This window comes from Leucoraja erinacea, chromosome 3 (genome assembly GCF_028641065.1).
Source record: "Leucoraja erinacea ecotype New England chromosome 3, Leri_hhj_1, whole genome shotgun sequence".
Lineage (NCBI taxonomy): Eukaryota > Metazoa > Chordata > Chondrichthyes > Rajiformes > Rajidae > Leucoraja > Leucoraja erinaceus.
Genome location: NC_073379.1, coordinates 93,770,821 through 93,842,909, shown reverse-complemented (window position 1 = coordinate 93,842,909; position 72,089 = coordinate 93,770,821). Strand labels below are relative to the sequence as shown.

Below are 72,089 nucleotides of genomic sequence, written 5' to 3'. Positions count from 1 at the left end.
GAATTCCACAGATTCACCACTCTCTGTGTGAAAAATGTTTTTCTCATCTCGGTCCTAAAAGATTTCCTCCTTATCCTTAAACTGTGACCCCTTGTTCTGGACTTTCCCAACATCGGGAACAATCTTCCTGCATCTAGCCTGTCCAACCTCTTAAGAATTTTGTACGTTTCTATAAGATCCCCCCTCAATCTTCTAAATTCTAGCGAGTACAAACCGAGTCTATCCAGTCTTTCTTCATATGAAAGTCCTGCCATCCCAGGAATCAGTCTAGTGAACCTTCTCTGTACTCCCTCTATGGCAAGAATGTCTTTCCTCAGATTAGGAGACCAAAACTGTACGCAATACTCCAGGTGTGGTCTCACCAAGACCCTGTACAACTGCAGTAGAACCTCCCTGCTCTTATACTCAAATCTTTTTGCTATGAATGCTAACATACCATTCGCTTTCTTCACTGCCTGCTGCACCTGCATGCCTACTTTCAATGACTGGTGTACCATGACACCCAGGTTTCGTTGCATCTCCTCTTTTCCTAATCGGCCACCATTCAGATAATAGTCTACTTTCCTGTTTTTTGCCACCAAAGTGGATAACGTCACATTTATCCACATTATACTGCATCTGCCATGCATTTTCCCACTCACCCAGCCTATCCAAGTCACCTTGCAGCCGCCTATCATCCAGTACAAGCCGAGTTTTGTCATTAGAAACACTGGGTAGCTAATGTGTGGGACTGCACCAACTATAAAAGCACCTCTAAATTACACGCAACCTTAACATTGACAAACAACTTTTCTTCACTACACTTTCTTAAATTCCACGTAGTCTTTATTTGAGCAACACTGTAGAAGTACCTTCATGATAACCACTAATGAGATAGGAAGGGCAATCCTCCATCGGCAAGGGTAATTGGAGATGATAATTTATTATTATTGAACAGCCGGTGAAACCAGATTCCGAATCAATAAAAATAAAGAAAAATCCACATTATGTAACAGTTCACAAATTACTTTCCCTCTATTGCTGACCATCCCAGTATCATCTTAAACATATTGTGAATGTAACCCAATCAAATCATAATTTCCAGCCATTTTTTATACCCAATCAAGAGGAAAGTCTACTAGATCAGCGAATCAGCCTTTGCTTGTCCTACTTCTCCAGTACAATGCTCTCGAATGTCTTCGGACAGGTTTTTTTGAGGAGGCTGTCGATGACCCTAATGGATGATCTCTTGCAGTTCTGAGCCCAAGTGGCTTTGTGTTTAATTGCATCATTTGGCCATAAATTGCCTGAGATAGTTAACTGGTGGAGAGTAGTTGTGGATCACAAGTGCTTTCATCCTCAGAGAGAGCAAATGATTTGTGGTCCACAAAGCTACTGCAGTTCACCTGGGCGTAAGGCAGATGTTGTAGTCAAGCAGTCTTGTACCTGGAATGGGTAGATTATCTTGTGAGAAAAAGATTGTCAGGCTACACTTGTATCTGCTGGTTTTTAAAAGAGTGAATGGTACCTTGATTGAAATAAGAAAGATCCTAAGGAGCTTTGATGTGGTGGACGTAGAAGGGATATTTCCTCTTGGGGATGAATGTAGAACTAGCGGCCACTCTAAAAATGAAAGCTATCTACAAGACAGAAGTGAGATAAATGTATTTTTCCCCTCAGTGGAGTATGGAAGTCTCTTCCTCAAAGAAAGGTGAAAGCGGAGTCTTTGGGTTTTGTTAAGAACAAGGTTGATTAATGATAAGCAAAGGGGTGAAATGCTGCTGTGGGTAAACATGAGGTTCAGATCAGCCATGATCTCTTTGAGCTGCTCTGAATTCATACATTTTTATAAGTGAATGCTTCAAATATGTGGGGAAAGTGTCACATGAGGTTGAATAGTGGCAGTGTGCATAAATAGAACGGAATAGATTGAGTAGTAGACGCACAGCGTCCCTTGCCCAGAGTAGGGGAATCAAGAACCCGAGGACATAGGTTTAAGGAGAGGGGGGAAAGATTTAATAGGAACCTGGGAGGCCATTTTTTTACACAAAAGGTGATGCGTATATAAAACAAGCTGCCGGGAGAGGTATGTGAAGTAGACCATCACAACGTTTAAGAAACAGTTAGACAGGTACATGGATAGGACAGGTTTAGAGGGATATGGGCCAAACGCAGGCAGATAGTGTCAATGGGGCATGTTGGTTGCTGTGGGCAATTTGTGCTGAAGGCCGTTTCCATGCTGTAAAACTCAACATCTCCATGACTCTAAATAGATGTGAGTATGAACCTTTGGGGCAATGGTAAGTATGTCATGTTGTTTTAACATATGAATCTTCAATATGAATCATGACTGATAGAGATTGTTATTGGTGAGTTATGGGGGTGTCCAAAATGGATCAGCATGTGAGTCAATCTGACTAACATCTGCTATCTGCTGTAGTGTGTTCTAATCCTCCCACACTGTGGTATGATTTCCAGAGGCAACTTGCTCCTTCACTTTCAGATCCATGACAGTGCTTTGATTCATACCAGTCTGAAGAAGGGCCTCGACCCGAAATGTCACCCATTCTTTCTCTCCAGAGATGCTGCCTCTCCAGTTGAGTTACTCCAGCTTTTTGTGTCTATCATCTGTTGCTGATGCTAGCAACAACCAAATATACACACACCATGCAACAGTGTATTTGGTGCTGACTGAGCACTGCAATTGTTGTAATAGTGAAATTCCCAGGAGCCAAGAAGACAGCAAAAAGCGGTGAACACTGCCCAGTCTATCACAGGTTCTGACATCCCCACCATCGAAGGAATTGGCAGGAATGCTGCCACAAAAAGGCAGCCAGCATCACCAGAGACCCTGGTCACACAATCATTTCACCCCTGCCATCGCGAAGAAGGTACAGGGGCCTGGAAACTATTTTATATATAATAGTTTTCAGGCCCCTGTACCTTCTTCAATATATTTATATATATGTTAATATATATGTTTATTTATATTTTTATATATATATATATATATATATATATATATATATATATATATGTATATATGTGTGTGTGTGTGTATATATGTATGTGTGTATATATATATGTGTGTACATGTATGTATATATATGTATATATATATATATATATATGTGTGTGTGTGTGTGTATATATAACTGTACCCTGTACCCTGTACCTTCTTCAATATATTTATATATATGTTAATATATATGTTTATTTATATGTTTATATATATATATATAAATAAATTTTTATATATATATATATATATATATATATGTGTGTGTGTGTGTATATATATATGTGTGTGTGTGTGTGTATGTCTGTTTATATATACATATATATATAAAGCTACGGTGATCATAGGAGGTTTCAATATTCAGGTAGACTGGGAAAATCAGGTTGGTACTGGACCACAAGAAAGGGAATTTGTTGAGTGCCTCCGAGATGGAATCTTAGAGCAACTAGTACTGGAGCCTACCAGAGAAAAGGCAATTCTGGATTTAGTGTTATGTAATGAACCGGATTTGATAAGGGATCTCAATGTAAAGGAACCACTAGGAGGTAGTGACCACAAGTTTTAATCTGCAATTAGAGAGTGAGAAGGTGAAATGGGATGTGTCAGTATTGCAGCTGAGCAAAGGGATGAGGGAGGAGCTGGCCAAAGTTGACTGGAAAGAGACCCTAGCAGGAGTGACGGTGGAACGGCAATGGCAGGAATTTCTGGGAATAATTCAGAAGAAGTAGGACCTTTTCATTCAAAAGAGGAAGGAAGATTCTAGGGGGAGAAAAGGGTGACCATAGCTAACAAGAAATGTCAAGGACAGGCCAAAACTAAAAGAGAAGGCATATAACATTGCAAAGATTAATGGGAAGCCAGAGGATTAGGAAGCTTTTAAAGAACAACAGAAGGTAACTAAAAAGGCAATACGGGGAGATGAAACATGAAATACGAAGGTTAGCTAGTTAATAATATAAAAGAAGCAAGAGTTTCTTCAGTTATATAAAGATTAAGAAAGAGGCAAGAATGGACGGTTACACAAAAAAGCTGGAGAAACTCAGCGGGTGCAGCAGCATCTATGGAGCGAAGGAAATAGGCAACGTTTCGGGCCGAAACCCTTCTTCAGACTTCAGGCAAGAATGGACATTGGATTGCTGGAAAATAATGCAGGAGAAGTGATAATGGGGAATAAAGAAACGGCAGAGGAGTTGAATAACCTTTTTGCATCAGTCTTCATAGTGGAAGACACCAGCAACGTGCCTGAAATTCAAGAGAGTCAGGGGTGGAAGTTAGTGAATTGGCTATTACTAAGGAGAAGGTGCTTGGGAAGCTGAAAGGGCTGAAGTCACCTGGACAGTCACGGTGGGCGGCGCGACTCACGTCGCAGCGGCCTCTGCAGTCCGTCTGTCTTTTTGTTATTTTTTGTCCCGTTTTAATGTAGTTTTTATTTTTTTGATGGGTATGTGCGTGGGTATGTGTGTGTGTGTGTGTATGTGGGGGGCGGGGGGTGGGGGGGTAAACTTTAAAAATTTTTCCCCTGCACGGAGAACCCGACCTTTCCCTGTCGGGTCTCCGTTGTCGTTGGGGCTGCAACGTGGAGCGGCCTCCAGCAGGAACGACCCGGGGGCTCCAGTCACGGAGCTGCGGACCTACTCACCATCACAGAGCTGGCCGAGTCCGGAGCGGGAGGAGCGGTGGTGGCGCGCTGCTGCGACCCGACCCTCGGAGATTCGGAGGCTTACCGCAGGTCTGGTGGACGGTGATACCGGGAGCCCGCGGGTCCCTGCTGGGAGACCGTTTTTCGGGGCTTTTGCAGCGGCGACTTCTCCCGCCCAAGTAGCGGGGTCGAGGATGACCTGGAGCTGGGGCCTTACATCACCGCCCGGCGTGGCTTCAACGGCTGCGGGGTTTTGCCAGCGCCCGCCGGGGGCTCCAACAACAAGACCCGGAGCGCGGCCTTGCATCACCCGGCGCGGCGTTAATGGCCGCGGGACAATTGTTATCGCCCGCCGGGGGCTCTGACTTTGACTCTGACATCGGGAGGGGAATGGGAAGTGCAGGGGAGAGATACGTTTTTTTTTGCCTTCCACCACAGCGAGGTGGAGATGCGCTGTGATGGATGTCTGTGTAAAATGTGTTGTGTCTTGGGTCTTTTTTTTCTTGTATGTATGACTGCAGAAACAACATTTCACTTGAGCCTCTATGAGGTTCAAGTGACAAATAAATTGTATTGTATTGTATTGTTGACAAGATCAACTGCACCCTAGGGTTCTGAAAGAGGTGGCTTTAGAGATTGTGGAGGCATTGATAGTGATATTTCAAGAATTACTAGAGTCAGGAGTGGTTCCAGCTGATTGGATAATTGCCAGTATTATCCCGCTGCACAAGAAGGGAGCGAGGCAGAATAATGGGAACTCTAGGCTGACTTCGGTGGTTGGTAAGATTTTGGAATACATTATAAGGGATGAGGTTATGGAGTACTTAGAATTTTACGATAAAATGGGCTGAATTCAGCATGGCTTTGTGAAGGGGAGGTCTTGCTTAACAAATTTGGTGGAATTCTTTGAAGAATTAAATGATTGGACAGACAAAGGTAGGTTGCAAACCTAGATTTTACAAAAAGCCTTTGATAAGGTGCCACATGGGAGGCTGCTAAGGATGATGTCCTTCCACCCATGGTATCAAACGGCAGATACGAGCAAGGACGGCAGGTTGGCCGGATGGCAGAAGGCAAAGAGTGGCAATAAAGGGGGCCTTTTCTGGTTGGCTTCCAGTGACTGGCAGATTTCCATAGGACTCAGTGTTGGAGCCACTGCTCTCCACATTTTTTTATTAATGAGGGGATTGAAGGCTTTGTGGATGATACGAAAATAGGTGGAGGGGCAGGTAGAGTAGAGATGCTAAGGCTCGAAAAGGCACTGGTTCAATTTCAAGTTCAAGTGAGTTTATTGTCATGTGTCCCTGATAGGACAATGAAATTCTTGCTTTGCTTCAGCACAACAGAACATAGTAGGCATTTACTACAAAACAGATCAGTGTGTCCATATACCATTATATAAATATATACACATATGAATAAATAAACTGATCAAGTGCAAATAACAGATAATGGGCTATTAATGTTCAGAGTTTTGTCCGAGCCAAGTTTAATAGCCTGATGGCTGTGGGGAAGTAGCTATTCCCGAACCTGGTCATTGCATTCTTCAGGCTCCTGTACCTTCTACCTGAAGGTAGCAGGGAGATGAGTGTGTGGCCAGGATGGTGTGGGTCTTTGATGATACTGCCAGCCTTTTTGAGGCAGTGACTGCGATAAATCCCCTCGATGGAAGGAAGGTCAGAGCCGATGATGGACTGGGCAGTGTTTACTAATTTTTGTAGTCTTTTCCTCTCCAGGGCGCTCAAGTTGCCAAACCAAGCCACGATGCAACCGGTCAGCATGCTCTCGACTGTGCACCTGTAGAAGTTAGGGAGAGTCCTCCTTGACAAACCGACTCTCCGTAATCTTCTCAGGAAGTAGAGGCGCTGATGTGCTTTCTTAATAATTGCATCAGTGTTCTCGGGCCAGGAAAGATCTTCAGAGATGTGCACGCCCAGGAATTTGAAGCTCTTGACCCTTTCAACCATCGACCCGTTGATATAAACAGGACTGTGGGTCCCCATCCTACTCCTTCCAAAGTCGACAATCAGTTCCTTGCTTTTGCTGGTGTTGAGGGCCAGGTTATTGCGCTGGCACCATATGGACAGTTGCTCGATCTCTCTTCTATACTCTGACTTTTCCCCATCAGTGATACGTCCCACAACAGTGGTGCCGTCAGCGAACTTGATGATGGAGTTCGCACTATGACCGGCTACGCAGTCATGAGTATAGAGTGAGTACAGCAGGAGGCTGCGCACGCAGCCTTGAGGTGCTCCCGTGCTGATTGTTATCGAGTCTGACACATTTCCACCAATACGAACAGACTGTGGTCTGTGAATGAGGAAGTTGAGGATCCAATTGCAGAGGGATGCGTAGAGACCCAGTTCTGCGAGTTTGGTAACCAGCTTGGAGGGGATGATTGTGTTAAATGCCGAGCTGTAATCGATGAATAACAGCCTGACATATGAGTTTCTGTTGTCCAAGTGGTCCAGAGCGGAGTGGAGGGCCAGCGAGATCCCATCCACCGTTGATCTGTTGTGGCGGTACGCGAACTGCAGTGGGTCCAGGTTTTTGTCGAGGTAGGAGTTGATTTGTGCCATGGTCAACCCCTCAAAGCATTTCATCACCACAGGCGTTAGTACCACAGGTCGATAGTCATTGAGGCACTTCCCCTTACTCTTCTTGGGCACTGGTATACAGTAATTGATGCCCTTTTAAAGCAGGTGGGAACCTCAGACCTCAGAAGTGAGAGGTTGAAAATGTCCGTAAAAATTCCAGCCAGTTGGTCCTCACAGGTTTTTAGAACACGACCAGGTAAACCATCAGGTCCAGGCGCTTTTCGAAGGTTCACCCCTCTGAAGGATTTCCTGACATCGGCCTCTGTGACTGAGACTGAAATACCATCACAGCGAATGGGGGCTCGGGAATGCACATCAGTGTTCTCCCTAACAAAGCGTGCGTGCCCCTCTCCCTACTATCCTACTGGTCAATGTACAGTCCCTTGAAAATAAAGTGGAGGACTTAAGGCCAAGGCTGCTTTATCAAAGGGAGCTGAGGGAATGCTCTGTGTTCTGTTTCACAGAGACATGGCTCACCCCCAGCTCCCCAGACTCAGCGGTCCAGCCTGAAGGGTTCTCCATCCACCATCTGGGCCATACGCAGGCATCTGGGAAAGGGAGAGGAGGGGGCGTCTGCCTCATGGTCAACTCTGCGTGGTGCTCAGACGTGGCAGCCCTGTCCAACTCCTGCTCTCCACATCCTTTAAAACGATATGGCGGTCAAACTTGTTGAATACCACCCGTCCCTTCTACCTTCCGAAGGGTCAGATTCACCTGCTGAAATCCTGACCTTAAGGACATCCCACCCCATCAGAAAAAAGTCTGCAGGAAGTGCATTACGCCGTGGTCAGGTGAAACTTCCAGACAGACTTATACTGAGGCATGTAGAACCATTGCTGGGGACTTCAATAAGGCAAACCTCAAGAAATCACTCCCTAACTTCCACCTACATGCCTCCTGCTGCACCAGAGGACCAAACACCCTCGACCACTGCTACACCACCATCATGAATGCCTATCGTTCTATCCCTCGCCCTCACTTCGGTAAATCCGACCATACAGCGGTGCTGCTTCTTCCTGCCTACAGGCAGCAATTAAAGAGCGTACCCCCAGAAGTGAGGACAGTACGGGGGTGGGGTCAGAAGAACAACTCCAGGACTGTTTGGAGTCTGTAGACTGGGCAATGTTCAAGGACTCGGCAACGGATGAACGAATACGTCACAGTCGAAATGTGTGGAGGACTGCATCCCTACAAAACCTTCCGAGTGATTCCCAATCAGAAACCTTGGATGAACTTTGAGATCCGCACTCTTCTGAAGATCAGACACCGGGCATTCATGTCTGATGATACAGTGGTCTACAAGAAGTCCAGATACGACCTTGGTAAGGCCATCAAAAAGGCCAAAAGGGACTTCTGCTCCAAACTGGAGGATGAGACAGATGTTCGGCAGCTGTGGCGAGGCCTGAATGCAATCACCTCCTAAGGCTCTATAAGGCACTGGTCAGGCCACATTTGGAATATTGTGAGTAATTTTGGGCACCATATCTGAGGAAGGATGTGCTGCCTCTGGCGAGGGTCTAGAGGAGGTTGACAAGAATGAGGGGGACATTGAAACGTACGGAATAGTGAAAGGCTTGGATAGAATGGATGTGGAGAGGATGTTTCCACTAGTGGGAGAGTCTCAGACTAGAGGACATAGTCTCAGAATTAAAGGAATTTCTTTTAGGAAGGAGAAAAGGAGAAATTTATTTAGTCAGAGGGTGGTGAATCTGTGAAATACTTTGCCACAGAAGGCTGTGGAGGCAAAGTCAGTGGATATATTTAAGACATGGCTAGATTCTTGATTAGTACGGGTGTTAGAGGTTATGGGGAGAAGGCAGGAGAATGGGGTTAGGAGGGAAAGATAGATCAGCCATGATTGAATAGCGGAGTAGACTTGATGGGCCTAATTCTACTACTATCTTTAATATGATTTATGATCTTATGTGTATGGCGGTGTGGAATGAGCTCCCAGTGGAAGTGGTGGAGGCAGGTTCATTGGTATCATTTAAAAATAAATTGGATAGGCATATGGATGAGAAGGGAATGGAGGGTTATGGTACGAGTGCAAGCAGGTGGGACTAAGGGGAAATAAAATTTGGCATGGACTTGTAGGGCCGAGATGGCCTGTTTCCGTGCTGTAATTGTTATATGGTTATATGGTTATATGGTATATGTATGCTTGTAAATGTAGTTGTAGTTAACTGGTGATCAATGGTTGGCATGGACAGAAGGGCTTGTTTCTGTGCTGGTCTCAACACATATATAAACGGAATTCCTCGTGGCATGAAAAAATAGAGAACTATTGGCTTTAGAATTGCAAAGATCACCATGAACCTGCCCACATGAACACACAGCATCGAGCTTAGTACAATGAACAGTGCAGCGAAGGATCAAACCCTTTAGCGCACAATGTGTAGCTGAACATAAAGCGAAGATAAACTGAGCTGTCAACCATGTCCCTCCTTTCTCTCCATCTTCACATGCCTGTCAAAACGTTTTAAATGTCAAATCTCTCCCTACCTCTACTCCGGATCTCTGCAACTCACTCCTCCACTTTTTCGCTGATAAGGTCAGCACCATCTATCAATCTTTATCCCCTGTACCCGACTCCCCAGCATCTATTCCACCACCTACCAAGGCCCCTCCTTTCAACATCTCCACTGACCTCCTTACCCCTCCTCCACACTGCTTCCTCTCCCAGTTTGACCTGGTCACCCCTACTGAAATCTCCAAACTCATCAGCTCTTCCAAACCCACTACCTGCTCCCTCGACCCTCTCCCCACTCCCCCGCTGAAGTCCTGCCTCCCCGTTCTCTGCCCCTACCTCACTATGCTCTGCAACTCCTCATTGTCCCAAGGAATAGTCCCCTCCGCTTTCAAAACTGCTTCTGTCACACCAATCTTAAAGAAACCTGGTCTTGATCCCTCCTCTCTCATTAACTACCGCCCAATCTCAAACCTCCCCTTTCTTTCAAAAACCCTGGAGCGTATCGTTGCGTCACAACTTCATTCCCACCTCCTTGCGTATAACCTATTTGAACCCCTCCAATCTGGCTTTCGCCCCCTCCATAGCACAGAAACTGCTCTCCTCAAAGTCCTCAACGACCTCCTCACCTCTGCTGACACTGGTTCCCTCAACATCCTCATCCTCCTCGACCTGAGCGCAGCCTTCGATACAGTGAACCATAACATCCTGCTCACCAGACTCAAAGACCTCGGCATTGAAGGTTCTGCACTCAGCTGGCTCCGTTCCTACCTTTCCAACAGATCCCACTTCATCTCTCTCCATAACCACACCTCTGCTACAGCCACAGTCACTCAAGGCGTTCCCCAAGGCTCCGTACTCGGCCCCCTCCTCTTCATCATCTACATCCTCCCCCTTGGTCAGATACTCCGCCACTTCAACCTGGACTTCCACTGTTACGCCGATGACACCCAGATCTACCTTGGCACCAAATCCCCCCACAACCCCCCCCTCTCCCATATCAACTCCTGTTTGTCATCCATAAAAACCTGGATGCAACATAACTTCCTCAAACTCAACAGCGATAAGACAGAATTCCTCCTCATAGGCTCCAAATCCACACTCAGCAAAATCAATAACCCCACTCTCACCATCGACGGCACCACTGTCTCCCCATCTCCCCAGGCCCGCAACCTTGGCGTGATCTTTGATTCCACCCTCTCCCTTGAGCCTCACATCCGCCATGTCATTAAAACCTCCTTCTTTCATCTCCGCAACATCGCCAAAATCAGACCCTCTCTCACACCGCCCGCTGCTGAAAGACTCATCCATGCCTTCATCTCCTGACTGGACTATTGCAACTCACTTCTCCTTGGCATCAGCTCCACCTACATCAACCGACTCCAACTGGTCCAGAACGCAGCCGCCCAACTCATCACCCACACCAAATCCTGGCATCACATCACTCCAGTCCTCAAACAACTTCACTGGCTTCCCATCTCCCACCGGATCACTTACAAAATCCTGGTCCTCACCTACAAAGCCCTCCACCATCTGGTCCCTTCATATCTCACTGACCTCCTCTCCCCCTACCAACCCTCACGGTCCCTCAGATCCACATCAGCCAGTCTCCTCTCCATCCACAAGTCCAACCTCCGCAGTTTTGGGGACAGAGCCTTCTCCAGGGCAGCTCCCAGGCTCTGGAACTCCCTCCCCCAGCTGATCCGCAATTCCGTGTCCCTCACCATCTTCCAGTCCCGCCTCAAGACCCATCTCTTCACCTCTGCCTATCCTTAGCCCCACGTCCCCTCCATTTTCATCTGTGCATGAATATTGTGTTTTGAATTGAATTCTGTCTTTAATTTGTGTACTAGTCATGTCTCTACTATTTATTTCATTCCCCTTACATGTTTTTCCTCTACCTACTAAATTTTTGTAAGGTGTCCTTGCGACTCTTGAAAGGCGCGCATAAATAACATTTATTATTATTATTATTATTATAATTGTTTCTGTTTCCACAATCCCCCTGTCGACAAATTCCAGGCACCGACAGCTCTCTGTGAAAAAACACCCTGCACATCTCCTTTGAATTTCCCCCCTCTGACCTTAATGCTGTGCTCTCTAGACTTTAACATTTCCATCATGGGAAGAAGTTTCTCACTGTCTACCTTATGTCTTTCATAATTTTATATTTCTACCAGGTCGTTCCTTAGCTTTTGGCACTCTAAAGAATGCAATCCAAATTTGTCCAACCACTCCTTATTGCTAATATGCTCCAATCCAGGCAGCATCTTTATAAATTACAACACATGATAGTATTTCAAATGTATCTACACAAAGATCAAGACATGAATTTGGTTCAGCATCAAGGGCCTCTGCTCAAATGGAAGTCGAAGCTGATTTAGTTGCTCTCTCAATACAAGCGGATGCCTTGGAGAAGAAACATGAGATGGATCGACAAGAAGAACAGCTGAGAGAACAAGAAGAACAGCTGGGAAGAGAAGAAGAACAGCTGGAATTAGTAACAAAGTTGGTGGTTGTCAAATCAAAGAAGGAGATAATGGAAAGTCAGGGTTCAAGATGTGGCTCAAGAATATCTCAGAAGAGTTCCTTAGTCCAAGAAGGAGCTGCTAAGCTGAAAGCAACAGCTAAATCAAATCTACAGCCAGAGGATGTCTTGCCTCATGACTCAGAACTAGCACGGATGGGCGACAAGACTTCATCTCAGCAACTGGGTGCTAGACCAAAACAAATTAGTGTTGAGGCTCGGGACAAACCAGCAACTCAGTACCCTTCTCAGAGGCCTAATACACAGGCTCGAGCAAGCCAACATTGGCAGATGCCTGCGTATCATCCATTTGTGCCCAGTCAGGGACAAACAACTAGTCATAGGAGTCGTGACAAAACGTACTCAGACCAGTATTCTATTCAGAGGCCTCTTTATCATCCGTCTTTGACAAACCAAGGATATCATGGTGAATTCTATGAATTGGTGAGGAATCAAATGGAAATCAGCAAGCTCATATCTCAACAAAATCTCTCTTCCACCCTACCGCCAATAGAGGTTCCTAGATCTGATGGTGATCCTTTGCGGTATGAAGCTTTCATAATGGTGTTTCACGAAGGAGTAAAAATGAAAACTACTGATGAGAAAGAGCGCTTACGATTTTGAGTGCATTACACAAGGGGACGGACATGCAAAGGTGCTTGTGTAATGCAAAGGTAGTTGTCTAAATAGGCCTGGAGGCCAAGGCTATCGAGAGGCAAAAGGGTTGCTTGAAGAACCTTATGATAACGAACAGAGGATTGCTAACGCATACATGAAGAAGGCCTATGCTTGGAAATATATCAAACCAGAGGATATGGAGGCATTAAGTGAGTTTGCAATATTTCTAATAATAATAATAATAATAATAATAATAATAATAATAATATATTTCATTGTCATTGCACATAAGCACAACGAGATTTTGTATGCAGCTTCCATCCGATGTCATAACTTAAATAACTAATAAAATTTGGATTTAGATACCCCGAGAACATGGTTTGTAAAAAGAACATTACAACAGTAAATAGTCAAAACAGTTCAAACAGATTAAAGTGCAGATGTGTCTGTGCGATGTGACCATCCGAGGGAGACAGTCCAGGGGGGATGGGGGACAATCAGCAGGGCCGGAACTCTTAGAACTAGTCGAAGTTGTTGTAGCTCGATGAGAAATCTGGACCACACGGATGAAATGAATGATGTTAGTAATAGAGAGCCATCATTCTAAAACTGCCCTATAGGCTTAGAGATAAGTGAAGAGATGGGGCAGGCCTGATAATGGAAGTGGAGAATCGAGAAGCCATGTTGCTTGACCTGGTGGCTTTGTTAGGAAGGGAAATACGGTTGATGTTAGATCCACGCCATGGAAATATTCAAGATCCTAAACAAGCAACTGCTAACGGTTCTACCTTTATAAAAACAAAAAGATCATCAGGACCTAAGGAAGGCAGTTTTGTTACCGCTATAATACCTGTGGAAATGACAGGAGGAATGAAAGGAGATGTACCTACTATCAAGCTAAAAGGATTTTGTTTGTTATGTGATGAGGTTGGTCACACCATAAGGTGGTGTCGAAGATTCAAGAAGAAGGAATATAAAGAAAAGATTTCTTAAAGGAGAAGGGAATCTGTTTTGTATGTTTGAAAAAAGGACACATGGTTAAAGACTGTAAGAGAACTATAGCTTGTGATAAGTGCAAGCAAGATCATCCTGGAAGCACTTCACATTGAGCAGAAGAAGCCGGAGCAAATGGAACAGAAGGAGATGCCAACCTCAGTTAACTGCCCATATTGGGGTCGGGGTAGAAACCTGTATCTTCTCTATCTTACCAGTACAGTTAAGGAATAGCAAGGGGAATACAGTGTTGCAAACGTATGCATTTTTGGATCGTGGAAGTTCGGTTACCTTTGCTTTGAAGGCGTTGGAACGTATACAGACCGTGAGGAGCCAAGGGGATGGACCGTTTGCTGTGAAAACCCTAGTAGGATAGATTATCTATGCCTCCTTGAGAAGGAACAACGAAAGCAGGAAACAGAAGAACTACCCTGCTGCTGCTGTTAATCAAATATCTACTGGTAAATTAGAAAAGCTATTGATTAAGCAATACAATCATGACTTCAATGAAAGTACCAGTAAGGAATCTGAAGAAATGTCCAGGGAAGAGTTAAAGTTCTTGGATATTATGAACTACTCAGTAATGATGATACATGGACACTATTGTCTAGACTTGCCTTTCAAACAAGAAAGTGTTACTGCTGAATAATCGTCATATGGCAGACCAACGCACCCAGAATCTGAAACGCAAGTTTGGCAAGAATAGAAAATTTCATGAGGAATATACGTCTTTCCTAAAGGTTATGAATGACAATGATTATGCCGAAATGATACCAACAAACCAACTAAATCGAAGTGACAGACAGCTTTGGTATATTCCGCACTGTGGGGTGTATCACTCGAAGAAAGGGACCTTGAGGGTGGTCTTTGACTGTGCTGCAGTCTTCAATGGAACATCACTTAACTGTCAACTACTGCAAGGTCCAGACCTTACCAACACACTCATTGGAGTTTTTATTAAATTCAGACAAGAACTAATTGCTTTGATGGCTGATATTAAAGCGATGTTTCATCAAGTCAAAGCATCAGAAAAACACATTGACTAGGTATGTTACAAAACCTACCTGAATCGTGGCTGAGTATCTGCCCCCACCCCGTGTGTGTGATTTTGGCGCTGTTTAGAGGGGGCGGGTTTAAAACGCGATTTTTACTAGGCTGTTGCAATCGAAAATGTTCAGCCTAGTAAATCATTAACGGAAAATCGCTGAAAGACCCCGTCGCAAAAGGTATTATTAGTTTTTATGGCCTTGTATAATAGTTATAGTAGTTTAAAAATCACTCTCTCAACTCGCAACCTCTCGCAGCCCCAGGGTTTTATAAAGCAAACAATTAAAGGTATGTACCTTATTTTTACATTAAATGGGGCTTGTATATAACCCTGTTTATAAAGTTTTCTATCGCGAGTAGCTCATTTTGGGCTCTTTATATCCCGCAGTATTTTTCTGGGCATTTGAGGGCACAAATCCAGCGCAATGTGAACGTTCTAAACCAGCGCGTTCACAGGAACCCACTAGAAAGCTGATTTAAATTTACTTTAATTTACAGCAATTGAACACTAAATTCCTTCCATTTGGCCTATAAATTGATGTAAATGAGATTTAAAAATCATGTTTTATTGTGAATTATTTGTGAATATTATTTGGACACTTAGGCTATTTAAAAATGTTAATCATTTATTAAGAAATGGATAGACGTTTAGATCTAGTAATTGAAGTTTGAAATTAGCTACAATTGGGTAACTAATTAATTATATGCTTTAATTTCAGGTCATCCAAGTAAGATTATTTTATATTTGTTTCAGAATGCTTCAATCCATGATAACTGAAAATTTCATTCAGTTCTCTTCTTTTTTAAGAAGGTTATGGGCTTTTGACTGTCCACGATCACAGATTTTTTGTTATGTCCATAGAAAATCAATGGGGAACATGATGCTAATTTCCGAGTATGAAAATGGCCATAACGTTTTTATTACTTGAGATATGAAAGTGAATTAGGTGTCAAATTAAACTTATTGTTATGCTTTATCTGATGGGATAGATTGCAGACTTGATTTTTTAAATCTCAAAATTTTGTAACATTGCTACATTGACTACTTGCGATTCTTATGGTGGCCTGGTGGTGATGCACAAGATCTCGTTAAATACCGGATGAAGGTACATCTCTTTGGAGCAGTCATCACCAAGTTGTGCGAACTTTGCATTAAGGATGACCGCCAAGGACAATAAAGCTCACTTTCAAGAAGAAATGAGAAATACAGTAAAGAACAACTTCTATGTGGATGATTGTTTAAAATCTATGTCTACGGAAGAGGAAGCAACTCAAATGGTAAAACATCTGACTTCCCTCATGCTATCCAAGTAGAGCAGCAACAGCCCTGTTGTATTGGAAAGCATTCCACCAGATGATAGAGCCAAGGAGACCATGGAGTTGGATTTGGACAAAGACAATCTGCCAATGGAAACAGCATTGGGATTGTACTAGTGCATTGAAACAGATGTGTTCAAGTTCAGAATCTTGATTCAAGAGCGACCATGTACTAGATGGGGAATCCTATCCGTGATTGGTTCTGTTTACGACCCTTTGGGATTTCTTGCACCATTTATACTGCCAGCCAAGTTGATTTTGCAGGATCTTTGTAAGGAAAAACCTGGAAGGGATGAGAGTATAATGCAAACTTCCTCTCCCCGATGGACAGAATGGTTAGCAGATCTCAACAAGATCTCGGAATTCAAATGGGGCCGGTGCATGAAGCCTACAAGCTTTGGTCAGATCAGAAGTGCATGGCTGCATCACTTCTCAGATGCCAGTGAAAGTGGCTACGGTGCTGTTTCATATCTAAGACTGGAAAATGATAAAAGTACATGTTGCATTCTTAATGGGAAAAGCCAGAATGGCATCATTGAAGCAAATGACAATTCCCAGAATGGAACTTACTGCTGCAGTCTTAGCTGTTAAAGTTGACATAAGGCTGCAAAAGGAACTACAGCTTCAACTGGAAGAATCTATCTTCTGGACTGATAGTACTACGGTGCTTAAATACTTCACCAATGAGAACAAACATTTTTTGACATTTGTAGCAAACAGAATCTCTTTTGTATTGGGAGCTACTAATGTTTCACAATGGAAATATGTTAACACAAAGGAAAATCCTGCGGTTGAAGCTTCTAGAGGACAAACAGCAGTCCGCTTCTTAAGCAACAAGAGATGGATCAATGGACCGGAATCTCTCTGTAAGCCAGACAGAGAATGGCCGAAGCTTGAGCTGGGATTTGAAATCTCTGCTAACGATCCAGAAATTAAATAAAACGTCACAGTGAACGTTATTGCTACAAATCTATTATTCTCTCAAAGGGCTTTCACATATCAACATTATTGTTATGACATGTTGATCGGACATGGAGGAAGAAATTTCATGCTGTCAAAACTTTGGACTTTTGCGTTTTGGACTATGTACTGGGTATTATGCCAGACGTTAAGGGTTTGGTGCGTACATTACGACTTCAGACTAAGAACGATGTTTTAATAATACCAATAACCAAGTTATGCTTGCTTCTAGAAGGCAAAGGTGAAGATGGAAGAATCGCTAAAGAAGACTGAATGCCAATATATAATGCATGTTATTTTTGTTTTTTGATATGAGCTTTTATAGCTCATTTTTTAATGTCTATTAGTAATTGCCTCGTTATATTCTCTGAACAATTAGGGGCCGGTATGTTGTTAGCCATTTAGCTTAACTCAGTATGTTATAACTATAACCAGTTACCTTTAAATTTTATCTGCCTGCAATTCTGCCTCCAAATCTGAGGAAGGACTTTCTTGCCATAGAGGGAGTGCAGAGAAGGTTCACCAGACTGATTCCTGGGATGTCAGGACTGTCTTATGAAGAAAGACTGGATAGACTTGGTTTATACTCTCTAGAATTTAGGAGATTGAGAGGGGATCTTATAGAAACTTACAAATTCTTAAGGGGTTGGACAGGCTAGATGCAGGAAGATTGCTCCCGATGTTGGGGAAGTCCAGGACAAGGGGTCACAGCTTAAGGATAAGGGGGAAATCCTTTTAAAAACCGAGATGAGAAGAGCTTTTTTCACACAGAGAGTGGTGAATCTCTGGAACTCTCTGCCGCAGAGGGTAGTTGAGGCCAGTTCATTGGCTATATTTAAGAGGGAGTTAGATGTGGCCCTTGTGGCTAAGGGGATCAGAGGGTATGGAGAGAAGGCAGGTACGGGATACTGAGTTGGATGATCAGCCATGATCATATTGAATGGCAGTGCAGGCTCGAAGGGCCGAATGGCCTACTCCTGCACCTAATTTCTATGTTTCTATGTTTCTAATTATGTGGGTGGGATTTATACGTAGTCTGAGGCATGTTTGCGGCTGGGACTCCCTCGTAGTTAGTTTAGTTTGAAGAAGCATGGGGGAGAGGTCACAGCTTTCGACCATGCACGAGCATGACTACGAGTAAGATTAAAATGTACTTATACAAGAAGAGGTTTGGATGAATATCTTACTGTTTTTACTACCACAATAAAGAAACTATTAATTAAGAGGCTGTTTGAAAGATTTATCTTTCGACAGTATTGAATGTCTCGTGGAGAGCTCGTGAGTGCATTTCGATTATCTCCTGAACCCCTGTCTTCAATCTTAGTGACTAACGGAAAGATTCCCTGGACTCTAACCTGCTGCTGACCTTCTACCGCTCGTCCATCGAGAGCCTGCTGACATACTGCATTACAGCATGGTATGGCAGCTGCACCATGGCAGACAGGGAGAGGCTTCAGAGGGTAACCAGGACAGCGCAGAGGATCATTGGTTGCCCTCTCCCCTCCCTGATGGACATCTACACCTCCCGCTGCCTTAGCAGGGCAAAGAAGATCACCAAAGACAGCTCCCATCCTGCGTTTGGACTGTTCGACCTGCTGCCCTCTGGAAGGCGCTATAGGTGCATCAAATCCAGGACAAACAGACTCAGGAATAGCTGCTTCCCGAGAATTATATCTACCATAAATTCAAATCCACACATGCACTGACTACACCGCACAACACGGACTTCCATCTGTATATATGTATATATGTATGTAGCGCCGTAGAATTTGTGCACCTATTCCCCCCCCCCATCTCCCTTCTGTTTTGTTTTTCTGTTTCTTGTTTTTTGTGTAACATTGTATGTATGCACTGAGTACGAGCAGCTTTCAGTTTCACTGTACATGTATAGTGACAATAAATGACATATCATATCATATCATATCATTGAACGATATGAAAATCTGTCACTATAACTATCTTGCCTGACATGGTCCAAAATTGCTGTGAATGCTTACTAATAACAAAATATTCTATGAATTTAGGACTGGTGTCCTACGAATGCTCTTAATAAAATGCTCTCAAAAGCCCAGAAAATAACTAAGTAAAATTGCAATCTCACTCATGAAAGTAATGAATTATTTTTAATACCTTCTCCTGCCTTCTGTCTCCTGTCTATCAGATTTTGCCCATCATTTGCAATTGTAACAAGAACTACAAACAGAAACATTAATGCAGACATGCATATATCCAGGGTCAGATTGACCCCATATTTGTTTCTGGCTGATTTTCAGAAATTTGAAATCCATTAACCCATGAAATCCTCTCTAGAATTTAGGAGATTGAGAGGGGATCTTATAGAAACTTACAAAATTCTTAAGGGGTTGGACAGGCTAGATGCAGGAAGATTGTTCCCGATGTTGGGGAAGTCCAGGACAAGTGGTCACAGCTTAAGGATAAGGGGGAAATCCTTTAAAACCGAGATGAGGAGAACTTTTTTCACACAGAGAGAGCTGAATATCTGAAACTCTCTGCCACAGAGGGTAGTTGAGGCCAGTTCATTGGCTATATTTAAGAGGGAGTTAGATGTGGCCCTTGTGGCCAAGGGGATCAGAGGGTATGGAGAGAAGGCAGGTACGGGATACTGAGTTGGATGATCAGCCATGATCATATTGAATGGCGGTGCAGGCTCGAAGGGCCGAATGGCCTACTCCTGCACCTAATTTCTATGTTTCTATGTTTCTATTAGATACAGCAACCCACCAGAGAATGAATGGTTGTACTTATTTGTTCTTCCCGCATTAAACGGAATAAATGAATCATAATTACCTGCAGGAAATTAACTACTTTGTCTCTGTGATGTTAATCTTAATGTCACATATCTGCATCTTGATTGAACAAAGCTTTAAAATGATTTTTTTTGAGTAAATATTCAAATCTAATGCATAGAGATAAGGCTATTTTGAAGATATTTAATCACAATCCAACTGGGTAATTCCGCTCTTGCAAAGATTACCTTTCTATATTAGTTATTATTGTAGGGCTAATAATAGAAAGCAAACAATATTTGGTCATGAAATCAGTACTGATTTGTGAACTTTAAATATTTAATTTTCCTCTCTGGTGGCATACTGTAGATGTGCCAGTATTACGTTTGATTATAAATGTCATCTCCGCTAATACCAGCAGCGTCAGTTATACAATTCGCTCTGAATTTTTATCTTATAAGGCACCCAGAAATAGAAGTTGAAACATTTCCACTACCCCATTTACAGATGAAACTTCCTGCCCTTAAATATGGGCAATCAACAAAATATTCCACCCTATTGTAGGCAGGTCTAATTCAAATATATCAACAGCATTTATGTACAGAGAAATCCTGTGGTCCAAACACATGTTTCCTTGAAAATGGCAACATAAGTAGAGGGGTAATGAAGGGATATGGTATACTTTACCCTGACCTTAGGAAGCATGCCATATGTATCTTTGTTGTCACTTTCATACTACTATGAACTTGGACCTTTATGTTCTCTATTCATCAACATTCCTTAGCGCCTTAACAGTTATTGTACATGTCCATTCCAGTATGTGTCTCTTTCTATTTTCTAAAGAAAATGTTGTAGGAGTAATAAAGAAAATAGAAACTGGCCCTTGAACCCACCAAGTCCACGCTAACCATCGATCACCCGTTTGCACTAGTTCTATGTTATCCTACAGTCGCATCCACTTCCTGCACACTTGGGGCAATTTACAGTGGCCAATTAATGTAAAACCCCACACCTTTTTGGAATCAATCAACCTTCTAAAGAAGGGTTTCGGCCCGAAATGTTGCCTATTTCCTTCGCTCCATAGATGCTGCTGCACCCGCTGAGTTTCTCCAGCATTTTTGTGTACAATCAATCAACCTTTATTGTCATCTTGCAAAGCAACAGTTGTACAGTGCAAAATGAGAAGATGTTTCCCAGGGAATACCAGAGCATCGTACATAAAACTTAGACATTTCACACATAAATGAAAACAATAAAATCACAAATAAAATATTTTTTCTTAATGGAAAAATAAAAATAAAAACCATGTGCCGGAGCACCTGGACAAAAACCATGTGGTCACAGGGAGAATGAGAAAACTGTGCAGACTGCACCGGAGGGCTGATCGAACTCATATCTTTGGCACTGTAAGGCATCAGCTCTACCAGCTGCGCACTGTGCCGGAATGAAATTCCACCTGCTCTTTGGAATAAGTACTGTAAATGGTTGTAGGAACACAGGTCTATAGTTGAAGTCATCTTTAATTAAAACATATAGCATAGTGGTACAGCAGATTGTTAGTTCATCACTACCGCTTCCAAGACTACCTAATGTAGGAAGTGGGTGTTATTATAAAGTGTACAGCAAGGTGGGGTTCATGATGCTACTCTACTCGGATTGGTTTACATGCAATAACCAATCTACAAGTACATTGGAATAAGTATGTAGCTTTCATGCTGAAGCCCATGATGCCACTAAATCATGGGCTATGGCAGGTAGACTCTGTGCTTGAGTACACGAACCTCACTAATGCAAGATATAAGTATGTTCTGTGTATGGTGTGGAACATGATATTAAATATAATGCTTGTAAGAGTGCTGTTATGATCTGTAGAACCAAAGAGGATAAATGTCTAAAATTTCCTGATTTTAAATTGTCTGATAATAATCTGTGTCTGTAATAAGGTAACATATTCTGGGCATTTTATTACAGAACAAATGACAGATGATGAGGATATTTATAGGCAACGATGTATGCTGTATGTACAGGTGAGTCTTCTCTTGCATAAGTTTGGTGCGTGTACAGATGTGGTGAAGATGTCGCTGTTTAGAGCATATTGCACACCACTCTATACTGCACACCTGTGGTTGAACAAGTTTGAAGAGACTAAAAGTGGCCTACAATAATGTCATGAGAACACTGCTAAGCAAAATTAGATGGTGTAGTGCTAGGAACATGTTTGTGGCTGCAGGAGTCAGTACTTTAGAAGCTATCCTAAGAAATCATATGTATAAAATTATTTGCCTCGTTGTAGGACATTGATCATTCTTTTTTAGTCTGAATTTTAAATCGTGTATTGTTTTTTTTAAACATATAATTTATGATGCTTTTATAAGCGATATACTAAGATTTTATATGTATTTTATGGTGTTTTTATGTGCCATGTATTTTTATGTAATGTTGTTCCTTGTCTGAACCATGAGTCCAAAATAAAGATTATTGTTATTATTATTATTATTATTATTATTATTATTATTATTATTATTATTATTATTATTATTATTATTATTTCCATTTGTTCTTTGTCTTGCTGCAACTTCCATGCTGTCCACACCATTCATTTTCATATCAGCCATAAATTTATTAATTACACTTTCTCCATTCACTTCCATGTCATTAATATATATCACGAACAGTGAAGGTCAAGAAACTGATCTCTGAAGTGCACCAGCAGTCACAAACTGTAAAGACTTGTCAAACACACGATGTCTTCACTACTAGTTTATTTCAAACATTGTTATAATACACACACTGTGCCCTAGCTGTCCGTGGTCTGTCACTGGAGCTAGAGAGAGAGATAGAGGTGGGGAGGCTACAGTTATACTGAAGATAATGGGGAGTGGTTAGCAGTGGTGAGGTCACTATGTTAAAGGAGCATGCACTGATCTACATCCTTCCCCTTGGAAAACAAAGCATTACAATAGTGACAGCGCGACCACGATTCATACGCTAGAAACAAACCCGCGCGTACACCGGCAGGAAACAGTTAAACATTCACGCAAACTCCCCGTAACGTACAGGCGGCTTGACCAACCGCCCGGAGCGGATACGCAGCCCGCCCTCCCCCTCCTCCGAAGGAATGGCAGGGAGAAGAGCAGGAGCGGTAACGGGAATGGGCAGGAGAACGCGCAGGAGAGGGAGGACAAGGAGACCGGGGAGGAGAAACGGGCACCGCCGCGGGCACGGGAGCGGGCGAGGCAGGCGAGGGGGGATCAGGAGTGGCAGTGGGAGAACGGGGCACAAAGAGCTGAGAAGGCAGAGTCCTGGGCAGGCGAGGAGTGGTGGGCAGAGAGGAAGCAACCGGAGGGGCAAAAGGGGCTGCAGAAGGCGGAGCGGGCTCGTCGACCAGCAGCAAATGCTGGCGGGACCAGCGGTATATGGTACCCTCGTAGTCAACTAGGTACGACCGCGGAGAGCCCGCAGAGCCGACAACAACAGCCAGCCTGTAGTGTCCGGAGGGGGACTGCATCCGGACCACCTGGTTCGGGAAAAGACGCGGAAGGGGACGGCAGGACCTGTTATGGGAGCGCTTCTGGATAGCCTGTTTCTGGGCAATGCGCTCTTGGACAGCAGCAGGGCTGAGGACCCGCGGGCGTTAGGGATCGCTGGGAGACAGGGATCGGAGGGCGTGTGGTGCGGGACATGAGCTGCTGTGCAGGCGAGCCCAGGGTAGGGTCACGGGAAATATTGCGGAGGTTGAGAAGGGCCAGGTAAAAATCCGACCGGGAAAGTTTGCAATGCTCCAGCAGCTCCTTGGCACTGCGGACGGTGCGCTCAGCAAGGCCGTTGCTCTGCGGGTACTCAGGGCTGCTGGTGAGGTGGCGAAAGTTACAGGAGGCAGCGAAGGCGCGGACCTCCGCAGTCGAGAACTGGCCGCCATTGTCAGACTGCAAAGTCACAGGAGAGCCAAAGGTCGCAAAGTGGCGGCGCAGCTTCCCGGTGACAGCAGCAGACGTGAGGGCGGGCAGCTGATCCACCTTGAACCAGCTGGAGTAGGAGTCCACAAGGACCAGGAAATGCTTGCCGCGCCACTCAAAAATGTCAGTGGCGACCGACATCCACGGCAGGTCGGGGGCAGGCTGTTGCAGGAGCGGCTGTCGTTGTTGATGGGGAGCGAGGCTATTGCAGGTTGAGCAGGCGGAGACCCTCTCTCGGATGTCCTGTGCCATGCCGGGCCAATAAAACTGGCTCTGGGCCTGGGACAGAGTGGCCTCGGCCCCGGGATGGCCGCTGTGGGCAGTTTGGAAATAGTGGTCCCGCAACGCAGCAGGCACCACAACCTTGTGGCCCTTCACCACCACGCCGTCGTGCAGCACAAGTTCATCCCGGATTAGGAAGTAGGGAGCGGCACCATCCGGCAAGGAAGAGCGACGGTCAGGCCAGCCACGACGGATGACGTCCGCAAGCTGTTGTAGGGCAGGATCCTTGGCAGTGTGCTGAATCAGGGACTGCATCTGCTGGGAAGGCACAATATTAACGTTTAACACCATCAGGTCAGACGATTCGTATGGGTGTCGGGCAGTGGACGTCAGCGGTGCGCGGGATAGTGTGTCGGCCACAAACATGTCCTTGCCCTTGCGGTACACGATTCGAAACGTGAAGCGCTGGAGCTGCAGCATCATACGCTGCAGGCGGGATGAAGAAACGTGTATCGGCTTATTCAGGATCGTGACCAGCAGCTGGTGGTCGGTCTCAATAGTGAAGGTGTTGCCCAGAATGTAATCCTGGAACTTCGAGCTGGCAAACACCACGGCAAGGAGCTCCTTCTCAATCTGAGCGTAGCGCTGCTCAGCAGGGGTCATGGTGCGGGAAGCGTAGGAGACAGGCAGTTGCAGGCCATCGTAGAGCTGCAGGCAGGCGGCACCGAGACCGAACTTCGAGGCATCGCAGGTGAGGACGATAGGGCGCTTCAAGTCGAAGAACTTGAGAGTAGGGGCGCGAACCAGCTGGGACTTCAAGGCTTCGAAAGCCGTCTGATGGTGCGGGAACCAAACCCAGGCAGTGTCCTTCTTGGACAGTTCCCTCAGGGGTGCACTCAGCTCGCTGAGGTCGGGAATGAATTTCCCCAGGTAGTTCACCATGCCCAGAAAGCGCTGCAGGCTGGGCACGTCGGTCGGAGCGGGCATCCCCGAGACCGCAGCTGTCTTCTGTGGGTCTGGCTTCAGACCCTCAGCCGTGAAGACGTGGCCCACGTACGTGACCTCCGGGAGTCGGAAACGGCACTTCTTGGGGTTGAGTTTGAGGTTAACCGCCCGAGCCCTATCCAGGACTTGGCGGAGGTGGAGGTCGTGCTCGGCGACGTCCCTCCCGTACACCAGGATGTCATCGACTATGATAGCGCACGGCAGACCTGCAAACAGCTGCTCCATGGTGCATTGGAAAACCTCGCTGGCAGAATTGATCCCGAAAGGCATGCGGAGGAAACGGAATCTGCCGAAAGGTGTGCTGAAGGTGGTCAGGAAGGAGGAACGTTCATCCAGTAGTATCTGCCAGAAAGAGCTCTTGGCATCGAGGACCGACCGAGAAGACAGTGGCCGGGCCAACCTGTGCAGCGACGTCCTCCACCGTCCGCGTGGGGTAGCGCGGGCGCTTGATGGCAAAGTTCATGTCCTTGGGGTTTATACAGATTCGAATCTCACTCTTGTCCTTCTTTGCAGCAACAACCATGGTGGAGACCCACCGGGTAGGATCACTCACCTCCTTGAGGATGCCCATGGTCACCATGTGGCGCAGAATCGACTCCACCCTGTCCTTCATGGCAAAGGAGACGCGGTGAGCCGGGTGGATCACCGGTTCGACCCCCGGGTCCACAACGATTTTGTAATTGCAGGGTAGTTTGCCCAACACATCATCAAAGCGATCAGGGTACTCGCTCATGGGGTCCATGGGGGCCTGCACCAGGTGGATACCGCGGTGGAAGGAAACCAAACCGAGGTCCTGGCACGCACGGGCGCCCAACAGAGTAACATTCTCAGAGTTCAGCAGGAGGAAAGTGAGGGGCCGAGAGGTCTTCAGAACCGTACAGATAATGGTTGCCTTCCCGACTGGTACGAGCACTCCCCCCCCATAGGCATGAAGACGGGAGTCGTCGGGAGTAACCTGCTCACCAGATCTTATCTGCTTGAAGAGGCTCACTGACATAACATTGGCAAACGCCCCCGTGTCGACCTTGGCAGGAAAGGTCACCCCATTCACAGTAACACGCACTGAGGGATCCGCTATCAAAGTAGGTGCACCCAAGAGTGAAAAAATACTCGATTCATCATGGGAGGAACGGTTATCTGAATCAAGGAGTTCGTCTGAATGGTGCTGGGAACCACTAACGCTATCAGTCTCAGTAAGGTTGTTTAGATTCCTTCTTGGAGCAGGGACAGGCCTGCCAAGGGATCGACATGCTGCAGAGAAGTGATTGAGCTTTCTGCAGAAATTGCAAGTTTTCCCCAGTGCTGGGCAAACATTAAACTGCTAATTGTCGAAGTTGCAGTTGGGGCAACGATGCGGGCTGTCCCTCGCGGGTGCGGGAGCGCTACGCTGGCGTGGCGGGCCATCGTTCCGCCGGCGTCCAGCAGCACTGGCATAGTGAATGTCCTGAGCCGCAGGTGGAGATACGGAGGGGACAACAGCAGCCATGCGACAGGCATGCAAAGCCTCGTTTAAAGACAGATCTGGCTTCCTCAAGAGCTCAGCCTGTAGCTTATCGTCTTGGAGACCGTGAACTAGGACATCCCTGATCATTTGGTCGGGGGTCACCGCGTCCAGGCGGCAACGCCGAGCCAATTGACGCAACGAGGCAATGAAGAAGTCGATGGGCTCCCTGGGGTTCTGGCGCCTGGTGAAAAACTTATACCGCTCAATGATGCAATTAGTGGGAATGTCACAGAGCGCGGTGAATTTGACCATAAGACATACCGGGTCCCGAGCGTCCTCCCCAACGCCGTACTCGAACGATTCATAACGTTCCATGGCCTCCGGGCCAGCCAGGTTGAGGAGCAGATGTGCCTCCACCGCAGGGGTGGCATTAGGATGAGCGATCGCGATGTAGTGCTCGAAGTCGCGCTTGAAGACAGTCCACCGGTGCACGATGTCTGAGTCAAACACCAGCATGTCAGGTTTACGACACGAGTTCGCCATGGTAAATAAAAGGTGAACAACAGCGGAAAAAAATAGAACTGGGAGAAAAGCAAACAAGAAAAATAAAAAACCCGATAGACGTGAAGCGCAAAATCCCACTTCTGACACCATGTAAAGACTTGTCAACACACGATGTCTTCACTACTAGTTTATTTCAAACATTGTTATAATACACACACTGTGCCCTAGCTGTCCGTGGTCTGTCACTGGAGCTAGAGAGAGAGATAGAGGTGGGGAGGCTACAGTTATACTGAAGATAATGGGGAGTGGTTAGTAGTGGTGAGGTCACTATGTTAAAGGAGCATGCACTGATCTACACGAACTACAGGTGCCAATGGCCTATATTGTAGTTACCTGGCTTATCTCTGCGGCCCTTTTTAAATATCGAATAACATTAGCTACTGTCCAGTCTTATGGTAACTTTCCAGTGGCTAATAAAGGTGCAAAAATCTCTGTCTGAACCCCAGCAATCTTGTTCCTTGTTTCCTATAATAGAGTAGGATAAATCTCATCCAGTCCTGAGGATTTGTTCACTTAAGTCATCTAACACTGCCACTTTCTTCATGCATATATACTCCAGACTATTAATTTATCCGTCCCTGACCCCTCTACCCTCAATGTTCTTCTACTTGTGAATACAGTATTCATGTAGGACCCCTCCCATGTCCCTTGATTTCCATCATAGGTAATCCCTTCAGGCACGGTGTCAGAGTTTATGGGGAGAAGGCAGGAGAATGGGGTTAGAAGGGAGAAATAGATCAGCCATGATTGAATGGTGGAGTAGACTAGATGGGCCCAATGGCCTAATTTAAGAATAAGGGGTAAGCCATTTAGAACGGAGATGAGGAAACACTTTTTCATACAGAGAGTTGTGAGTCTGTGGAATTCTCTGCCTCAGAAGGTGGTGGAGGCCGGTTCTCTGGATACCTTCAAGAGAGAGATAGATAGGACTCTAAAAGATAATGGAGTCAGTGGGTATGGGGAGAAGGCAGGAACGGGGTACTGATTGGGGATGATCAGCCATGATCACATTGAATGATGGTACTGGCTCGAAGGGCCGAATGGCCTACTCCTGCACCTATTGTCTATTATCTATTCTGCTCCTCTCACTTATGGTTTTAAAATAATAATAATAATAAATTTTATTTTTGGGCGCCTTTCAGAAATCTCAAGGACACCTTACAGAGATTAACAGGAATAAAAAACATATAATCAGAATAAAATAAATAATAAAGACATCACAGAACCACAAATTAAAAACAAAATTCAGTCCAAAAACAAAAAATCAAAAACACAATGTGAAGAGAGAGCAGCGGCAGCTAAAGCGCGCCAGCGTCCACTCTCCCTTCCGACAGCCATCTTGGACACAGACTAACAGGATTACTTACAGACAAAAAAAATCATCCCCCCACAATGGATACCACTGTGGGGGAAGGCACAATGTCCAGTCCCCAACCCCAAGTTCACCCAAAGTCAGGCCTATTGAGGCCACCGCAGTTGCCTCTACGGAGGCCCGATGTTCCTGGCCGTTCTCACCGGGTGGTGTTGCCCCGGCGTCGGGAGAGTCCTCTCAGCGGCTGGGCCACCTGGAACGGCCGCTTCCTAGCTGGAGACCGCGGCTTCCGAAGCCGACAAGGCCGCGCCGGCCTGGAGCTCCCAGGCTCCCGATGTTGAAATCGGCGCCGCCCGCTCCGCTCCGCAGACCCGCAGCCTGGAGCAGTCGAACACGGCGGACACAGCTCACCGGAGCTCCAGCCTGTCAATCCAGCGCGGCGACCCAGGCAAGGCATCGCCCGCTGCGCTCCACGACAGCGCCCCAGCGCTGCGCCGCCACCGAAGCTGAGGTGCTGGGCGGTCCCCGCCAGGAAACAGCGCTCCACGCCCGCTGGTAGGCCACGAGGACGGGTCGACGGGCAGCCCGGAGAAAAAGCTGCCTCACCGACCAGGTAGGGACCTAGAAGTAAAATTGCCCCCTACCCCCCACATTTAAAAGTCCATTTCTCCAACGGACGAGACACAGGACTTACTAAAAACTTTAAAAAAAAGCGAAGTAAAGGGACGGATGCTGGTTAGCAGCCGCTCCCCAAGATGGCTCCTCCTCCTTGAGTGATAGGTTTTATGATCTTATGACTCACTCTGTCCCTAGCCTGCTTCCTGATGTTTCTATAGAATGACCAGATTCTCTTTAATCTCACCTGCTAAGAACATTTCATGGACTCTTTTCCTTCTTAATTTCTGAATTTCTTTGTTAACTATTGCCCCTACACCCTCCACCAATCCCAGCTGTGGAGACATTGGTATAGTTGTCTCATTGTAGGACACTGATTTTTTAAAGTCTTGATGTTAAACAAGGTATTGTGCTTTTGTATGTATTTATTGTGTTTTTGTATGCAACCTATTCTATGAAATGTCTTGTCTTCAATTTGGACCTTGAGTCTGAAATAAAAAGTAAATAAGTATATTCCTCCTTTTTTCCTGGTCAAATCTTCAATAAATGTTGTCATCTGAGAGTTGCCATCTTTTCCAAACATCGTTAACTTAATTTATTTCCCTAAACACGTGCTAACTCTTTTGTGGGTTTACCTGAAAGCATTTGCTCCCAGAGACGTACAGCATAGAACAGGCCCTGTGTCTACCATGTGAATGCCAATCCTTATGTCTATCCTTATGTCTATCTAGATTAATCCCGCTTGCCTGCATTAATTTCATATATCTTCATGCCTTGCTTATTAACTCTCTTACTCTTGAATAAACTCTCTTGAATCAACTTCCTGTCCAGATGTCTTTTAAATGTTGTGTCTGTTCCTGCCACCACCACCTCCTCTGGCAAGTCATTTGTGATACCAATTACTCTTTCTTGAAAAGCTTACCTGTTAGTTCTCCTTCAAACATCCTCCCTCTCACCTTAAAAAAACAACCTTTGTCCTTTAGTTCTTTAGAGACACCTACACTTGAAGACAGACATTGACTAACTACCTTATCCATGCCTCTAAAATTACCAATTTTACATACGTCTATAATGTCACTTCTCAGCCTCCTCCGCAACAGGGAAAGTAAATCCAAACTTTCTCCTTTCACCTTTGAAACCTAAGCTCTACAATCTATGCTTGTGAATCACTTCCTCTCTCGTTTAATCACATTCCTGTGCAACCAGAACTGCACAAACTACTATAAGTGCAGCCCATCTATGATTTGTATGCAACTCTCCAACTCTAATACAAGAGAAGCATATCAGATCCTCTTTTGCACTAAGTAAATTGGCATTCCCCAATTTAAGACCTTAATATGGCATACCGACCTTATCCCTTTTCATAGCCAACATGTGGCTACTGGTTCTAAAGTGTTCCCCAGTGGAGTGGAATTTCAGTGTTAAATATCCATCTGCATCTGATGGGAGTAGAAGAGATCACATTGCACCTATTATGAATGTCCACCCATTAGTATCCATGGACAACAATGCACATATTTTGGTTATGCATATTTCCATGAATCATGAATTAAGGAAAAGAGTTAACCAGTTGCCTTTAATTATATTAACATAATGTAACTTTAATTACATAACAAATTGTAGAAAACTTTAATGGATTAATAGAAAAATAGAAACATAGAAACATAGAAAATAGGTGCAGGAGGAGGCCATTCGGCCCTTCATTTTGATCATGGCTGATCATCCCTTATCAATAACCCGTGCCTGCCTTCTCCCCGTATCCCTTGACTCCACTAGTCCCTAGAGCTCTATCTAACTCTCTCTTTGACATTGATTGTATAAACTGCCTTTAATTATATAACGGATAATGAAAGGCCTAGATAGAGTGGACGTGGAAAGAATGGCTCTAGTAATGGAAGAGTCCTGGACCAGAGGGCACAGCCTCATAATAAAAGGATGTACCTTCACAATAGAGATGAGGAGGAATTTCTTTAGCCAGAGGGTGGTGAATCTGTGGAATTCAATGCCACCGACAACTGTGGTAGCCAAGTCATCGGGTATTTTTAATGCAGAGATGGATAGAATCTTGATTAGGAAGGGCATCAAAGGTTACAGAGAGAAGGCAGGATAATGGGGTTGAGAGGGAAAGTAGATCAGCCATAATTAAACTTGATGGATCCAATGGACTAATTCTGTTCCTATGGTCTTATTATAGTACTAATTTCTTTTTAAATTGCAATAATATCAACCTTCTGTCTTTGTTTAGTATGAAAGGCGATTTATGTCAATTTTAAGTACAACTACTGTAACTGCTGAGTGAGAGATGACAAAGTAATGGCCAGTTTCTGCATAAACTAATAAGCGGTATCATTAACATCTGCCCAGATTATTTTGCAAAAAAGTAATTACCGATAGTGGAAGTATTTATTGAAGGCAAATAGTGATTGATTTCACAGTTATTTAATGAAGCAACAGAAATGGCTATTAAGGTAAGTATGGTTGGATGTGCTCCAGTATTTATGGACTTACAAAAGTGGTTTGATAATGTGCCAGATAATAGGATTATGTTCGGAACTGTAGGCCATGCAATAAAAAGGATTGCAGGAGCAAGTGAAAAAGTTACTTTTATAACTACTAAACCAGGTTCGCTTCTTAATAAACAGACACCACACAACCTGTTTGGTAGACCAGTTCAAAACTTTACTTAACATCGGCCGATGGAAGGGAGCGAGCATTCCAGCTAAGTGACCAATGTAGACACTTAACTGTGCTCAGCCACCTTCCCTGAACAACAGAATTACATTGCCTTAAATAGGGTTTTTTTTGTCCCCTTAGCACATTCCACAGACATTAGTCATGGTCAGAGGTACAGGAAAAGGTTTCCACAGAATGCATCACATCAAACCTTTTGTTTACATGGTACAAGATACTAAAAACATTGGCCATTTGCTTTAGGTCATTTTATCTCCAAATAGACCACCCTAGCTTTTTCGCTGCTTCCTCTCTGTCACTTGGTCCCTCATAAACATAGGCCATTTGTTTACAAAGATGTGACTAGCTATTTCTCTCTTCCTTTATTGCCTCCTCAGATTCAGATTCAGATTCAGATTCAGATTCAGATTCAAGTTTAATTGTCATTGTCAGTGTACAGTACAGAGACAACAAAATGCATTTAGCATCTCCCTTGAAGAGCGACATAGCAAACGATTTGAATTAAAAAAAAAAAAAGTGTCCGGGGGGAGGGGTGGTGATTGGCAGTCACCACCGAGGTACGTTGTTTAGTAGAGTGACAGCCGCCGGAAATAAGCTGTTCCTCGACCTGATGGTTCGGCAACGGAGAGACCTGTAGCGCCTCCCGGATGGTAGGAGGGTAAACAGTCAATGGTTGGGGTGAGAGCAGTCCTTGGCGATGCTGAGCGCCCTCCGCAGACAGCGCTTGCTTTGGACAGACTCAATGGAGGGGAGCGTGGAACCGGTGATGCGTTGGGCAATTTTCACCACTCTCTGCAATGCCTTCCGGTCGGAGACAGAGCAGTTGCCATACCATACTGTGATGCAGTTGGTAAGGATGCTCTCGATGGTGCAGCGGTAGAAGTTCTCCAGGATCTGAGGAGACAGATGGACCTTCTTCAGTCTCCTCAGGAAGAAGAGACGCTGATGAGCCTTCTTGATCAGAGTAGAGGTATTGTGGGTCCAAGAGAGGTCATCGGAGATGTTGACTCCCAGGAACCTGAAGCTAGAAACACGTTCCACCTCCGTCCCGTTAATGTGGATGGGGGTGTGCGTGCTGCCTCTGGACTTCCTGAAGTCTACAATGAGCTCCTTGGTCTTCTTGGAGTTAAGGGCCAGGTTGTTGTCAGCGCACCATGCTGCTAAGTGCTGGACCTCCTCCCTGTAGGCCAGCTCATCGTTGTTGCTGATGAGGCCAATCACCGTTGTATCATCTGCATACTTGATGATGGTGTTAGTACCATGTACAGGTGTGCAGTCATAGGTGAAGAGGGAGTAGAGGAGGGGGCTCAGCACACAGCCCTGAGGAACGCCAGTGTTCAGGGTGAGGGTTGAAGAGGTGTGCTTGTCTAACCTCACAGACTGGGGTCTGTTGGTTAGAAAGTCCAGTATCCAGTTGCAGAGGGAGGGGTCGATGCCCAGGTTACCGAGTTTGGTGATCAGTTTTGATGGAATAATGGTGTTGAATGCTGAGCTGTAATCGATGAACAGCATTCTTACATAAGTGTCTCTGTTGTCAAGGTGGGAGAGGGCGGAGTGAAGTGCCGTTGAGATGGCATCCTCCGTACTCCTGTTCTTGCGGTAGGCAAACTGATAGGGATCCAGTGTGGGGGGTAGGCAGCTTTTGAGGTGTGCCAGGACCAGCCTCTCGAAGCACTTGGTGATGATGGGGGTAAGTGCAGCTGGGCGGAAGTCGTTGAGGCTTGCCGCAGTGGAGTGTTTTGGCACTGGCACGATGGAGGTGGCTTTAAGGCAAGTGGGGACAACTGCTTGGGAGACAATGTTATAGGATTTATTACCTCACACACCGCAACCGAAGGCAAGCCTAATTTGACACTAAATATAAGCTGTAAGCTAGCCCAGAAGCCAATTTAATATCTTCTTATATTTTTAACTAAAATTCAGCTTCATCATTCCATCCTTTTATCAAAATTTTGATAACAACTACAGTCCTTGCTGAGTACATACGAAAGACCATAAGCATCTCATCAGACAAATTAATAGTACACTAGTAACACAATCAATTCATAGTGGACAATCGTTCCACAAGTCCCTCCAAACATTTTAAATGGCCACCGACCTCCCCCGGACGTGACACTAATATACTACCATAGGACAGGAAAAGGATCATAAAAATTGCTCAGCCTTTATTCGGCTTCATTTGGAATTTCCCGTGTGCTGGTGTAACTGGTTCATGCTTCTCTTGTGTGGCACTGCATTTCCAACATAACAATGCCCTGTCACAAATATACTGTTTCCTAAAAATACACCAGTGCCTTGGTTGTGGCAAAAACAGGTAGATTTAACTGGCCTTTGCAGACTTCTTACTGTCTGTAGTCAGGGTATCTTTGCTGCGCTTGTCATGTTTGACTTCAATCTTGTTTGAAAGGAGGTGTGTACCATCCTTTAAATGTGGGTTAGTCTGCAAGTTTGCCATTCTGAAGAAAGTTCAGTCCATGTGGGCTGGGCCACCCCAGAATAAAGGGAGCATCAATAGCCCATCGTCCTTGTTTCCACAAACTGTTCATAGTCAATCAAATGTATCCAGCGATGATGATCTTCAATCTTTACAGCAGTTCATGTTGTTAGCAACACTTGGTTGTTCTTTTCAATACAGTTTCAATTTCTTCTTGTCCCAGCACCATCATCGTATAGCTTTTATGGCCTTGGTCACTGATTTCCAGCAAAAACTCCTCCAACCTGGGAATGTAGATCTGGCAAGACATGGGTTAATTGCCGACCATACATAATTAGTTAATTGCCCAGGGCCTGTAGGTGGCTTCCCCCCACTCTCCAGGGGGTGGACACGGCAGCTTTTCCTGCATCAATAAAAAGTTGTAAATCTTGTTCACCAGCTGAGTTTCTCCAGAACTTTTGTCTACTTTTGATCCTCCATTCCTTCCTAACACTTCCCTGTGAATTCATTCTTTAATCCGATTATATCCGAAGAGGCTCTCCCCACCTAAATATTCAATTCTCCAAATATGTTCTCTTCCCCAATCTACTTTATCTTCTCACCTTTTATCCCTCATTGTGAGTTCCCTCAAACCTCCTTTTGTAAGTCATAAGACAATTTTTCATCTACCTTCATTTCTCTCACACAGCACATGTTTCAACATCTTTTTGTTTGCTTGAAAACAGTAAGCTTGCTTCATTTGCATTTTAAAAGACAACCTCTGTTATCATATCAAAACAATCTTTCCCAAAAGAACTCATTCAGAATCAGTAATCAATAATACATTTTCTTTCCTCTGTAATTTTGACATTTACAATCTCATTTAACACTTTAATCGGGATGAGTCTTTTTTTTTAACTTGGTTCAAAAGATTTATAATCAACCAACACATTTTATCCATCGAGTATAGCTCCGCCCCCCATTCATGCCTGTTTCTTAACGGCGCACACCATAAACTTTGTCCATTTGCATTTTAAAGGACAAACTTCTTAAAGCAACACACAACTTTGCTCATTGCTTCGAATTTCACACATTCCACATTCAAAAAACATTGCTTTACAAGCAGTACATATACAAAAACATTGTTTTACCAGCAGTATATAATATTTCATCTTCGAAGACATCTCTTTGTAATTTACTTTCCCTTTTTCTGACAAGACTTCTGTTTACCAAAATCCTGGTTACCTAACCCTAATTGGACATTGATCCAGATCATGATTAGTCAGACTCCCCTTGACTTTTCAGTCCCCCTACCCTATCCTCATTTCTCCATTCAATTTTCCTTCATCCCCAATTTTTTATAACATAGTTGCTTGTCAGAAAAAGGATTTACCTCCGGGGTAATTTTGTTTTGCAATCCCCATTGACTCTTTCCACCATCCCAGTTACCTGTGGGTGGTGTGTACAATGAATTGTTGTCAGATATTAAAATGTGCACATTTTTCCTTATTATTGGTGGTTGGTAGAGCTTCACTCCACCTAATAAATAAATCTAAAATCACTAAGCAATATTTATAACACTGGGCCCTTGGCATTTCAATAAAATCAATCTGTATGCATTCAAACGATCGTGATGGCATTGGCATCACCCCTGAAGGTATTTTAATTGGTTTGCCTGAATTAGTTTGTTGGCAAATTTTACATTCAGAGGCCTGCTTCAGTGCCTCTTATCAAATTTTCGGGTGCCACCACATTTCCTTTGTTATCCTATCATTCTCTCCTTACCAGCATGGGTAAGTGAATGAATATATGTTAGTAAAACAGGTAAAAATGCATCAGATACACAAATTTGCCCAAGCGGGGTGAGCCAAAGACCTGTGGTGGAGTCAATGGCACAGCCCTCTTGTTTCCATAGTTATTATTATATATAAGAGGCGTCCCTCTGTAATGTACATACCTCCCTCATGTTTGGCAGGACCGTTCTATTTGCTAGCATCTGTTTAGCTGCTGTCACTATGCATTTGGATGTACAGGCTGCACTGTTTGGATACACTATCGGCAACTCATTGCCTTTTGCTATAGGGTCCCCAGCACCAGTGTGTAAGGTACATTTAATAATGACCAGCTGTTCTGGTAGCATCAATGCCTTAAACAAATTACGCACAGAAAGGCATTCTCGTGCTCCCAATCCTGGAGAGCTTTGTAAGGTCAGAACTTCAAGGTATAGGGATGTTACTGACGGAACTGTCCCAGGTAAGGATGCCATTGCTACTGGTAGGGCATAGGGAGGTGGACATCTCACAAGATTATCTAACGCCTCATCTTCATTACCAAATAGGGTCGTCGTGCCAGACATGAAGTCTCCTCCAGAGGATTTACCAGTACTGGGTTTATTTTTTATTAATCATCACCTGTCTTTTAATTCTTTTCTCTTGTTCCTCTGCCCACTGGCATTCTAGTTGCAATACTTTCCATCCTTTCATAGTGCTATCCTTATTTTGTAACTCTATCCCCTGTTTACATGCAGTATCCATCCAGCTTCGATCTCTACTCTCCTCATGCTTCTTCACTGCTTCTGCTTTCCACGTTTTAATTCCCTTCCATTTCTTTCCTGCCTACCTTTCCCATATCAACATCTCTGCTTTTTTAATTGTCTCGACATTCCATGTACCCCCTACTGGCCAGGCTTCATCCCCTAACCGTTTGGTCAACTTGTAACTTAACATTCTAAATTTCTTATTATACTTAGGATTCAAATAACACATATATTGGACCGGTATCCAGAGCATTCCCCATAGATAGATAGAGAGAAAGAGAGAGAGAGAGAGAAAAAACAGACTTCTTAATTCCGAATCGTTCCAAATATATCAACCAGGCCGACCCACTAAATGAGACCACAGTTTCTCAATTTGGCTGACTTTTTTAACTCTTTAATATACGACCCAAGTGTCTCAACGAGGCCGACTCGCTAACCAAGACCCCCGTTTCTCAACCTGGCAGACGTCTTATCCCTTTAAATAAGCCCCAGGTGTCTCAACGAAGCAGACCCGCTAACCGGGACCCCCGTTTCTCAACACGGCAGACTTCTTAATTCTTTAATATACAACGTCACTTATTTCTCAATCCGACAATGCTTCGGATGTCTCAATAAGCCAGACGCACACCTCAACCCCCGTATCTCAACCCGACAAATCATGGATATCTCAACGAGACTGATGAGCCCTTAGTAGAGAGAGAAAAAGAGAAAACAAAGAGAGATAGACAGAGAGAGAAAAAGAGAAAGAGAAATCGCTCAAGTCCTTGTTAAAAATACACACGTCCTTCTTAAAAATACATGCACAATTCTGTCTTAAAAATACATACACAATATCCCTTCTTTAAAAAAACCATATAAAGCCCAACTGGTCTTACCTTTGTCTGTTTCTAAGAACCTCGGCAGGGAACCAATTCAACCTCTGATGAAGGATCACAGACGTTCCCGGAGGTTTCTAGGGAGTCGGTCTTACAAGGGGGCCGATAGAGCTCAGTTATCTCCCTTCCAATCCCGGCAACCTCCTCAACGTCTTGCACAGTCAGCTGTTGATGTGGTCCCAGCGAGGCCTGCATAACTACGCCAATGATAAAGTTACTTATCTTAACTACTAAACCAGGTTCGCTTCTTAATAAACAGACACCACACAACCTGTTTGGTAGACCAGTTCAAAACTTTACTTAACATCGGCCGATGGAAGGGAACGAGAATTCCAGCTAAGTGACCAATGTAGACACTTAACTGTGCTCAGCCACCTTCCCTGAACAACAGAATTACATTGCCTTAAATAGGGTTTTTTTTGTCCCTTTAGCATATTCCACAGACATTAGTCATGGTCAGAGGTACAGGAAAAGGTTTCCACAGAATGCATCACATCAAACCTTTTGTTTACATGGTACAAGATATACTAAAAACATTGGCCATTTGCTTTAGGTCATTTTATCTCCAAATAGACCACCCTAGCTTTTTCGCTGCTTCCTCTCTGTCACTTGGTCCCTCATAAACATAGGCCATTTGTTTACAAAGATGTGACTAGCTATTTCTCTCTTCCTTTATTGCCTCCTCACTTGGGAGACAATGTTATAGGATTTATTACCTCACACACCGCAACCTAAGGCAAGCCTAATTTGACACTAAATATAAGCTGTAAGCTAGCCCAGAAGCCAATTTAATATGTTCTTATATTTTTAACTAAAATTCGGCTTCATCACAAGGATATAAAAAATGCTAAGTGACAGAAATCGGAGCGAGGTAAAGAGAGTCAAAAAACCTGCAGATGTTGTAATCTGAAATTAAAACAGATAATGCTTGAAAAATTCAGCAATTCAGGCAATATATGTGGAAAGAAGAATAGCTAGCATTTCAGGTCTGGAATCATTTGGCAGAACTGAGAAAGAGAAATGAGTGGTGGTAGGTTCAACTGAATCATTTAAAAGTTGGTTTATCAGTATCTGAAAAAATAATTGCAGGGTTACAAGGGGAGAGTAGGGAGATGGTACAACTTACTTTTACACAGAAGTGAAATGGACGCAACAACTGCCCGCCGAAAAGTATATTAAGCCACTGTTTATATTTAACCAAAAACTCAAAAGGCTCATACTCAAATACTGCGGCAAATATCAAAGAGCAAACCTGAACATAGGTACTGTGCAGATAGTGACTGTCTTCCTGACATCGCAAAGCCTTTCCACATTCTATGAGGCACCAGTTAAGAGAATGTGCAATACAATTCACCTAAATAAGAGTAGCTATCTCAACTTTTAATAGCCACATCCACGACAGAATACAAAGTGCTATATAACCATATAACCATATAACAATTACAGCACGGAAACAGGCCATCTCGGCCCTTCTAGTCCATGCCGAACACTTACTCTCACCTAGTCCCATCTACCTGCACTCAGACCATAACCCTCCATTCCTTTCCCGTCCATATAACTATCCAATTAATTTTTTAATGATAAAATCGAACCTGCCTCCATCACTTCCACTGGAAGCTCATTCCACACAGCCACCACTCTCTGAGTAAAGAAGTTCCCCTTCATGTTACCCCTAAACTTCTGTCCCTTAATTCTCAAGTCATGTCCTCTTGTTTGAATGTTCCCTACTCTCAATGGAAAAAGCTTATCCACGTCAACTCTGTCTATCCCTCTCATCATTTTAAAGACCTCTATCAAGTCCCCCCTTAACCTTCTGCGCTCCAAAGAATAAAGACCTAACTTGTTCAACCTTTCTCTGTAACTTAGTTGCTGAAACCCAGGCAACATTCTAGTAAATCTCCTCTGTACTCTCTCTATTTTGTTGACATCCTTCCTATATTAACCCAGTGGGTCAGACAGCATCTCTGGAGAACAGGAATAGGCGCTGAGCCAGGTCGGGATGCTTCATTGGACTGGCTGTTGTAGTGGGGGGGAAGAGAGGTGAGGGTGGGGTGAAAGCATCTTTCTTTGTTCAGCACATCAACAAATTCAGACGAGTTAAAGATCAGCTGTATTGGGTACAATGTGAAGAATGTCTCAGACAGCAGTTTTAATGTCACAGATACTGCTTCAGGTGATCTGTCTGGAATCACAAGGTGAGATAATTGACACTTGTACTCATAGCAAAGGAGATTGGCTTCCCAGATTCAAAATAGGTTTCTTTCATGTTTGCAAATTCCGATTAGTTGAGCAATACAAATTACAGGTATTTTGCATGTTTTGCTCAGGCTCAAGCGTATACTAAAATTACTAAATACTATTTATATCTTTTCTATTTTAAATATTTGTAATTTGTCAGCTTGTCGTTACTTGTCCCCTTTTTCACCACCAATCCCTGCTCCTCAATTCAGTATTAATACGTCCTCATGACAAATGCATAGTTGTTTACAAATCCATTTGATCTTATCCTTTAGGCGTTAGCCTTTAGTCATAAGAAAAACAAGGACTGTACATTAAACTACTTGTGGAATAAAATGATCAGCAGCGATTAACATTTTATAGAGAACTAGACCAATTGGGACCCGTTGGGCCCCGTCCCCCCAGCGCACGGGGTGAGGGGGGGGGGGGGGGGGGGGGCGCGGCGTCACACGGGAGGGCTGGTCCCCTAACGCGGAGTCAGCACTCGCCCCTGGAGCAAATCATCCCCATCACCCCCATCACCCATTCCCCCAACATAACCCGTTTGTCCAACGCAATAGTCAAGTCAAGTCAAGAGTTTATTGTCATGTTGAATTCTATAATGTGTTGTGTCATTTTTCTTTTTTTTTACATTTTTCTATGAATGTACGGAACTTAATTATTTATTTTATGTAAAGCACTTTGGTTTCAACGCGAGTTGATTTAAATGTGCTTTATAAATAAAATGTACTTACTTACTTACTTACTTGCTATGTGTCCCTGATAGGACAATGAAATTCTTGCTTTGCTTCAGCACAACAGAACATAGTAGGCATTGACTACAGAACTGATCAGTGTGTCCATATGCCATTATATAAATATATACACACATGAATAAATAAACTGATGAAGTGCAAATAACAGAAAATGGGCTATTAATGTTCAGAATTTTGTCCGAGCCAAGTTTAATAGCCTGATGGCTGTGGGGTAGTTGCTATTCCTGAACCTGGTCGTTGCAGTCTTCAGGCTCCTGTACCTTCTACCGTTCAGAAAGCCTTTGATAAGGTCCCGCATGGGAGACTGTTGACTAAAATTAGAGCACATGGTATTGGTGGTAGGGTGTTGACATGGATATAAAATTGGTTGGCAGATCGGAAGCAAAGAGTAGGAGTGAACGGGTCATTTTCAGAATGGCAGGCAGTGGCAAGTGGAGTGCCGCAAGGCTCAGTGTTGGGGCCGTAACTGTTTGCCATATATATTAATGATTTGGAAGAGGGAATTAGGAGCAACACTAGCAAGTTTGCGAATTACACAAAGCTAGGTGGCAATGTGAACTGTGAAGAGGATGTTAGGAGGTAGCAGGGTGACCTGGACAGGTTGAGTGAGTGGGCAGATGCGTGGCAGATGCAGTGTACTAAAGATAAATGTGAGGTCATCCAGTTTGGAGGCAAAAAACAAGGGGGCAGATTATTATCTCAATGGGGTTAGGTTAGGTAAGGGGGAGGTGCAGCGAGACCTGGGTGTCCTTGTACACCGGTCACTGAAAGTTGGCTTACAGCGGGCAGTGAAGAAAGCTAATGGAATGTTGGCCTTCATAACAAGTGGATTTCAGTATAGGAGTTAAGAGGTTCTTCTGCAGTTGTATAGGGCTCTGGTGAGACCACATCTGGAGTATTGTGTACAGTTTTGGTCTCCTAATTTGAGGAAGGACATCCTTGTGATTACGGCAGTGCAGCGTAGGTTCACGAGATTGATCCCTGGGATGGCGGAACAGTCATATGAGGAAAGATTGAAAAGACTAGGCTTGAATTCATTGGAGTTAAGAAGGATGAGGGAAGGTCTTATAGAAACATATAAAATTATAAAAAGACTGGACAAGCTAGATGCAGGAAAAATGTTCCCAATGTTGGGCGAGTCCAGAACCAGGGGCCACAGTCTTAGAACAAAGAGGAGGCCATTTAAGACTGAGGAGAGGAACACCTTTTTCACCCAGAGAGTTGTGAATTTATGGAATCCCCTGCCACAGAGGGCAGTGGAGGCCAAGTCACTGGATGGATTTAAGAGATAGAGCTCTAGGGGCTAGTGGAGTCAAGGGATATGGGGGGAAGGCAGGCACGGGTTATTGATAGAGGACGATCAGCCATGATCACAATGAATGGTGGTGCTGGCTCGAAGGGCCGAATGACCTCCTCCTGCACCTATTTTCTGTGTTTCTATGTAGCGGGGAGATGAGTGTGTGGCCAGGATGGTGTGTGTCCTTGATGATACTGCCAGCCTTTTTGAGGCAGCGACTGCAATAGATCCTCTCGATGGAAGGGAGGTCAGAGCCGATGATTGACTAGGCAGTGTTTATTACTTTTTGTAGTCTTTTCCACTCCAGGGCGCTCAAGTTGCTGAACCAAGCCACGATGCAACCGGTCAGCATGCTCTCTACTGTGCACCTGTAGAAGTTAGAGTCCTCCTTGACAAACCGACTCTCTGTAATCTTCTCAGGAAGTAGAGGCGCTGCTGTGCTTTCTTATTAATTGCATCAGTGTTCTCGATATTCCACCACTCACCCATAGTCCCCAACTGAGCAGGCGGGGCTCATTTGCCCTCATCCCCCAACACTCCCTCCCCCTCCTCTTCACCCTCACTCTTCTCTCCCCTCACCTCCTCACCACCTCCACCTCCTCCTTCACCTCTCCCTCCCTCTTTTTTCCCCTCCCCTCAGTCACTCCCTCCTCTCAGTCCCTCCCTCCCATCCTCCATAACCCCTCTCCCCTCCCTATCCCCCTGACCCATTGGGCCCCGTTTCCCCAACGCGATATTCCACCACTCACCCATTCCCCCAACGCAATCCATCCTTCCCACGTGCGGGGGGGGCAAAAATCTCACTCTCTCCTTACTCGAAGCTGCTGATCCCATTGTTTCTCTGTCACCTCTCCTACCCTCTCTGTTTCCCTACCCACAGTCACTCACTCCCTCACCTCTCCCCATTCATACACCCCCACTAAAGACAATGTTTAAATCACATTTCTTCTCCTCCTATCCCCCACTCCGTCAACTCACACAGCTGGTGTATTGGCAGCAAAGATCACATTGTGATGTCATTGTCAGAATGTTCCCGGCAGCGTGTGCCTGAGATCCCGCTGTGATTGGAGTGTGAGATGCCATTGTGACATCATCTCTGTGGATTGTCACCTTGTCGTGGAGGAGAAGCTTGTGTGGTCCTCAGAAGGATGTCCTCACTGACATCTGGTATCTATTGCAGCCACAACTACAGCTCAGAGCATGGTAAGGTCCACACAACAAGACCTATCAAAATCACAGTGCACTGCTTCAAGCTTGAGCAGGATATATATCTAACATTTTGCAGTTTTCTCTCCATTGTTACAAAAGGGAGGTCAATATGCTTCTTATTCAAAGAGAAGTGTCGACAGTTTCATTCTTTCAACTCACAAAATTCTTAAGGGGTTGGACAGGCTAGATGCAGGAAGATTGTTCCCGATATTGGGGAAGTCCAGTACAAGGGGTCACAGTTTAAGGATAAGGGGGAAGTCTTTTAAGACCGAGGTGTGAATTTTTTTTTTCTGGGTGAATCTGTGGAATTTTCTGCCACTGAAAGTAGTTGAGGCCAGTTCATTGGCTATATTTAGGATCAGGGGGTATGGTGAGAAGGCAGGTACAGGATACTGAGTTGGATGATCAGCCATGATTATATTGAATGGCGGTGCAGGCTCGAAGGTCCGAATAGCCTACTCCTGCAACTATTTTCTATGTTTCTATGTTTCTATGTCCTGAGATCCTGAGAGCGATGCCGCCTGGAGCTATGCTGGTAAGGTCGAGGGGGAGATCTCTGACAAAGAGCAATCCAACCAAGACCTCAACGGTGGAACAGGCGGAGGATGATGGCTGACTTTAGTGGAGCGTCACAACAGCTGGGAAGGCGGATGAAGACTGCAGCAGAAAAGGGTCCCCAGTCGTCTTGGATTCCATGCCACTGGATTCTGACCCAGATCTGTCAAGGACCGTGTGGTGGCTGTCTGTGCACCAGTCTCCCCACGTTAAACAAAGTCACGCACAGGCATCCTCCATGAGAGGACAGTCATGCTCGTTTCAAGTGACCGCCAATGATGATGATGTGACATCATCACTGGAAGCTGCTGGAAACCTCTCACTGCAGTGTCAGTTATTATTTTCAAAGTTGGCTTTTTTAAACCTTTAAATATCAATAACATGAAATATAACATCAAATGTGAAGAAACCTGATACGAACGACCATGGGAAAAAGCTGAGTAAGATTCTGCAAAATTTTCACGCTATTGTGTACTGTTTTGGCGTACTTCCTTGAGATCACGCACACGCAGACAGGTAGACATCCAAACAAGATGAGACTTTTAGTATAATACTAGACTAAGTGGGACTCGTTGGGTCCCAGTCACACGGGAAGCCTGGTACCCCAATGCAACCTATTCCCCAACACAATATTCCACCGCACACCCGTTCCCCCAGCGCAGCCCGTTCCCCCAACGCAATATTCCACCACTCTGATCCCGGCAGAGGAGAACGACCAGCGCTGGGCTGGGTTGGGTCTCCAACGCTGGGCTACTGCTTGGGGATGGGCTGCTACTTGGGGCTGGGCTGCTGCTGCTTGGGACGGGGTTGGGCGGGGTTGGGCTGCTTCGGGTCCCTCTGACAGTTCGGGTGGAAACCTCCGCCGGCCATCCTCAGCTCCAGTAAAGACACGATGGTGCAGGAAGTGGCTGACCATCCCGGGTAGTGACAGGAGAAGAGACTAATCTGCGCGGCGCAGACTGGCAGGAGAAGAGATTGATCTGCACGCGCGCGTTTTTTAAGACCTTTAAACCTCGCTAACTTTTACGACATTCAACCGATCGGAACGAAACTTGGTGCACTCACAACACAGGTGAACGGTGGGAGAACTGGCAAAAATCGTAGCGCTATCACGAACCGTTTTTGCGCAAATAGAAAAACCGCCAAACCTGAAGATAACAAGATCAGAGTTTTAGTTATGTACTAGACCAAGTGCAGACCCGTTGCGTCTGTCCCCCCCCACACGCGGTTGCAGGGGAGGGGGGAGGCGGCATGCGGCATCACACACACTAACTACCCCCCCCCGCACACACGCTAACCGCTCCCTCTATTCCCCACTCCCTATCGCCCCCTTTCCCTGTATTCCCCTCCTCCCCCACTCTCCCTCCTCATCTCCCCTATTTCCTTCCCCCTCTCTCTCCCTACCCCTTCCTCTCCCTCAATCCTGCCACTCTCCCTCTTCACCACCCCAGGATCTCCCTGCCCCCCGGGAACCTGCCGCATCCTCGGTGCATCCTCTCTCTACCCCCGGAGCCAGCCGGAGCCAGCCGGAGCCGGCCGGGGCCAGTCGGGGCCAGCCGGAGCCAGTCGGGGCCAGCCGGAGCCAGTCGGGGCCAGCCGGAGCCAGTCGGGGCCAGCCGGAGCCAGCTGGAGCCAGCCGGAGCCAGCCGGAGCCAGCCGGGCCATCCGGGGCCAGCCGGAGCCAGCCGGAGCCAGCCGGAGCCAGTCGGGGCCAGCCGGAGCCAGCCGGAGCCAGCCGGGGCCAGCCGGGGCCAGCCGGAGCCAGCCGGAGCCAGTCGGGGCCAGCCGGAGCCAGCTGGAGCCAGCGGAGCCAGCCCGGAGCCAGCCGGAGCCAGTCGGGGCCAGCTGGAGCCAGCCGGAGCCAGTCGGGGCCAGCCGGAGCCAGCCGGAGCCAGCCGGAGCAAGCCGGAGCTAGCCGGAGCCAGCCCGGAGCCAGTCGGGGCCAGTCGGGGCCAGCTGGAGCCAGCTGGAGCCAGCCGGAGCCAGTCGGAGCCAGCCGGGGCCAGTCGGGGCCAGCCGAGCCAGCTGGAGCCAGCCGGAGCCAGCCGGAGCCAGCCGGAGCCAGCCGGGGCCAGCCGGAGCCGGAGCCAGGGGCCAGCCGGAGCCAGCCGGGGCCAGCCGGAGCCAGCCGGAGCCAGCCGGAGCCAGTTGGAGCCAGCCGGGGCCAGCCGGGGCCAGCCGGAGCTAGCCAGGGCCAGCCGGAGCCAGCCGGAGCCAGCCGGGCCGTGGCCAGCCGGAGCCAGCCGGAGCCAGTCGGGGGCAGCCAGAGCCAGCCGGAGCCAGTCGGAGCCAGTCGGAGCTAGCCGGACCCAGCCAGCCAGGGGCCAGTCGGGGCCAGTCGGGGCCAGCCGGAGCCAGCTGGGGCCAGCCGGGGGCCAGTCGGATCCAGCCGGAGGGCCAGTCGGGGCCAGCCGGGGCCAGCCAGGGCCAGCCGGAGCCAGCGGGGGGCAGCCGGAGCCAGTCGGGGCCAGTCGGGGCCGGAGCCAGCCGGAGCCAGCCGGAGCCAGTCGGGGGGCAGCCAGAGCCAGCCGGAGCCAGTCGGGGGGCAGCCGGAGCCAGTCGGGGCCAGTCGGGGCCAGTCGGACCCATTCGGGGCCAGTCGGGGCCAGCCGGAGCCAGTCGGGGCCAGTCGGGGCCAGTCGGGGCCAGCCGGAGCCAGTCGGGGCCAGTCGGGGCCAGTCGGGGCCAGCCGGAGCCAGGGAGCCAGTCGGGGGCAGCCGGAGCCAGTCGGGGCCAGTCGGGGCCAGTCGGGACCAGTCGGGGGCCAGCCGGAGACAGTCGGGTCAGCCGGAGCCAGCCGGATCCAGTCGGGGGGCAGCCGGAGCCAGTCGGGGCCAGTCGGGGCCAGCCGGACCCATTTGGGGCCAGTCGGGGCCAGCCGGAGCCAGTCGGGGCCAGTCGGGGCCAGTCGGGGCCAGCCGGAGCCAGCCGGGGCCAGTCGGTCGGGCCAGCCGGAGCCAGTCGGGGCCAGTCGGGGCCAGCCGGAGCCAGTCGGGGCCAGTCGGGGCCAGCCGGGGCCAGTCGGGGCCAGTCGGGGCCAGCCGGAGCCCGCCCGTGATCTCCCGGCCGTCACCGAGGACTGGTTCCCGGACGCTTCAGACCCCGAGTAGAGTGAGGAGGGGGGGGGGGGGGGTTGGAATGGGCGGGTGTGGGTACGAGTGAGGCCGAGGGCCGACTGCGAACAGTTAAGGCCGCCGCCGCATTGTTCGAGAAGCTGATACGAAGCGCGAGTGGACTTCTTTTGTGGGAGTCCAGCTGCGGGAGGCGTGGCGCGAGCTTACTTAGTGTTGGGCGCTGTGGCAGCTGGCCGATTGCACAGCGCAAGGTGAAAAAATGGCTGAGTGGGGGGAGGGGGAGGATGGTGGAAAGTGCGCCTGCACGTTGACAGAATCAGCTTTAATCGAGAGTGGGTGGGAGGGGGCAGTGCCACGAGCAAGGGCATTGTGACGTCTGCAGCTGCCGCAGCTGGGCAGTGGTTTGATTTTTTTTAAAACACTCAGATTTGTGAACAATTTTATTGAAAATCTGGGGAGATAAATGACCAAATTTACAGAGGAGAGGAGTATCTAAAATCATAAGATAAATCGCTACTGAAATCTGTAAAAATGTCCCCATTTTGGCGTCTGGTTTTCGAGGAGATACATTTCAAAAGTAAAATGACACACACTCACACAGAGTTTTAATAGTATATAGATAGATAAATAGGTAGACAGACAGACAGACAGACAGACATACAGACAGACATATAGACAGACAGACAGACAGACAGACAGACAGACAGACAGACAGACAGACAGACAGACAGACAGACAGACAATAGGTGCAGGAGTAGGCTATTTGGCCCTTCGAGCCAGCACCACCATTTACTGTGATCAAGGCTGATCATCCCCAATCAGTACCCCATTCCTGCCTTCTCCCCATATCCTCTGACTCCGCTATCTTTCTTAGCTCTATCTAACTCTCTCTTGAAAGCATCAAGGGAATTGGCGTCCACTGCCTTCTGAGGCAGAGAATTCCACAGATTCACAATTCTCTGGGTGAAAACGTTTTTCCTCAGCTCTGTTCGAAATGGCCTACCCCTTATTCTTAAACTGTGGCCCCTGGTTCTGGACACCTCCAACATCGGGAACATGTTTCCTGTCTCTAGCATGTCTAATCCCATAATAATCTTATATGTTTCAATAAGATTCCCTCTCATCCTTCTAAATTCCAGTGTATACAAGCCCAGTCGCTCCATTCTTTCAACATATGACAGTCCCGCCATCCCGGGAATTAACCTTGTGAACCTACGCTGCCCTCCCTCAATAGTAAGAATGTCCTTCCTCAAATCTGGAGAACAAAACTGCACATCATATTCCAGGTGTGGTCTCACTAGGGCCCTGTACAACTGCAGAAGGACTTTCAATTTAGTTTTACTATCAATTTTACTTTCAGTTCAGCTGTTTGAAACTTTTCATGTGTCGTAGGTGAGTTGAAATTCATGGCTGGAATTTGCCGACCAGTCCTCATTTAAAATTATATTTGAATTGAGTTATTTATATTTGTCAATTGTCGGAGCCTTGACAACATGTTTTCCTGTTAAATTAAAGTAAGGATAGATTCAACAAAAAATACAATTTACTTGAATTGCTTCTCAATGTTCGAATTATAAATTGGAGATTATATTGTAAACTTTGAGGAGTGAGGGGAATACAGCAGAATAGAAAACAATGAGGGGAATAGATTAGGGTGAATGCACAGTCTTTTACCCATTGAAAGAGAATCACAATCCAGAGGACAAAGGTTTAAGTTGAAAGTCTAGATTTGATTAGAATCTGAGGGGCAACTTTTTTCACTCTTCGTAGTGGGAATATTGGTCGAGGTGCATGATTTCCATTTGAAATTTAAAATGCAGAGCATGCAAGATCTTCCTTCCAAACCCAATTCTCCTGCCTTCTCATCCCAACCTCTGACACCTGTACAAATCAAGAACCTATCTATCTCTGCCTTAAAAATATCCATTGGCCTCCACAGATTCTGTGGCAAAGAATTCCACAGATTCACCACCCTCTGACCAAAGAAATGTCTCCTCATCTCCTTCCTAAAAGAACATCCTTTAATTATATGGCCTCTAGACTTAGACTCTCCCACTAGTGGAAACATTTTCTCCACATCCACTCTATCCAAGACTTTCACTATTTGGTTAGTTTCAATGAGGTCATAGAAACATAGAAATTAGGTGCAGGAGTAGGCCATTCGGCCCTTCGAGCCTGCACCGCCATTCAATATGATCATGGCTGATCATCCAACTCAGTATCCCGTACCTGCCTTCTCTCCATACCCCCTGATCCCCTTAGCCACAAGGGCCACAAGGGCCAACTCCCTCTTAAATATAGCCAATGAACTGGCCTCAACTACCCTCTGTGGCAGAGAGTTCCAGAGATTCACCACTCTCTGTGTGAAAAAAGTTCTTCTCATCTCGGTTTTAAAGGATTTCCCCCTTATCCTTAAGCTGTGACCCCTTGTCCTGGACTTCCCCAACATCGGGAACAATCTTCCTGCATCTAGCCTGCCCAACCCCTTAAGAATTTTGTAAGTTTCTATAAGATCCCCTCTCAATCTCCTAAATTCTAGAGAGTATAAACCAAGTCTATCCAGTCTTTCTTCATAAGATTGTCCTGACATCCCAGGAATCAGTCTGGTGAACCTTCTCTGCACTCCCTCTATGGCAATAATGTCCTTCCTCAGATTTGTAGACCAAAACTGTAAGCAATACTCCAGGTGTGGTCTCACCAAGACCCTGTACAACTGCAGTAGAACCTCCCTGCTCCTATACTCAAATCCTTTTGCAATGAAAGCTAATATACCATTCGCTTTCTTTACTGCCTGCTGCACCTGCATGCCTACCTTCAATGACTGGTATACCATGACACCCAGGTCTCGCTGCATCTCCCCCTTTTCCAATCGGCCACCATTTAGATAATAGTCTGCTTTCCGTTTTTTTGCCACCAAAATGGATAACCTCACATTTATCCACATTATACTGCATCTGCCAAACATTTGCCCACTCACCCAGCCTATCCAAGTCACCTTGCAGTCTCCTAGCATCCTCCTCACAGCTAACACTGCCCCCCAGCTTAGTGTCATCCGCAAACTTGGAGATATTGCCTTCAATTCCCTCATCCAGATCATTAATATATATTGTAAATAGCTGGGGTCCCAGCACTGAGCCTTGCGGTACCCCACTAATCACTGCCTGCCATTGTGAAAAGGACCTGTTTACTCCTTCTCTTTGCTTCCTGTTTGCCAGCCAGTTCTCTATCCACATCAATACTGAACCCCCAATGTCGTGTGCTTTAAGTTTGTATACTAATCTTTTATGTGGGACCTTGTCGAAAGCCTTCTGGAAGTCCAGATACACCACATCCACTGGTTCTCCCCCTATCCACGCTACTAGTTACATCCTCGAAAAAATCTATAAGATTCGTCAGACATGATTTACCTTTCGTAAATCCATGCTGACTTTGTCCAATGATTTCACCACTTTCCAAATGTGCTGCTATCCCATCTTTAATAACTGACTCTAGCAGTTTCCCCACTACCGATGTTAGACTAACTGGTCTGTAATTCCCCCCCATTCTTCTAAACTCCAACGAATACAGGCACAGTGCTTACAAACGATCATCATAGGTTAACCTACTCATTCGTGGGATCATTCTTGTAAACCTCCTCAGGATCCTTTCCAGAGCCAGCACATCCATATGGGGGGTGGGGGGGCTTTGACTGCCAGCTGCAGGAGCTTTGATCGTCGGCTGCGGGAGCTTCGATGGATGGTTCGACTGCCCCGACTGCGGGAGAAAAATGAGGAACGTGAGGAATGTGGGGAATCCGCTGTGGTGGATGTTTATGTTAACTTTTATTAGTTGTGTGTCTTCTTGCTTTTTTAGTATGGCTGCATGGTAATTCGCATATCACTGTACATGTGACAACAAAAGACCTTTGAAACCTTTGAACACTAAATGCAGAATTGTCTTCTCTGGTAGACTCCACTACAAGCTGCTCTAAGAAACCATCTCAGAGGCACTCTACAAATTCCTTTTCTTGGGGTCCAGTACCAACTTGATTTCCCAGTCTACCTGCATAATGAAATCTCCCATGACCACCGTAGCATTGCCTTTCTTACCTGCTGATTGTTTCTCCTATCATTCAAATCCTGAGATTCGAATGCTGGACAGCCCCATCTTCTGATTAGTAAGTCTGCAGATGATACTAAAGTAGTTGGTATTGTCATTAGTGAGAATGGGTATCAAATATTACAGCAGGCTCTTGATCAGCTGGGCAAGTGGGCTGAGGAATGGCTGCACATAAATGCGAGGTGTTACATTTTGGGAATTTGACCCAGGACAGGATCTTCACAGTGAATGGTATTGACCTTGGTGAGTGTTCCAGAGCAGAGGTTTCTTGGAGTACAGGCACACACTTCCCTGAATGTGGGGTCACAGATAAATAGGGTAGTATAGAAGACTTTTGACGTTGGCCTTCGTCAGTCAGGGTATTGAGTATAGAAGTTATGCTGGATGTTATGTTTGAGATGGACAAGACACTGGTGAGGCCACATTTAATGTACTGTGTTCAGTTTTGGTCATCCTGCGATAGGAAGGATGGCATTAAGCTGGAAACGTGCAGAGAGGATGTTGCCAGGTCTAGATTGGGTGAGAGGTGATCTTATTCAACCTCATTCTTCTAAACTCCAGAGAGCTTCGGCCCAGGGCCTTCAAACACTTCTCATTCGATATCCCAATCAACTCAGGGATCATTCTCATAAACCTGCTGTTGATTCGCTGCAAAGCCAGCAAATCGTTCCCCCAAACCTGCTCACTGTATTCCAAATGTAGCTTCAACAGCACCTTATAAAGCATCAATAGGAGAAGGAGTTTCTTCCCAGAGGCAATTCGGACTGTAAACGCCTATCTCACCAGGGACTAACTCTACAGAACGTTTTTCCTTCCATTATTTATTATGTAAAAGAATATGTGTGTTATGATTGTGTTTATAATTTGTTTGGTTGTTTTGTTGTTTGTCGTTTGCACAAAAGTCCGCGAGCATTGCCACTTTCATTTCACTGCACATCTCGTATGTGTATGTGACAAATAAACTTGACTTGACTTGACTTGAATAGTACATCCCTGCTGTTATATTCGAGTCCTCTTGAAATTGCATTTGCCTCCCTTACCACTGACTCAACCTGCAAATTAACCTTTCGGGATTCCTGCGCCAGCAATCCCTAGTCCCTTTACACCTCTGATTTCCGTATCCTCTCCCCATTTATTAAGTAGTCTGGGCCTTTATTCCTTCTACCAAAGTACATGACTGTGCACTTTGCTACACTGTATTCCTTCTTTGCCCACTCTTCCAACCTGTCCACGTCCCACTGCAACCTCCCTGCTCCCTCAACACAACTTGTCCACCTATCTCCGTATAGTCCGAACCTGGCCACAAAGCCAAAACCTTCCCTGGAACATTAGAGGTTTAATGGGTGACATGATAGAAGTATATCAAATTATGAGAGCCATTGGTAGAGTAGACAGTCAGAACCTATTTCTCAGAGTGGAAATATTAAAAACTAGAGGGCATAGTTTTATGGTGAGAGAGGAAAAGTGAGCTTATTTTATTGAACTGTGGAGAGCTTCCTACACATGATGCTTACATGTGATGATATCACTATATCTTTTGACCACATGATCTATCACATATAAAGGATAAATGTGCCACAACATCCTAAAGTAATGATCAAAGTAGGCTTGGTGACTTGTTTTCCCTTTGAATTTGACTTTTCTAACCTTTGGATTACCTCTACATCAGCTATTTATAAAGTCCTTCCTGAATATGCACCAACCATGTGCAGAACAATGAATGCAATAAAGTTTATAACTCTCCCGGAATAGTAAAAGATATCACCAAATATATTTTAATTAAATATTTTGGAATTATCCATGGTAAAGGATTGAAAAGAGAAAACGTTATCAGGTTTGTTGTTTGCACCATGCAATTCATGTAAATTAGGACAGATCTTGTGAAGGTAGGACTGGGATGCTCGCCAAGATCACAATGGAATATTTAAATCTAGAGATAACAAAAGCATTTCCACTAGGATTTTGTCAGGAAATTAATTGTCCTTTTTAATTGATGGGTTTAAATCTTCCATTATGTCTATATTCATATTGACTGTCTTCCTAAGGCCACCATCCTGTAAACCTTAGCTACTGCTTGCATGCTTGACCCTGTACTGCTGAAATTTACATTCTATCCCAAACTCTGTGGAAGAAAATACCAGCCTGACAGCGAAAATATTTAGGGGATGTACTCAATGTTTGAAGAATTGCAAAGTCTACACTGTTGTGGGCAGCTCCAACCCATGACCACTCAAAGAGGAGTGGAGCATTTGGGATGGTATTGAGAACTTCAAGCCAAGTATTGGAAGCAAACAAGGCTCTGTGTAAATTTGGTGACAGCATGTTAGTCTTCATTAATATATATTGTAAACAAATTAGTTCCATGTTCTGATTTGTGTGGCATCCCAATCTTTGTGAAGTTGAAAATAACCCATTCATGCTAATATATTAGCTCCAACACCAAGAGCTCATATCATGCAAAATAACACTCTGAGTGCCACCTTGTTGAACACCTTTATACAATGCAAATATATTTCACCTACCTGTTCCCCTCTAAGTATTCTGGCTGTTACTTAGAGTCACACAGCATTGAATCTGGGTCTTTGGCCCAACTTGTCCATGTCAATCAGATTTCATATCTATGTTGGTCTCACTTTTGGCCCATATCCCTCTAAACCTTTCCTATCAATGTAAGTGTTCAAGTGTCTTTTAAATGTTGTTTATTGTAGAGGCCTCAACTATCTCCGTGGCAGCTCATTTCATATAACATTCACCCTTGCAATGAAAACTGTGCCCTTCAGGTTCCTGTTAAATCTTTCCCCCTCACCTTAAACCTGTCTTCTGGTTCTTGATTCCCCTACCTAAGTAAAAGACTCCATGCATTCATCCCATTAATTCCCCATTCATTATTTTATCAGATCACCCCTTAGCCTCGTGTGCTCCAAGGAATAAAGTCATAGTTTGCCCAACCACTTCCTATAGCTCAGGCCCATATCCTAGCAACATTCTTTTAAATCTTCTCTGCAATCTTTCTAGCTGAATGACATCCTTCCTATTGCAGGGTGACCAAAACTGAACACAATACTCCAAATATGGCCTCACCAAAATCTTCTACAACTGTAATATAACGTCCCAACTTGTACACTCAATATCCTGACTGATGAAGCACAATGTAACACAAGCTTTCTTTACCACCCTATCTACCTGTAACACCACCTTCAGGAACTTGCATTGCTATATCCATCTGCTCTACCACATTCTCCAGGGCCCAACCGTTCACTGTGGAGGTCCTGCCCTGGTTTGGCCTCCCAAAATGCAACACCTCACACTTATTGGTATTGAACTCCATCAGCCATTCTTCAGCCCATTTCCCCAGCTGATCAAGATCCTCAAATATCTCCAATTCATTGATTAGACGTGATTTCACCTCATTACACTACGTTGATTCTGATGGATAAGATTATAATTTCTAAATGTCTTGCTGTTATCTTAATAATTAATTCCAACATTTTTACCATTTTAGGTGTATAATCCACTAGGGACGCCGTATTGAAGGCAACCTCTGCCTATAGCCTGTTTGTTTTTCAATCTTTAAAACATTTTTTAGTCAGTTTTAAAGTTTGTTTGGGGATTCTTTAGCTTTTTTATGTGGGGGAGGGGGTAGGGTAAATGGGAAACTGTTTCTCAATCACTTCCTGGCGAGGACACGGCTATTCTCCGAGTCGCGTCCTCGCTCCCCTCCTCGCGGCCTACCAACAGGATTGGAGCGTCCTTTCCTGCTGGGGACCCGGACCAGAGCTCCAGCAGCCGCGGCGCAGCACTGGATTCACCGTGGAGTGGGCGGATGCCTACCTGGGATTGCTATTGATGCTCCGGAGTGTTGGTCCGCTGCTCCAACATCGCGGAGCTGTGGTTTGGAGAGCTTCCAGCGCGGCCTACGCTGTCATCAACATCGCGGAGTTCTGTGGCCCTTTGCCGAGGGCCGCCAGCGTTGAATCTCCGCCCAGCGCGGCCTGTGGACTTCGGGAGCCGCGGACTCCGGTAGGAGGTGCCCGACTCGGATGTCCAAGCTGCTGACGATGTCCTCCAGTCCCGACGTCGGACTTCCATCACCCCGGCGAGCGGGCCTGAACATCGGGCCGCCCGTAGCGACGACAGCGGGGATTCGGGAGCCCCCCGACCACGGGAGGACTGCAGAGAAGGATGGCTAAATTTTGGAGCCTTCCCTCACAGTGGGAAACTTCAATTCCGCTGTGTGGGGATGTTTGTGTTAAGACTATTGTGTTATGTGCTCTTTATTATTCGTATGGCTGTATGGCGACCACACATTTCACTGTACCAATTGGTACATATGACAAATAAATGTATCTTGTATCTTGTAAGTTTAATGGGTCTACAATTAACCTTTTCTTAGTTTCCATCATTTTTGAATGAGCCTAATACATTTCCTTTTTTTTTCATCTTTGGATACCTCCCTAGAATATAAATATTTTGGAAAGATTACAACCAATGTATTCAATCCCTGTGGAACCACCACTTTTAGGAGCCTAGGATACACACCATCAGTCCGGTAGACATGTCAGCTTTAAGCCCTATTGATTGGCCTAGTGCTAGCTCTTTATTGAATGATTTAAAAATATATATATATTTATAGGACATTCATAGTGTTTTCTAGCATAAAGACTGATGTAGAACCTTTTAACTTATTTGCCATACCCATGACCTCCATAATTATTCCCTTGGCCGCCCTCTCTGAGGATCCTGTTCACTTTAACTTCTCTCTTACTTTTTAGAGAAGCTATTTATATTTCCTTTAGATTTATCACTTGTTTGCCATCAGAGTTTATTTATTTCCATATTGATTTTTAAAATCCTCTTTTCCTAGATTCCTAGAGACCAGGTGCATAAGACCCTCTCTTGTTAAGTAATACTATTACTTTCACCCATGCTGGATGTTGAAAAGATTTTATACTGCTTTAAAGGAGTAGGAGATGGGTCGGCAACCTTGTTCTGCATAGGGGCCGGGACGCATGTCTGTGAGTGGATTGTGGGCCACATCTCTCACGTGGACAGATGGATCCTGCCCCCATCCCGCCCTGGATGACAGGCATCAAATCACGTGTTCACGGGTAAACAAAAATGCTGGAGAAACTCAGCGGGTGAGGCAGTCTCATGCAATCCTTGCATGTCTCACTCGCTGAGTTTCTCCTGCATTTTTTGTCTACCTTCGATTTTTCCAGCATCCGCAGTTCTTTCTTATACGTGTTCCCAGAAGGTGCGTGGTCGTGCCGGCGGCTTTGCGCAGGAAGCGGTACAACCAGAGCTCAGCCTCTCCTCGGGGAGCCCGGCCACTGATCGGGGCGCTGCTACATGGGGCGCCTGGCTGCTACCTGGAGCGCCTGGCTGCTGCTGCTCGGGGAGCCGCTACTCGGGGCACTTGGCGGGACGGATGATTACGGGGGAAAAAATCCACCTGCGGGCGGATGATTTCAGGCTACGGGCCGCATTCAGCCTGGGGTCGTAGGTTGCCGACCCCTTGAGAAGGAGGCCTGATCTGAGGAAGGACATTCTTGCCATAGAGGGAGTACAGAGAAGGTTCACCAGACTGATTCCTGGGATGTCAGGACTTTCATATGAAGAAAGACTGGATAGACTCGGCTTGTACTCGCTAGAAATTAAAAGGTTCAGGTGGGATTTTATAGAAACTTACAAAATTCTTAAGTGGTTGGACAGGCTAGATGCAGGAAGATTGTTGGGGAAGTCCAGAACAAGGGGGTCACAGTTTAAGGATAAGGGGGAAATCTTTTAGGACCGAGATGAGAAAAACATTTTCACACAGTGAGTGGTGAATCTGTGGAATTCTCTGCCACAGAAGGTAGTTGAAGCCAGTTCATTGGCTATATTTAAGAAGGAGTTAGATGTGGCCCTTGTGGCTAAAGGGATCAGGGGATATGGAGAGAAGGCAGGTACAGGATACTGAGTTGGATGATCAGCCATGATCATATTGAATGGCGGTGCAGGCTCGAAGGGCCGAATGGCCTACTCCTGCACCTATTGTCTATGTTTCTATGTTTCTATTAATTAATTTATAATCACAAATTAATTATGCCATTAATTAACTGATTATATCTCCTTATGTTTACATAGTTATTGATTTTACAGGTTTATTACTATTTTTAAAAGGAAAGGAATTTAAATAGACATAAATATTGCACTTCATATCGCAAGGTATGATCTCGATGTAATAGCAATCATTGCTTTGAAAAAATAGACAAGGGAAGTCCTATTATTAGCTCTATCTCGGCCTAAATTGTTTGGAGTTAAAATATTGGAGACCTTATCACAATGAGATAAATGATATTGTGATAGAGTCTGACATATAGATATTAAAATGCTGTTTCCTTCAGCAGGTGAAACTGGAACTAATAGCCACGGTTTCAAGATAGGCAGGTGTGCATTAGGGACTGAAAAGAGGAAATATTTCTTCACGTACATCTTTTTCTCTACCACAGAAGAATCCAAGGAATTATGGAGATTGGATGGGAAAGTAAATAGGAGGTGGAAATGAAATACAATGTTATATGCAATCTAACCCTTATCTTCACGCTACACCCTTCTCATAAGTTATTTCCTTATTTATCGGAGATTGTTTCACAATCAGCAACATGATAGAGCATGGGCTGCCATCCACATTTGATACTTGGCTATTGTTCTGCATTTACCTGGTTCAAGTAATCCAAACAAATAAAGTGTGTAATCAATTAACATTATAAGAAAGTGAATGGCATGTTGGCCTTTATAACAAGATAAATCGAATATGGGAGCAAAGAGGTCCTTCTGCAGTTGTACAGAGCCCTAGTGAGACCACACCTGGAGTATTGTGTGCAGTTTTGGTCCTCTAATTTGAGGAATGGCATTCTTGCTATTGAGGGAGTGCAGTGTATATTTACAAGGTTAATTCCCCGGGATGGTGGGACTGTCATATGCTGAGAGAATGGAGCGGCTGGGCTTGTACAATCTGGAGTTTAGAAGGATGAGAGGGTTTCTCATTGAAACATATAAGATTGTTAAGGGCTTGGACACGCTAGAGGCAGGAAAAAAGTTCCCAATGTTGGGGGAGTCCAGAACCAGGGGCCACAGTTTAAGAATAAGGATTAAGCCATTTAGAACAGAGACGAGGAAACACTTTTTCTCACAGAGAGTTGTGTGTCTGTGGAATACTCTGCCTCAGAGGCCGGTGGAGGCAGGTTCTCTGGCTGCTTTCAAGAGAGAGCTAGATATGGCTCTTAAAAATAGCGGAGTCAAGGGATATGGGGAGAAGGCAGGAACGGGGTACTGATTGGGGGTGATCAGCCATGATCACATTGAATGGTGGTGCTGGCTCGAAGGGTCAAATGGCCCACTCCTGCACCTATTGTCTATTGTCTATCATTTGAACTTTGGAGGCTGATTTACGTAGAGAAGGAATAAGCGACGTTTCGGGTCGAGACCCTTCTTCAGATCCTTTGTGAACATCGAAATCTATGACGGTCCAATGCGGAGATGTTTGAAAAGAGGGCATCCAGACAATACTTCATCTCAAAAGGACAGACATAGAACACTCCATTCATTTTTCATGTGGGTACCACTTTCCAAAAGGTATATTTTAATTGCTGATCAACTACCTATCTTTTCTCATTTCACTTTTCAAATATTTTGTATGAATATTATTTCATGGAACAAACTGCAGAAAAACTACCATAATGTGCGAGTAGCCCGTTCTTATTCAGTGATATCATGAAAGAATGCTACTTAATCATATACTTTAGCCGGGACTTGCACTTATATCATTACAGGTGGGCTAGGGAGGCTTGCAACGTTCATCGGCTCTACAGTTTGCAGTTAATGATAGGAAACAAACTTCATTCCAATGAACATTTTAGGGTCAAAGTTCCCTTCGCCGTTTTAAGTGCATTAGATAAACATTGTCATAAAAGTGCATTGACAAGTGCATTGTCATAAAATAACAGAGATCATATTTACAAAGTGAAACTTAACCTCTGGCAAATTTTCAATGATTTAACAATTTGAACTTTGTAATGTTGAAAAAGCTACTTATCTTAACTACTAAACCAGGTTCGCTTCTTAATAAACAGACACCACACAAACTGTTTGGTAGACCAGTTCAAAACTTTACTTAACATCGGCCGATGGAAGGGAGCGAGAATTCCAGCTAAGTGACCAACACAGACACTTGACTGTGCTCAGCCACCTTCCCTGAACAACAGAATTACATTGCTTTAAATAGGGTTTTTTTTGTCCACTTAGCACATTCCACAGACATTAGTCATGGTCAGAGGTACAGGAAAAGGTTTCCACAGAATGCATCACATCAAACCTTTTGTTTACATGGTACAAGATATACTAAAAACATTGGCCATTTGCTTTATCTCCAAATAGACCACCCTAGCTCTTTTCGCTGCTTCCTCTGTCATTTGGTCCCTCATAAACATAGGTCATTTGTTTACAAAGATGTGACTGGCTATTTCTCTCTTCCTTTATTGCCTCCTCCCCATAAACATTGGTCATTTGGTTTATGGCATCTTACTTTCAAAGATATCTCTCTAGCTCCTTCTCTCTGCCTGTCACTTGGGAGACAATGTTATAGGATTTATTATCTCACACACCCGCAACCTAAGGCAAGCCTAATTTGACACTAAATATAAGCTGTAAGCTAGCCCAGAAACCAATTTAATATCTTCTTATATTTTTACTAAAACTTGTAACCAGCTTTTAAACACAATCTTTCCAGTTTTAACTTCTAACTGAAATATCGATGTTCTAAAGAAGTTGAGCTACAGTATAGCTGACTAAATTTAAAATTGGCGAGAAAGCGCAACTATTATGTTCAGGTCTTCCAATGTATTTTTATTCGCCTCCGTAATAATTTGGGGGAAATAAAAATGTTGACATGACAATTTAAACACAGACACAATCGTAAACTAACAATTCACACTTGTAAATATTGATGTAAATGCGAGGACAGAACTTGTGGGCGGAAAGTTCCAATGGTGAACAAAGTGACACACTGGAAAGTCTAAGTATGGTTTTACTAAATAACGTTATAATAAGGCTTATTTGTGCAGCCCGTTTTGAGACAACTTGCAGATATCGGTTCTCACAATGCATCTTCCCCGTCTTAAAATATAAATCGTACTGAGGTGATTGGTTAACTATCGGCTCTCCCTATTATTGTGGAGCCAGCAACATATGGTAGAGCGGGGGTCGCTGATGTTTGGATCTCTCTCCTTTACTCGGGCAATGATGTGTGGACAAATTGAAGCACTCTTGGTTATTTTCATGCAAATCCTGCCCTCCAGAAAGCAGCTGAAGAAAACAACACCAACAACAACAAAATAAGGCAGCAGATGTGAAACATTTGGTCGTGTTCTTCTTTCACTTGTGTAGAAATAATAATAATAATAATAATAATAATAATAATAATAATAATAATAATAATAATAATAATAATAATAATATATTTTATTGTCATTGCACATAAGCACAACGAGATTTGGTTTGCAGCTTCCATCCGATGCCATAACTTAAGTAACTAATAAATTTAGATTTAGATACCCCGAGAACATGGTTTGTAAGAAGAACATTACACAGTAAAATAGTCAAAACGGTTCAAACAGACCAAAGTGCAGATGTGTCTGTGCGACGTGACCACCTGAGGGAGACAGTCCAGGGGGGATGGGGGGCATTCAGCAGGGCCGGTTCAGAGCCGCTATAGCTCTGGGAATGAAGCTGTTCCTGAGTCTGGAGGTTCTGGCGTAGAAGGCCTAGTAATGTCTGCCGGAGGGAAGTAGTTTGAACAGTCCGTTACAAGGGTGTGAGAAGTCTTTATGGATGCTGACGGCCTTCCTGAGGCACCGTGTGTGGTAGATGCCCTCCAAGGCAGGTAGAGGTGTCCCAATAATCCTCTGCGCTCTGTGGATGACGCGCTGAAGAGCTCTCCTCTCCGCCTCCGTGCAGCTGAGATACCACACAGGGATGCCATACGTTAATATGCTCTCTGTGGTGCAGCGGTAGAAGCTGTGGTGCAGCGGTAATCAAGCTCCATCAAGGCAAGAAAAGATAAGAAAAATGGTCGTCCTTGGTGGACTATGTAATGAAGTTTGGAGCAAAACCGGGTTAAATCGATGCAACAAAGTGGGCGATCAAGATGTTAACAAGCAACAAGTGACAGAAATAAACAAAACTGGACAAAACCCAACTGAAGCAGAAACGATCGGGTTGAGGAAAGCAGGTTGGCCCCGTTTTCTTAGCTCGCGTTGGGACAAATGGCACTTTTCCTCAAACATTGTCTTGGAGACTTCTGTTCTCCTGACTAGTGTTGCTAAAGCCCCTGTCTCACTTGGGCGACCTAATCCGCTTGTCCAGAGGAGTGCCTTCGATCTTCTAGCTCGAGGGCAATCGCCTGGAAAACTTCGAGCTGGATCAACCGAACCGCGAGCTGCACCTACAGACCGCACACGCACACGCACACGCACACGCACACGCACACGCACACACACACACACACACACACACACACACACACACACATCGTGAAGGTGGGGGCCAGGGAAAGCGGAGGAGCGCTGTCTGCGCGATGAAGATGAAGGTAAACGGCTGCCCCAGAGTACGGTAAATCCTTTAAGAGCGCGGGGGGGGGGGGGGGGGGGGGGGGGGGGGGGGGGGGGGGGGGGGAGAGAAGGAGAGGAGAAGGAGAGAAGAAGAAGTGAAGAGTGGAGAAGGTAACGGCCTTAGTAGTAGAAACATCCACGTCGCGGGGCTGGAAACTGGACGAATCCTGAGTTAAATTCCGTTCACAGGGCGCACGGCTGAAGCTTCCGATGCCTCGCGCGCGCGTGTGTGTGTGTGTGAGTGTGCGCATGAGAAATTGTGTCCCTCCCTGTTTCCCAGTCCCCTCCATGTTTTGACAGCGATTCCCGTCTCTGCACGCCAGTGCCAATTTGTGAAGCTAATTAACCTCCAACTTGTCTTTGGGATATGGGAGGAGCCCAAGCACCTGTGAAACGTATGTGGCCACAGAGAGAATGTGCAAACTGCATTTAAACAAAGGTTAGGATTGGACCCAATTCGCTAGAGTTCTACAAGCTGCACCACCGTGCCACCATGGATAAAGGGGAATTGATCAATATAAAATATTACCATTTCACTAAGGCATTTGATATGGAGCTGCATCAATGGTTTAACAGGAAATAAAGGATTGTGGTTTAGGAGATAACATATTGGGACAAATTGAAGACTGATTGGAAACCAGGAAGCAGAGAGTAAGATATTTCTGCTTGATAAAATGTAAAGAGGACTGATGCTGAGATTTCAACTTTGACAGTAAGTAAATGACTGAAGGCACCTGAGCTGTGATTGCTTAATTTGCTGATGATAGATTGGAAAATAAGTTGTGAAGAGAAAATGAGGAGGTAACAAAGGATTATGAATAAGTATAATGTGAAATTGATCATTTTTCGCAGGACAAAAATAAAAGAAGCAAATAATCTAAATCATGAGATATTACTCAGTTCTGAGCAAGAAAGCAATTTGGATGCTTTAGTGAAGACACAAGAAACTGCAGATGCTAGAATCTTGGGTAAAAAATAAAGTGCTAGAGAAACTCAGTCAGCATCCTTGGAGGAATGGATAGACAATGTTTTAGTTTGGGACGCTTCTTTGGACTGATTGGAATAAGGGGGGGGAGAAAGCTTAACAAAGAGAATTGGTGGTAAGACAAAGTCAGGCAAGTGATAGCTATGGGTTGTATGCAATGAATTGTGAGCTACCCATGTGAAATATGAGCTGCTATTCTTCCATCAATGTTCATATTGTTGAGTTGGAAGAATAGAATTTTAGACGCAAAGTGCTGGAGTAACTCAGTGGGTCGGGCAGCATCTCTGGAGAACATGAATTGGCTACTGTGCAGGTATAATAGGTTCAAAGTAAAAGAAGTACTGACACTTTTGAAAAATATAAAAGTGGATAAGTCTCCAGGTCCTGACAGGATATTCCCCAGTACTTCTTTTACTAAGTTGGAAAGTAAAAGAAGTACTGACACTTTTGAAAAATATAAAAGTGGATAAGTCTCCAGGTCCTGACAGGATATTCCCATGGACATTGAGGGAAGTTAGTGTAGAAATAGCCGGGGCTATGACAGAAATATTTCAAATGTCATTAGAAACGGGAATAGTCCCCGAGGATTGGCGTACTGCGCATGTTGTTCCATTGTTTAAAAAGGGTTCTAAGAGTAAATCTAGCAATTATAGACCTGTTAGTTTGACTTCAGTGGTGGGCAAATTAATGGAAAAGATACTTAGAGATAATATATATAAGCATCTAGATAAACAGGGTATGATTAGGAACAGTCAACATGGATTTGTGCCTGGAAGGTCATGTTTGACTAATCTTCTTGAATTTTTTGAAGAGGTTACTAGGGAAATTGACGAGGGTAAAGCAGTGGATGTTGTCTATATGGACTTTAGTAAGGCCTTTGACAAGGTTCCTCATGGAAGGTTGGTTAAGAAGGTTCAACTGTTGGGTATAAATGCAGGAATAGCAAGATGGATTCAACAGTGGCTGAATGGGAGAAGCCAGAGGGTAATGGTGGATGGCTGTTTATCGGGTTGGAGGCAGGTGACTAGTGGGGTGCCTCAGGGATCTGTGTTGGGTCCTTTGTTGTTTGTCATGTACATCAATGATCTGGATGAAGGTGTGGTAAATTGGATTAGTAAGTATGCAGATGATACCAAGATAGGGGGTATTGTGGATAATGAAGAGGATTTCCAAAGTCTACAGAGTGATTTAGGCCATTTGGAAAAATGGGCTGAAAGATGGCAGATGGAGTTTAATGCTGATAAATGTGAGGTGCTACACCTTGGCAGGACAAATCAAAATAGGACGTACAGGGTAAATGGTAGGGAATTGAAGAATACAGTTGAACAGAAGGATCTGGGTATAACCGTGCATAGTTCCTTGAAGGTGGAATCTCATATAGATAGGGTGGTAAAGAAAGCTTTTGGTATGCTAGCCTTTATAAATCAGAGCATTGAGTATAGAAGCTGGGATGTAATGTTAAAATTGTACAAGGCATTGGTGAGACCAAATCTGGAGTATGGTGTACAATTTTGGTCGCCCAATTATAGGAAGGATGTCAACAAAATAGAGAGAGTACAGAAGAGATTTACTAGAATGTTGCCTGGGTTTCAACAACTAAGTTACAGAGATAGGTTGAATAAGTTAGGTCTTTATTCTCTGGAGCGCAGAAGGTTAAGGGGGGACCTGATAGAGGTATTTAAAATGATGAGAGGGATAAACAGAGTTGATGTGGACAAGCTTTTCCCTTTGAGAATAAGGAAAATTCAAACAAGAGGACATGACTTCAGAATTAAGGGACAGAAGTTTAGGGGTAATATGAGGGGGAACTTCTTTACTCAGAGAGTGGTAGCGGTGTGGAATGAGCTTCCAGTGGAAGTGGTGGAGGCAGGTTCATTGGTATCATTTAAAAATAAATTGGATAGGCATATGGATGAGAAGGGAATGGAGGGTTATGGTATGAGTGCAGGCAGGTGGGACTAAAAGGAAAAAAAAAATTGTTCGGCACGGACTTGTAGGGCCGAGATGGCCTGTTTCCGTGCTGTAATTCTTATATGGTTATATGGTTATATGGTTATATTCCAGTTACTGTACATACAACAAGGCCACGTAGTATTGTACAATATTGGTCAACGTATTTAAGAAAGGATGTAAGTGGATTGGAAGCAGATGAGGGAATATTTACTGCATTAATACCTTACATTAAGATGGGTCATGTTATGACAGAAGGTGGTTACGATAAGCTTATGTACACTGGTGTTTTTTGAATTAGAGGGCTTAGTTAAGGCATCGAAGTGTAAATGCAGAGCATGTTTCCTATTGAGAGAAATCTAGTTATGGATTGCTGAGGAAAAATATCTATTTAAATATGAGGTAACCATATAACCATATAACAATTACAGAATGGAAACAGGCCATCTCGGCCCTTCTAGTCCGTGCCGAACACTTATTCTCCCCTAGTCCCATCTACCTGCACTCAGACCATAACCCTCCATTCCTTTCCCGTCCATATATCTATCCAATTTATTTTTTAATTATAAAATCGAACCTGCCTCCACCACCTCCACTGGAAGCTCATTCCACACAGCTACCACTCTCTGAGTAAAGAAGTTCCCCCTCATGTTACCCCTAAAGTTCTGTCCCTTAATTCTCAAATCTATTTAAAACTAAGAGCGATTGTTTCTGGAACTTCCTTCCTCAAAGGGTGATGGAAAAGAAGTCTTTGAATATTTTCTAGGCAGAAGTAAATATTTACTTGCTTCAGAAAACTTTGTTGCTGATGGGTGAGAATATGTAGCTGAGGTTACAATCAGGTCAGCCACAATCGTATCGCCAAAGCATGATGAAGATGAGTTCCACTAACAGAAAATCTGGATGAATGTACAGATAGAAAACCAATGACAAATTCAATCTGTTGTAAATCTCTGAACAACTGAAGCCCACACGGGTGTGTATTTTCCAGCCTATTTCAGTTTTTACATTTTTAAGCCAGAAACCAGATGAAATACTCTCTACTTCTCGAGATATGTTCAGTTTCTGTGACATTTAACAAGCGATTCCTCACAGGACAAAGCAACTGGTTTGATTGCCTTTGCATCCATCATTCTCAACATCTATTACCCACACCACTGGTGCATTGTGGCTGCTGTGTATACTATCTACAGAATACAATTTAGTTGCTCACTAAAATATACTCGAACAGCACCTCCCAGCCCACAACCCCTACCACCCAGAGGAAAGATAAATGTAGCAAACATACGGAAATCCCATGATACTCTCTCCGAAGTTGCAAACCTTATTGATTGTGAAATATATTGCTGTTCCCTTCCTCCTCACCGGATTTACATCTTGCAGCTCCCTATCCTACAGCATTATGGGTGTGTGCCTTCACCAAAAACAGTAGTTCAACAACTAGCTCACCGCCACATTTTTATGTACAGTTAGGCTTGGGCAATAAATTATAGGCTTACCTGCATCGCCCAAATCCTGAAGAGCAAAAAAAAAGTTTTTAAAAAAGAACAAAGTGAATGGGAAAGTGGTGGGAAAGATGCTGGAGCCAATTATTAAAGAGGTAATAATGGGGCATTTGGATAGCAATAAAAGGATTATTCTGTATTTTTTGATTATTCTGTATCTTCTCTCTTTCTATTTTTTTTTATTTCTTTATGCACAACTACTACGGACTGACGCAAAACTGCATTTCGTTGTACTCATACTTGTATTTGTGCAATGACATTAAAGTTGAATTGAATTGAATTGAATTTGTGCGATGACATTAAAGTTGAATTGATTTGAATTGAATTAGTCCAAGTCAGCATGGATTTATGAAAGGAAAATCATGCTTGACTAATCTTCTGGAATTTTTTGAGGATATGACAAGTACAATGGATGAAGGGGAGCCAGTGGATGTAGTGTATCTAGACTTTCAGAAAGCCTTTGATAAGGTCCCGCACGGGAGACTGGTGACTAAAATTAGAGCAAATGGTATTGGGAGTAGCGTGTTGACATGGATAGAAAATTGGTTGGCAGACAGGAAGCAAAGTGTAGGAGTGAACGGGTCCTTTTCAGAATGGCAGGCAGTGGCAAGTGGAGTGTCGCAAGATTCGGTGTTGGGGCTGCAACTGCCATGTATATTAATGATTTGGAAGAGGGAATTAGGAGCAACACTATCACATTTGCGGATGACATAAAGCTGTGTGGCAGTGTGAACTGTGAAGAGGATGTTAGGAGGTTGCAGGGTGACCTGGACAGGTTGAGTGAGTGAGCAGATGTGTGGCAGACGCAGTATAATATAGATAAATGTGAGGTTATCCACTTTGGTGGCAAAAACAAGGGAGCAGATTATCTCAATGGGGTTAGGTTAGGTAAGGGGGAGGTACAGCGAGACCTGGGCATCCTTGTACACCGGTCACTGAAAGTTGGCATGCAGGTACAGCAGGCAGTGAAGAAAGCTAATGGAATGTTGGCCTTCATAACAAGAGGATTTTAGTGTAGAAGTAGAGAGGTTCTTCTGAAGTTGTATAGGGCTCTGGTAAGGCCACATCTGGAGTATTGTGTACAGTTTTGGTCTCCTAATTTGAGGAAGGACATCCTTGTGATTGAAGCAGTGCAGTGTAGGTTCACGAGATTGATCCCTGGGATGGCGGGACTGTCATATGAGGAAAGATTGAAAAGACTAGGCTTGTATTCACTGGAGTTTAGAAGGATGAGGGGATATCTTATAGAAACATATAAAATTATAAAAGGACTGGACGTTAGATGCAGGAAAAATGTTCCAAATGTTTGGCGAGTCCAGAACCAGGGGCCACAGTCTTAGAACAAAGGGGAGATCATTTAAGACTGAGGTAAGAAAAAACTTTTTCACCCAGAGAGTTGTGAATTTATGGAATTCCCTGCCACAGAGGGCAGTGGAGGCCAAATCACTGGATGGATTTAAGAGAGAGTTAGATAGAGCTCTAGGGGCTAGTGGAATCAAGGGATATGGGGAGAAGGCAGGCACGGGTTATTGATTGGGGACGATCAGCCATGATCACGATGAATGGCGGTGCTGGCTCGAAGGGCCGAATGGCCTCCTCCCGCACCTATTTTCTCTGTTTCCAAGTACTGGAAAGGAAAACAAAATTGCAGTGCTAAGGTGAATACAGGATAGTTGGACAAGTGAGATCGATAGAGCTGACACCTCAATGGGCTAAACAGCCTCCAGTGCTGTAGACAACAAGACCATGAAATCTGTAAGACCACAATGTCTGTTGCTCTCAACATTCAAAAAGGTTAAATTGCTTTACCATGCAACAAATGGCCTACAAGTGATGACACTGCTGTTCCTGGAATAACATGGAGGCATCTTAAAGATCCACACACCTTTAACAGCCGAATTGATACAAGTATTTCTGTGACAGAAGCTGAAAGGAGGTTAGTTAAAGTACAGGCTGAAGACAGTTAAAGTGCAGTCTTTCCTAACCCAAGTCCTTCTCCTCCTTTGGCCTTTCTGGCTGACTTTTCTTTAACCCTTTCCCCCCTCATCTCAAACCAATGTCTTTAGATTCTCAATTCCCCAATTCTGGGCAAAAGACTGTGTGCGTCTACTTCAATAAAGTTTAACACAGAGACTAATATCAGAAGTAGTTATCTTTATTCACATGTGAAGAGGAGGGTCCCATTTATTTCAACAATAGCAGTACAGGGTACACAGGAGCAGATTCAGATTGGAATCCAAGCCAATTGATATCCACAGAAAAAAATAGTACACAATCCAGTTACCTCTAAAGTTACCCTTTTCCTGTTTTTTCCTGCAACATTAACTCAGATGAGACGTTGGTGCAAATACTATTTGAAAGAGGGCAAGATTGATCAAATAAATAGAGAATTGTATGGCAAGGGGAGGAAAGAAGTGATTTCAACTGAATTTATTTCAATTCCAGAGACTTAACAAGTAAGGTGGCCAAACTCAGGGCATGAAATCGTTCAGGAGACTGGGATATTATAGCCATTTCAGAAACATTTTGTAATATATAAATGACTTTGACATAAATATAATTGGTTAGAAAGTTTGCAGATGACACCAAAATAGGTGGTTACGAACATTGAGGAAGGTTGTCAAAGGATACAGCAGGACTTAGATCATTTAAATATGAGCAGACAAATGGAGGTAACACTGAGCACGAGTGACGTATTACTCTTTGGGAGGTTGAATGCAAGGGGAAAGTACACAGTTAATGGCAAGACCCTTAACAGTATTTATGTACAGAGGGATCTTGGGGCTTTAATTTATAGCTCCCTGGAAGTGGCAACACTAGTAGATAAGTGGTAAAGAATGCATATGGTATGCTTGCCCTCATCAGCCGAGGCATTGACTATTGTGCAGCAGAATGTTGGACGGGTTGAAAATGTGCAGCAGAATGTTGGACGGGTTGAAAATGTGCAGCAGAATGTTGGACGGGTTGTTTCCACAGAGGGCACAGGTTGGTAATAGGCAATGTTGGAGGCAGCAGGCAAAGCAAGTTTTGACAATAAAGTAGTGTTAAATGGAGCAACATTAAAGATGGAACAAGGTATCGTTTTTGAAAATGAAAGTAGTGATTAGAAATAACGCAGTTCCACGATAAGGAGGTAGACATCACAGGGGAATTCTAATCTTGTATATCAGCAGACATTGGTGGACACCAAACAGATAATGGAAGTGGCAGCTATGAATAGGCTTTCAGATAATTGAAGCCAGGGTGGTGGGACTGGAAGAGTGATCAGAGGCAGTCTTTGAGTAATAATGGAACCAATATGGACAGTCCCACCAAAGTTGATAGTATATGGCATTTGAGGATATAATGTGGTTGATCGCATCAAAAACTTGCCTTTAAAGAGATAAAACATCAAAACTGCAAATCACAAAGGACGTTTCATTGGAATAACTACAGCAGTCAAATCAGAAGACAGACACAAGAAATACTGAAATCTGGAGCAAGATACAAAATGCTGGGGGAATTCAATGGCTGAGGCAGCATGTGTGTGTGTGTCTTTATGTATGGTTGGGGGAGTGGTAGGAACTATTTTGTGGTTGAGACCTGATCCTGATACAGAATCTCAACCAGAAATGTTGGTTTCAGTTTTTTTTAGCTCAAGATCAAAAAGTACTTTAAGATTCAGAGCTAGAGATATATGATGGCTCGAGGCACATGATCAAGGACTTGAAGAGATTAGAGATGGGAGGAAACCGCAAAAGCAGAATAAAATTGTGTGCAAAAGGTGAAAACCTAAGGCGGTGAAGATTTTTTGGGGGAGTGGATAAGATAATCTTGAGGACAAGGACATATAACCATATAACCATATAACCATATAACAATTACAGCACGGAAACAGGCCATCTCGGCCCTACAAGTCCATGCCGAACAATTTTTTTTCCCCTTAGTCCCACCTGCCTGCACTCGTACCATAACCCTCCATTCCTTTCTCATCCATATGCCTATCCAATTTATTTTTAAATGATACCAATGAACCTGCCTCCACCACTTCCACTGGGAGCTCATTCCACACCGCCACCACTCTCTGCGTAAAGAAGTTCCCCCTCATATTACCCCTAAACTTCTGTCCCTTAATTCTGAAGTCATGTCCTCTTGTTTGAATCTTCCCTATTCTCAAAGGGAAAAGCTTGTCCACATCAACTCTGTCTATCCCTCTCATCATTTTAAAGACAACTATCAGGTCCCCCCTTAACCTTCTGCGCTCCAAAGAATAAAGCCCTAACTTGTTCAACCTTTCTCTGTAACTTAGTTGCTGAAACCCAGGCAACATTCTAGTAAATCTCCTCTGTACTCTCTCTATTTTGTTGACATCCTTCCTATAATTTGGCGACCCAAAATTGTACACCATACTCCAGATTTGGCCTCACCAATGCCTTGTACAATTTTAACATTACATCCCAGCTTCTATACTCAATGCTCTGATTATAAAGGCTAGCATACCAAAAGCTATAAGATCAAGGCGAGGGAGTCTTTTGGCATTCATGTATTCAGCAGATAGCAATACTGACATTTATTGCCCATTCCTAATTGAACTTGCGAGCTACCTGCTGAACAGATTGGGTATGGATGGCAAATTTCTTTCTCTGAAGGTTGTCAGTGAACTCAATGTGTTCTAGCAGACATTTGGTAGTTATTCAGTTGCTGTGACAGACATCAGCATTTAAAAAAAGATGCAGATTTAAATTCCAACTTGCCATAATGGATTTTGAATTTATCAATGGTTCTGAACTCCTGGCTATTATTATGGCAATTTAATCATTTTGCTATTCTATCCTGGAGTAAATCAAAACCGCACAGAGCTGATTCCTTGTTCTTAAGTTCAAATAATTGGAGAGGGGTGGGTGGGGTGAAGATAATTCCTTTCTTGGATTAAAGATTAAAGTGGTAAGGACATACACATAGAGTTATATAGCAATCGTGGCCTTTGACCCAACTCAACCATGCTGACCAAATTGCCAAAACAAGCCAGTCCCGCTTGCCATGCGACTTAATTCATTGTGTTTACGGAAAGAAACACCTCATATTTATTGGAGATAAACTCCATCAAGAGTCAAGAGTATTTTATCGTCATGTGTCCCAGATAGAACAATGAAATTCTTACTTGCTGCAGCACAGCAGAATATAGTACACTGTAAATAATGATGAACGAGAGGAAAAAAAAAGTTCAGTGTGTATACACACTCACACTCAAAAAACAAACAATAATAGTGCAATAATAATAATAGTCTATTGTAGTTCAGAGCTTATATGAGGTTGTAGTGTTTAGTAGCCTGAAGGCTGTAGGGAAGAAGCTGTTCCTGGATGTGACAGTTTTCGGGCTCCTGTACCTTCTTCCCAATGGCAGTGGTGCGATGAGTGTGTGGCCAGGATGGTGTGGGTCTCTGATGATGTTGGCTGCCTTTGACGCAGCGACTCCGATAAATCCCTTCGACGGTGGGGAGGTCAGAGCCAGTGATGGGCTGGGCAGTGTTCACAACTTTTTGCAGGTACTTCCGCTCCTAGATGTTCAAGTTGCCGAACAAGGCCATGATGCAACCAGACAATATGCTCGCTACTGTGCATCTGTAGAAGTTGAAGAGAATCCTCACACTGGATGGATTTAAGAGCAAGTTCGATAGAGCTCTAGGGTCTAGTGGAATCAAGGGATATGAGGAGAAGGCAGGCACGGGTTACTGATTGGGACAATCAGCCATGATCACAATGAATGGCGGTGCTCGGCTCGAAGGGCCGAATGGCCTCCTCCTGCACCTAATTTCTATGTTTCTATGTTTCTATGAATGCCTGTGAAACAATTATTTTTTGCCGACTTTTTGCAGTACCTGTATTGATGTAAATATGTATGTACCTACAATTCATTTTATCAAACTCCGTATTTATTGATGTATACAGAAATTATATTTTTGCTTTTAAAGCTGAAAAATCAATGAGAATATGTTTTGACTATTTTTGGAAGCGCATGAGTAAGCCTTCCCTACTGTCAACAAACGCATGGCAATATTATTAGTCATCAAATAAAGCATGTGAGAGTACATGAAAGTCACCAATATAGAAAAGGGAATTTAGTCTCACCCTTGTTCAAACCACGCCCGGGTCGCCGCGCTGGAACTCCGGAATGCTGAGACCGCCAAAAAAACATCGCGGAGCCGTGGGACGGTGGAGCGGGCAGCCGCGGCTGGCGGCGCTGACTTTAAC

General features: G+C 44.8%; 1 protein-coding gene across 1 annotated transcript; it reads left to right on the top strand.

The window, feature by feature from the left end:
• The first annotated feature begins 27,078 nt into the window (after positions 1-27,078).
• LOC129694337 (collagen alpha-1(I) chain-like) lies at positions 27,079-56,272 on the top strand. The gene is made up of 3 exons (XM_055631044.1): positions 27,079-27,092; positions 45,049-46,708; positions 56,024-56,272. Exons 1-3 carry the CDS (start codon positions 27,079-27,081, stop codon positions 56,270-56,272), a joined length of 1,923 nt encoding a protein of 640 aa, XP_055487019.1.
• The last annotated feature ends 15,817 nt before the right edge of the window (positions 56,273-72,089 follow it).

Coding starts and splice junctions, on each gene's coding strand:
- LOC129694337 (XM_055631044.1), top strand. Junction 46,709..56,023: donor CGCTTCAGACCCCGAGTAGA/GTGAGGAGGGGG, acceptor TGTTCCCAGAAG/GTGCGTGGTCGTGCCGGCGG.